The sequence below is a fragment of the Psammomys obesus genome, unplaced genomic scaffold (genome assembly GCF_907164565.1).
Source record: "Psammomys obesus unplaced genomic scaffold, mPsaObe1.curated_primary_1811, whole genome shotgun sequence".
Lineage (NCBI taxonomy): Eukaryota > Metazoa > Chordata > Mammalia > Rodentia > Muridae > Psammomys > Psammomys obesus.
Window position 1 is genome coordinate 8,991,288 of NW_026585797.1, and position 60,948 is coordinate 9,052,235.

The 60,948-nt window shown below is 43.0% G+C and overlaps 3 protein-coding genes across 3 annotated transcripts in view; all 3 read right to left on the bottom strand.

Moving 5' to 3' along the window:
- Nucleotides 1-16,101, bottom strand: part of Cfap206 (cilia and flagella associated protein 206) — a 38,756-nt gene extending 22,655 nt beyond the window's left edge. Inside the window, exons 1-10 of the mRNA XM_055599416.1 lie at nucleotides 16,089-16,101; nucleotides 15,345-15,457; nucleotides 14,685-14,768; nucleotides 13,696-13,786; nucleotides 11,462-11,650; nucleotides 8,278-8,436; nucleotides 6,711-6,919; nucleotides 6,250-6,369; nucleotides 4,142-4,340; nucleotides 1,854-1,994 (exon numbers count right to left, since the gene is read on the bottom strand). Coding sequence (XP_055455391.1) covers nucleotides 1,854-1,994; nucleotides 4,142-4,340; nucleotides 6,250-6,369; nucleotides 6,711-6,919; nucleotides 8,278-8,436; nucleotides 11,462-11,650; nucleotides 13,696-13,786; nucleotides 14,685-14,768; nucleotides 15,345-15,452 — 1,300 coding nt within the window. The 5' untranslated portion in view covers nucleotides 15,453-15,457; nucleotides 16,089-16,101. The remainder of the gene's footprint in view (nucleotides 1-1,853; nucleotides 1,995-4,141; nucleotides 4,341-6,249; nucleotides 6,370-6,710; nucleotides 6,920-8,277; nucleotides 8,437-11,461; nucleotides 11,651-13,695; nucleotides 13,787-14,684; nucleotides 14,769-15,344; nucleotides 15,458-16,088) is intronic.
- A 10,882-nt stretch (nucleotides 16,102-26,983) lies between these two features.
- CUNH6orf163 (chromosome unknown C6orf163 homolog) lies at nucleotides 26,984-45,876 on the bottom strand. The gene is made up of 5 exons (XM_055599488.1): nucleotides 45,729-45,876; nucleotides 43,182-43,276; nucleotides 41,594-41,701; nucleotides 36,735-36,937; nucleotides 26,984-27,513 (listed from the first exon to the last, which is right to left on the bottom strand). The coding sequence occupies exons 1-5, from the start codon at nucleotides 45,874-45,876 to the stop codon at nucleotides 27,081-27,083; spliced, it is 987 nt and encodes a 328-aa protein (XP_055455463.1). The 3' UTR covers nucleotides 26,984-27,080.
- A 9,564-nt stretch (nucleotides 45,877-55,440) lies between these two features.
- On the bottom strand, nucleotides 55,441-60,301 carry Smim8 (small integral membrane protein 8). The gene is given in 3 exon segments (XM_055599473.1): nucleotides 55,441-55,808; nucleotides 57,402-57,558; nucleotides 60,189-60,301. Coding segments are annotated over 2 exon segments (294 nt in total). The 5' UTR covers nucleotides 57,537-57,558; nucleotides 60,189-60,301; the 3' UTR covers nucleotides 55,441-55,649.
- Nucleotides 60,302-60,948: the final 647 nt, after the last annotated feature.

The window sequence follows — 60,948 nt, forward strand, 5'->3', positions numbered from 1 at the left end:
AACTGGCATTTTAATAAAAATTGGTGATTAGGGAAGATGTAATAAAATGGAAGAACAGAACATGAGCTGGGGTAGAGTGACTCCAGAAAAGACTTCTGGCAGACATGAAGTCATATGACATTATGGCAAGCCAGTTTCACATACGTCATGTAGTCTGCACCCCCAAACAGAAGAGGACACTCTACACAGTCCCTCTGAGCAGATGGCTGCTGGTGCCTAGGCAATCATGCGGTGAGTAGAGATGATCCAGTCAACAGGCAAAAGGACTGCGCTGACCTATCCAGGGAGGACTCTGAGACACAGCACCCGGCCGCCCTTCTGCGGTCCTGTTTCTCTTTCTTGCCAGCACAGCTGGTAGAAGCTAGGCTAGGTCACCGCCTCACTGCCATGTTTCTAGGGTTTGTTCCTCATGACAACATAAAGAATAAGTCACTCTGTCCTCTCTACCATGCAGCATAGCATTCCAGCAATTCAGTGACAAAAATAAATTAAAATAAAAAACAACTGTAAAACAGAAAAATGACACAGAGGTCAAGAAAGAAGATGAAGGATGAGGTTAATGGTACAAAGTAAATATCGAGCAGTTTTCTAAGTTTGCATTTACTGTAGTCTGCCCTAGTTTGCTTTATGTTGCTATGATAAAACACAGACTAGAACCAACTTGGGGAAGAAAAGGTTTTATGTCAGCTTGAGGCCCGTCGCTGAAGGAAGCCAGGAAAGGAACTCGAGGCAGGAACTGACGCAGAGAACCAGAGTGGACAGCGCTTCCTGGTGTGCTCTCCGTGCCTGCCCCTGCTACCTTCCTCACACAGCCCAAGCCTCCAGGCGGCACTGTCCACCTCGGTGGCCTTCCTACATTAGTTAGCACTTAAGGAAAGGCCTCCCAGACGTGTGCAGAGGCCAGCCTGATGGGGCAACCCTTTAACTGGGCTTCCTCCTCCCACATAGGTTGCATTGGCAGCTAGACCTAACTGTGACCCTGCGCTCGGAGGCTTCTTGTCATTCCCTCTTCACACGGCACTTTTTAGATTATAATGTATGGCCTCTCAATATATATTTTATTCTTTATTTTGTAAACATCACAGTTTTATGTAGTATGTAATATGTATACCACAGAGAAATGTTAACTAATAAAATATTTCCTTAGAAGAACTTAACAGTGAAATCCTGACCTGTTTTAATGGGATGGAGCTGCACAGTGACCAAGAACATTTTTAAGTGAACACATCACTTAAATAAATATGTATTTTTTCCAGTAACTGTCTTAAAGACATTATTATTACTATTATTATTTAGCACTGCCTAACCAGCACTGCGTTTCTGGACTCCTTCAGTACAGGCGAGCCAGCGCTGTTTCAAGGCACTACAGACTCCATGTTGTGTAATGATGTCCTGGCATCCATAGTATGAAATGTGAAATGCTCCAAAACGAGAAACAACCTGAGCGCCTTCCTGGCACCACAGGGAGAAATTTCATGTGCTAAGCCACAGTAGAAATGTGGGGCACTAAAAGCAATGGACTCTTCTAGCACTCTTTGCACAGAATGTCTATGAAAAATGAGCAGATTTGTTTAAGCTTGGGTCCCATCCCCTATAGCCTCTCATCCTCTCACATGCACAATGAGAAACGTTAGATAAGGGACAGTCAACTGACACCTCCCACGCTTCCTTACAGCCTCAGAGTTGAATCTGTCAGATTACACCGGAAATGCCTTCCAGGTGAGGCCCCTGGATCTCTCTGCATCTCCTCACTAGATCACCATCTGAATCCAGCAAGTTTTGAAGGACAAAGGAGTACAATAAGCACGCCGCACGGAGCAGACACCCGAGGAAAGACTGTTCTAACGCAGTACCTGGGAGGAGAAGACCATCTGTTGCAGCGAACGTGTAGCCACAAAATCCGCGGTACTGAATTAGCAGTTTTTCAAAATTTGCTGTTGTTTCTGGGAAAAGCCACTCCAGTTTTCTAAAATCTGACACACGTACTTTTTCGTCTAAAATGAGAGGGAACAGAAAGCGGTTTTCATCCCTTGAGAAGACGAAATTTCCTAAATCAATCAGTGGTAGGTCCTTCTAAATGGTAACTATTTTTTATCATCTGTACCTTTTATCATCTGTACCTCTCTGACACACACAAAATCAGACTTATTGGGGTGATATTCATGTAAACAAGGGTGAATGCCTCAGTGACTGTTCATGACAGTAACTTGTTAGAGCAAAAGAGGAAGTAGAACTTTGCTTCTGCATTCGTTCTGTGGGACCCTTCAGAGAATTAGTTTCACAGCCAAGGGACAGGTAGCCCAGAGTGCTCTGTCAGGTTCAGTAATGTTCCTGCTGCTACACAGTCAGTTACCTGTGTAACTTTCTACAGGAGTAGAAAGAACTGCTACATGATCAAGAGGATCTCCTTCATTTAAGACAGCATAGGTCTTGGGACAACACTAGCTGGAAAACACCTTCAGTACGGCGCTTGTACAATAGACTGTGCCGCAGACCTGTGGAGACTGTTCCAAACTGGAAGAAGATGTCTTTTACTAGCTTGATTTTGATGAAAAGGTATACAATTTTTGTTCTTTCCACTCTTCTTCTTAAGTGGTTGTTCTTATGTTACGTGTGTGTGTGTGCGTGCATGCATGCCTGGTGCTCAGACCGGAAGCTGCTGCTGGGTTTCCCCTGTTGCTGCAGGTGCAGGCTGTTCCTAGGCTCCTCTGCAAGAGCAGGAAATGCTCTTAAGCATGGAGCATCTCTCCAGCCTGCTCTTTTGACTTCAGAGGTAGTTCCTCATAATTGCTTTACTTACATTGATAACTAAATTGAATCAATCAGATACAAATGATATATTCATGAAAAATGTTTTCTAAGATTCATAATTTTTATAACCACACATGTATTTCAAATATGTCTGATTCTGGGCAAGAACAGCCAACAGTCTCTTTCTCTTGAATGATTTGTATCTACAACTAAAAGCAAAGCCTGACATGGAGAAAATAAATGCCTTATCCTGACTATGCCCAAGATCTCCAGGGGTAAGAAGCAGGTGTAAATTACATTCTTTCAGGAGAATATGGCTCTCACAATTCACAAGAGAATAGCTTCATAAAATATTCTAATGAAGAAAAAGTTCTGAGCCTGCTAGGAAAGACATCTCTATCCCTAAGAAGCTGCAGCTCACTGAACACTCACAGTTGAACTCTTCAGCTCCATTTATCTGCTTAGACACACTGTTTTAATGAAGCGAAATGAGGAGTAAAAACATGCACTGAGGGGATTTGGAGTATCTTAGTTAGCTTTCAGTTTTCCTATAGTCTAATCCTTTAAGAAACAGACTCCCTGTTATATTTTTACTTTCTACTTTTACCAAAATAGAATTTTGTAACAAAAATTAGTAAGTTATCTAACTTCATTTTTCTGGAAGACATTTGAGTATTAGGTTCTATATTCTATATTCTACTTTCATATTTCCTGTGAATTTTAGATTAGCTTTAATTAAGATAAAAGGGGTAAAAAAGTTGATAAAATAAATAAGACTTGACTGATAATGTTGCCTTTCTTTATGAACCAATACATCATTTAAAGGGCTTAAAATCAGCTCAATTAATTTTGTAATGATAAAATGATTTGTTTCACAAATTTTAACTTGACTCTAGAAGAGATGTAGCAAATATTCATTAAAATGCAGCTTTATCTGCAACAAATATCACAAGGATTGTTCTCAGTATATCAAGTACAAACCCAGCACTTCTGTAACATAAATCATTAACACACAAAGCCAGAACATGGAGAGCCCCATGAGAATTAATTTCTGGACAGTAAGATGTTCACCTTCTGTGTCTGTATTTTTCACACCTACGGCCTTTCTGAGAGAGGGTCTACAGCCTCCCAGGCTGGCCCTGAGCTTACTGTGTAGCCCAGACTGGCCTTCACCTCCCGAGCGTCCTTCCTCTACCGCCTGCATGCTGAAAACTAAAGGAGTGTGCCACAATGTCTGTGGTGTTTTTTTATCTTTTCTGTAATGAACATCAGTGCTTCACAGTTAAGATGTTCAGTTTTTTATCCGAAAGCTTTAGCATGAAAACAAGAAGAGTGATTTCACACTCAAGGTGGCTATAAGGGAGAAGAAAATGGTGGCTGGTGGCATTACCCATGTGCTCCTTTATTCTGGCCATATCAGTCTTCACAGTGACGTCATCCAGAAGACTCTGGATCGATTTCTCGGGATAGAGAAGCTCATGAGTGCCCAGGAACAGCTCCAGGTTAGTGGTCAAGTTAGTGAGGACGCTAATCAAAACGGTCTCATCCTGAAAGCTCATCCACAGATTTGCCAGAGCAATGAAGATAGGCTAAAGGGAGAAAAACACCAAGAACGTGGGTGTGTGGTGGGGCTGTCCCTGTACGCTTAAAAACAAATGCCATGAGGACACTCCTGAAGTCAAAGCCTCATGCAACTTCAACAGGCTCCTGAGTTAGGACAAGAAAAACTTGTGCTTTCTTTCAAAGTATTCTATTTGGCATAGCTGTTATTAAGTCAGTTTACTCCAAAAGTATACACATGAATCTAAGCATCTAATAAATAGTAATATTTTACCTCAAAAGGCCAAGGAGGAAAATATGCTTTTAATTTTTTATTTAAAAATGAAATAATTATAGTAGATTTATATGGCCCGATCGTGAACCACAAGAAGCTGGAAAGCTCACACGCACCTCTTCGGGCTTGTCAAGAGAGCTGCAAGCCAAAGCTTCAGATCACCAAGCAAAATATTTTATTCACAATAAAAATTAATGACTTACAGAACAAACAGAAAGTCAATCAGGCCTCACATAGAAGCTTGTTTTTCTAAAACCAACGTTGAGAATGACCGGAGGGGCTGGAGAGGCTCAGCCATCAGAGGCTCGGCTCACAACCGAAATATAGGAGAATGGCTGCAAGAAGCCATCATGGTCTGTGTGCACGTAAAACGCCTGTATAGTTCAGAACTACCTTCTTCAGAACAGGGCTGCAGTGGCTTTTCTATAAAATGGTGGCGTTAATCACCATGTCAATGCACAGTAAACACGAGGTCATCTTCTTTTCAGAAAGAGACAGGAGTTTACCTCTTCTGTGCCAGACGCAATTTCTGATGATTACCTTGAACACGCTCTCCTCCTCCCTCCTCTCTCCCTCCTCACCTCTCTCCCCACCTCCGTCTTCTCTCTGCCTTCTCCCCTCCCTCTCCCCCCATCTCCACGGGTGTGACTGTGTAGAGACCAGAGCCTGGGCTTGCTTATCTGGAGCATCACTGAACTGGAGCGCACTGATTGGCTAATAATTCAGCACCAGAAATCCCCCTGCCTCTGTCTACACAGCACCATGGGTGGCGTTTTACACGGGTGCTGGGGATGTGAGCTCAATGCTCGTGTGCTTCTGTGGCCAGCCCTCCGCCAACTGAACCGTCTTCTCATGTCTATAGACACACTTTCAGCACCACCACGGGCCGCTGTGTCGCCGTGGGTCCTGTGGTCTTACTAGAGCTCAGCACTTCGTGAGCGGCTCCCTCCGTCAAACAAAGGCCAGGCCATTACTGTGCATCTGCTGATGCTGTGTAGGATATAATGCCACATACTGTATGCGCATGCGAATGGAATTATAAGGATTCTGAGCCCATGGATAAGGCTCAAAAGGAGGCTCAGTCTTAAGAAGTTACGCCTGCCATGGTGGCACGTGCTCGCATTCCGGCACCCAGGAGGTGGGCACAGGAGGACCGACATTCTAAGACAGGTTGAAATGTTGAGATACATAGTTAGGAACTGCCCAGAAGAACAAACAAAACCAACCAACCAAACAAAAAACAAAATGTAGGCGAGGAAATTAGCTCAGCAGTAGAGCTAATTTGTACACAGCTGGGTTTGATCACAGGGGAAGAAAGGTTTGGATTAGCAACATGGCTCAGCGCGTAAAAGCACTTAAAAGCCCAAGAGCTCAGGTTTGGTTCCAGGGTCCCACTAAGAAAGGATCAGCTCCTGAGCGCGCCTCTCTGGCCTCCGCATGCGCAGTGTGGCGTGGGCCTTCTCCATAATCAACAAAGTGAAGTGTGTCTTAAAAAGTCAAGCTCACCGAGTGTGATTGTGTGTGCCTCTACACCAGCAGAGCGAGGAAGGCCCTTGTGACGCCGAGGATCAGCTGGTCTCCAGAGCAAGTTCCAGGCCAGTTAAGGCTACGTACCGAGAGCCTGTCTCAAAAGAACAAGGTCGAAGGGGATGGCAAATACTTACAAAGACTTGTGATGTTGGGATAGCTGTCTTTGACTTTACTGTCATTTTCAATTGTTCCAGTTGAGCTGCTAATTGTTTTATCATCAGTTCCACTTCTTGAGCACAAGTAATTATATCTGACTGTGAAGACAATGTAATCGTATTAGTATTTTATCATTTTACTGGCGGTATCATGAGTTAAGTCCTACCAGCCCCCACCTTCCAAGCGACGCCGATGTCCTCCCTGCCAAACAATGTGGACAGCACCAGTTACCTCACGGTACTAGAGAGAATCAACAACTATAAATTAGCTTCCACCAACACAGTTCCACTAACATCCAACTTAACTTTGCTGTTTCTGTGGTAAGCCCTGCTCACGCCACGGCCACACACACTTCCTTAGGCTGCCTCCTTCGTGCGCCACCTTGTTCTCAAGGGACTGTGTTCCACAGAAAATACCAAATTTTGTGACATTGGCTCACCAAAATAGTCTGAAGGAAGATCTCATACTGTCGAATATTATACAGCGCTTCCTTTAACATATACGGCTCAAGTTCCTTGGTTTTGAGCGGGTTCTTTGTTATTTTCTCAATGATGGCTGTGTAGCGAAATGCCAGGTCTTGGGCAGTCTGGAGCTGGGAGTCGATGCGCTGAGTGGTGGCTGGGATGGCTTCATGGAGGATGGCTGGTACTGTTTTCGAGGGCGTGAGAGCACAGGCGTGAGAGAGGGGAAAGCAGGGGAAAAGAGCCGAGAAAATAGCTGTATTTTAAACATTAAATTGAGTCACATTTTTCCTTTTAATAATAATCCAGCATGTGTTTCACAGTCCCACCCTATGCAGAAGAGAACCTGCCCAAACAAACAAACAAGCAAACAAACAGTGTCATAATAATAAAAAAAAGCATAATCAGATCCAATTTCTCACTAAAAAATAGAAAACTTTGGTAGAAGCTCTCCTTCTGAAAAAGCAGATTTGAAACACATGTGAAAACCTTATCTGGACTCTGAAAATAAACAGATCAGCCTAGCAAGGGAAGGCACTCTGACTGGTGGGGAATTCTCATAATTTTTGCATTTATTTAATGTGTATGAGCATTTTCTCTGCAGACATACGTGTGTGGTGCGCGTATGTATGTACAATGTATGTGCGCATATGTATGTGTACAATGCCCACAGCGGCCAGAAGAGGGTACTGGAGTTACATGTTCTAGCTCCCTGGGACGGTTTTAACTACCACATGGGTGCTAAAAAGCAAATCCAGACACTCTAGAAGAGCAGCAAACCCTGAGCCAGCTCTCCAACCTGGAATTTGAATTTTTATAACAATTAAAAAAAAATAAAAGCAAACAAGAAAAACTCTTGTAGAGCTGGAGGGGGCGGGGATGTAACTGTGGTCTCCCAGCCCCAAAACGTTAGGAAGGAAGGCGAGAAAGCAGGCTGGGTGGCCCGATGGCACAGCCTGCCGTTAGTAGAATCCAGTGATCAGCCGTCAGGTAAAGGACGGTAACAACTTGTCAATGGGCCTGCAGAAGTGTACGAGTCACACCAAATTACTTCTACCACTAGGTCCTTTCTTAGATGTTTTCTAAGTATTTTCAAGTTTACAAATAAAAAATTCACTATGGGGCTGGGTGTGGTGGTACAAGCCTTTCATCCTAGCACCCGGGATCTCGAGGCAGATAGACAGATCTCTGTGAATCAGAGACAAGCCTGATCTACATGGTAAGTTCCAAGCTATTCAAGGTTACACAGTGAGATCCTGCCTAAAAAAATGTTTTTAAAGCATTATGTATATGAATAACAACACAGAGTTGTCCCTGAATTTGCACACCTCCAATTATCTCCTCTTCGGCCTTTTCATCCCATTAATCACACCAGCACCAGTTTCTTTCCAGGGTGATTTTTACTTTTAAGTCAGTTTTCCTCCCGTTGGCATGAAGTAAAAGCCATACTGCACTAAGGAGGTGGATTCTGGGCTTGTCTGCTCCACGGTGAAGTTAAGCCTTGAACACACAGAACCTTCACAATCAGCCTGAACACACACTCACAGTCATCAATGCCTTCGCCTCCTTTCCCACAGTCTCTGTTAAATAACCGAATTCCAGTGACAATCATGGTGAGCTCTTTCAGCTGGCGTTCTTTGTCCTTCTTACTGAGAGTCAGAAATGTCCCAACCTCGGCCAGAGGGAAAACGCTCTGCAGGGCAGCTGAAACAGATCACGGGAAGAACACGTGATGGAGAGAAACACCATGATGGGATAAACCCACCAGAACTTTGATTTAAAGTGTCTTTCTGAAGGGGGAGTTAGTATGACGTGGAAAGGATAGGAGCTCCACAAGGACCAAATATATCTGGGCACAGGGGTCTTTTCTGAGACTGACACTCCACCAAAGACCATGTATGGATATAACCTAGAACCTCTGCTCGGATGTAGCCTGTGGTAGCTCAGTAACCAATTGGTTTCCCATAATAAGGGGAACAGCGACTATTTCTGACAGGAACTCAATGGCAGGCTCTTTGACCTCCCCACCCCCCAAGGGAGGAGCAGTCCTGTTAGGCCACAGAGGAGGACTTTGCAGCCAGTCCTGAAGATACCTGATAAAACAGGGTCAGATGAAAGGGGAGGAGGTCCTCCCCTATCAGTGGACTTGGAAAGGGGCAGGGAGGAAATGAGGGAGGGAGGGTGAGATTGGGAGGGAATGAGGGAGCAGGATATAGCTAGGATATAGAGTTAATAAAATGTAACTAATAATAAAAATAAAAATAAATAAAGTCTTTCTGTCCATAGAAAGTTAAGGGCTGGGCCTTTCTAGTGTTACATATATACATTTTAAAAATACATTTATGATACCTGCTACAGCATGCAAAGCAAAAGTTACCAAATACCAGGGCTGGGCTATTGAAAATGATGTTATTGTCTCTGACTTTTTTAACTAGTAAATTGGTAAAAAAAAAAAAAAAAAAAAAAAAAAAAAAAAATCTAATTAAGGCTTTGAATAGAAAAATTTTTATTTTAAAGTAATAATTGAAAAATATAACAGGAAGGCTGGATACCTTGCCTAGTCCTCCATTATATCTTGGTTTTGGTTTTCTGGGGGGAAGGAAGCTTCATGTAATTGGGCTGGCATCAAACTAAGTACGTAGCTCAGGCTGGTCTTGAACTCCTGATTCTCCTGTGTCCCACATCCCAAGTGCTGCAGATTACAGACAGGCACCACTACACCCAGCTCTATCCCCATTTTAAAGTATTAGTGGGACATGTTTCCTGAGAATACAAAGATTGCCTCTTTCAATACCCTAGCCAGACACTGGGCTCAATGCCTTTCCCCCTGTATGGAGTACTCCTGTCCAGCAGTCCCGGTCATCCCACGAGCCTAGTGCCCTTAACAATACCGCTAATGTTCCACTTGAGAGTCGAGCAGGTCACTGGGCACGCACAGTCTCCAAGAAAATCAAACTATCTCACCACCTAGAAGCTGCTTGGAGATCCCAATTGAAACACGGTATAAACGGTATCTCAGGGTTATTCTGAGATTTATTTTTATTTATGTGTTGTGTGTTGTGTGTGTGTGTGTGTGTGTGTGTGTGTGTTCCAGTACCCTTGGAGGCCAGAAGAGGTGTTGGAGCCCCTGTAACTAGTTTGTGAGTGGCCTGACATGGATGATAGGAATTGAACTCAGGTCCTCTGGAAGAGCAGCAAACATTCTTAAACACTGAGCCATCTCCACAGCCTATGAAGGTTTTTGTTTGTTTGCTTGCTTGCTTGCGTGTTTTAGGAAGAAAACAATTTTTAAATTTATTTTTATCCACTTTACATACTGGTTATAGCCCCATTCCTCCTCCCCTCCCAGTCCCATCCTCTTTTCCTCCCCCAACCCCCTCACCTATTCCTCAGAAAAGGGGAGCTTCCTTTCTAATCCAGTCCAGCTCATCAAGTTGCATCAGAACTAAACCTGTCCTCTTCCTCTGTGGCCTGGCAAGGCACTCCTGCCAGGAGGAAGTGATCAAAAAGCTGGCAAGTGAGTCTGTGTCCCATGAGTCCCCACTCCCTGCACTAGAGGACCCACATGAGGCCTAAGCGGCCCATCTGCAACATCATTACAGGGGGCCTAGGTCCAGTTCATGCATGGTCCTTGGTTGATGCTTCAGTCTCAGCAAGCCTCTCTGGGCCCTGGTTGGGTCTGTTGGTCTTCTTGTGGAGATCCTGCCACCTCCAGGTCCTTTTCTCTTTCCTCCCACTTTTCCACAAGATGCCCTACTTATAGCCCAATGTTTGGCTGTGAGTCTCAGCATCTGTTTTGAGGTGCTGCTGGGTAGTCTCTCAGAGAACAACTCTGACAGGCTCCTGTCTGCAGGCTTAGCCAAGTATCGTCTCTAGGAGACTGGTCTAGTTAGAGAGTATATGAGGTTTGTTGTTGTTTTTTTTTAAGTTGCTTTTTAAAAATTATTGTCATCATCTTTGTCATCATTTAGCCCAGCGAACGGGTTTCGTCATGACATTTCCGGATTGTATACTGTACTTTATCATCGTTACCTACCCACAGCAACTCCTCTGCTTCTCCTCTCCATTCCTGTTGCTCCCAATATAGGCCCCATTCTGATTTCAGTTCACGCATATGGTATGTTGACTCCCTTAGGAGGGAAAACGTGAACTATTCTGTTCTCCTGTTACCCTCTCGTTCTCCTCCCCTACATACTCCCCTCCCTCCTTATAGTTCTTCCTTTTACTTTCAAGTCATTCATACACATTTGAATATGTCTAGGAATCAGGGTAAGTCTGAACATATTACATGTGCTGATTTTCTTTCAGATAGAAGGGAAATTCCAATCTTTACTGTATTTTATAAAATGCAATGGCAGGAACTAAGGAGATGGCCCAGTGGGTAAAATGCTTGCCACACAAGAGTGAGGACCAGAATCTGTGTCCCCAGGACTCATACAAGCCATACAAGCAGGTGCAGCAGCCATTCCTGTACCATTTCAGCATTACAAAGGAGATTCCTGAAGCAAGGTCTTTTGAGTGGCCACACTGAAATGGAGGGTTCTGGGTTCAGTGAGGGCCCTGCCTTAGGAAGATGCTCATTGTCAACCTGTGGCCTCAGCATACACAGGCACACATGAGCACACACCCCCTCCACACAAAGGCACAAGCACACACGCACAAACCACACATGAAAATACAGTGGGCGTACAGGTTCACTTATGGAATGAAAGTCACTTTTGCTTTTTACCCGTTGCCTCTCTGACAATCTTGATGTCTGTGGGGGACCCGAGCCCAGACCGCAGTAGCACATAGCTCACAATCTTTCTGTAGAGGCTTTCCAGTTCTTCTCTAGTGCATGCTCTGTTGTCAGTAATTTCTCTGCAAACAGCTCCTAGTCTGGACTCTAGGACCCGGTGATGTTCTTCAAGAAAGTCCTCTAAAATGAGAAAATAACAGTACTTGAATGCTTGAATTCTCCTCAGATAAGGACTTGAGAAAAATTGGTTTGGGGTGGCACTCTTAAGAAAACAAAAGCCCCTGACATCCTACTTCCAATGCTGAGAATGAGCCCCATGAGCTAAGTCCCTAAACCCTGACTTCTTGAGGTATAGTGTTGAGAAAAAAACAAAACAAAACAAACAAACAAAAAACAGTGGCAGCAAGAAACCTAAATACAGAGACCTAGTAGGGAACATTATCACAGCAATTTCAAGAGAGTATTCTGTTAGAACACACATGTAAACACACATAAACATATAAACGCGTAGAGTAGAATGTGAAATAGGTGGCCTATGTGTTCTTGTTACAGTACACGTATTTTCACCCTAGGTAAATGTCCTCTGAGTAACATTACCGATAGTGCAGTAGTGCATTGTCCTAGTAAAGTTTCTATTCATGTATAAACACCATCACCAAAAGCAACTTGGGGAGAAGAGAGTTGAGTCAGCCTACACTCCAACATCAGGAGGATGTCGGCAAGAACCAAGAAGCAAGGGCTGAGCAAAGGGCATGGTGGAGTGCTGCTTACAGGCTCACTCCCCACGCCGACCCCCCGGGTTTGCTCAGCCCACGGTGGTACTGTCTACACTGGACCAGGCTCTCCCACATTAATCGTTAACCAAGAAAACACCCCCACAGACTTGCCTACAGGCCAACACGATGGAGTCATTTTCTCACATGACATTCCCTCTCCTCTCCAGTGACCCTAGCTTATGTTAAGCTGGCAAAAAGAAAAACAAGCAAGGAAGCAAGCAATCAAAAACAAAAAAACTAGCCAGCAAATGTGTAAAGAATGTATCTTTTTTTTTCTTCCTGTGTCAAGCTGTGGCTGGTTTATTCTGGTTTACTACCAGCATAATTCTTACAATTTACTAAGATATTTCAATCAAAATTCAACAATACAACATTCATAGCTACAACTTCACCACAAGAGCAACTGAGAACTTTTACAAACTGAAAAAAATAGAAATTAAGTTTTTTTTTATTTCATGGTTATTTTTTGCTTTGGAACTTTATTGTTATTAAGCAAAAAAGATGGAATATATTACATATTAGCATGACTGAACACCTACTGCATAAAAAATAAAGTCAACAGATGGTTAATTATGATTGCATTATAAAAAATAGTTCATCTCCCTCCATTTCCAACATGTCATTGATGTAGACCTTACATATAAATATAAAATATAAATAGTAAATATAATTAAATGCATTCTAAACCTAAATCTTCCACATTACTTCACTCTGGAGTAGTTACATAGTTTAAATATTATGAGATAATACTTAAAACCAAGAATAAGAAGGCCTAAAAATTAAGAATTTTAACTCCAGTGGTTTAGTTCCTAGTTTTTAAAAATCAGTGCCATAAACAATAAAAATAGATAAGCTTGGAAACATAATTTTATGGGCATATAGTTTCAAACTGACTTTAGCTTCCATCCCATCAGCTGGCATTTTTTCTCATTGGGATTTCCAGAACTATTGTATTCTTAAATATGGTGGTGCTTACTCAAAGGCTTGGTATCCAGCCCGTACTATCTCGAGGAGACGACAGATCCTCAAGGAGTTGGGATCCAGTGGAAGGTGTTTGGGTCCCTGGAGATATACCCTCTGGGACCCCCTGCTTCATCTTCCCTTTTGTATCCCAGTCATGAGGTAACTGACTCTTCTGAGACCCATGTTCCTGCCAAAATGTGCCTCCATGGGCCCCAAAGCCACAGGGCCAACATAGTAGGCGCTGAAACCTCTAAAGTTGGACCCAAACAGACTTTTTTTTGTGTGTAAAGTGCTTGTCACAGGCATTTTGAGAATAATTACAGAAGGCTACCTAACAGATCACACATGGAAAATATCAAAAGCCCAACAAAAATTCATTTCATTAAACAATTAAGCCTATTATCAACCAAATTAAAACTTTCTTGCCTAAAATGCAATATTTTAAAATATACTTTTAATATGTTTGAAAAATAGGTATTATCTTACCTCGACTTGTGTAATTCATATCAAAGTAGACCTGCATCTTAATGGTGTCCAGGGATGGATTTTTATTGTCCAATAGCCGAGCCACACAAAGCTAGAAGAGAACATCGCTTCTAATACATTTTTCCTGAAAAAACTCAAGGGGTTGTTTTGTTTGTTTGTTTCTGTTTAAAGTTTTGAGAGGTCTCATGTAGCCCAGGCTGGCCTTACATAGCCCAGGCTATGTCCTCACTACGTAACCCACCTGTCCATTGCTCAGATTACCACACCCGGCTTTATGCAGTGAATACATGCAGGATGTTGGACATACATGTTGGACATGCAGGATGTCCAACACAGGGCTTTCTTCATGCCAGGCAAGCATGAGCTATGCTCTCCTAGGTTATTTTCAAAAAGAAAAGAGAACGGGCAGAGCATGATGCTACACTCCTGTAAAGCCAGCATCTCAACACTCAGAAAACAGAGGCGGGAGGATCCACGAGCGTCTTGGGTCAGCCAGAACTATAAACCAGATCCCAGGGAGAGAGACAGAGGCTGAGGAGGCTGTGGCAGACAGCATTGCCCTGACGCCTGTGCCCGCACCTGCCCCACTCACACGGAACCACAGGTTTGAGTTATCTGCCTGAGGGCCACTTACTATCTCCTTTTGGACAGTAAGTATACACCTATGCCAAGGGTTCAGAGAACTCTTATTTTTAGGCAGAAAGTGACAACTGATACACCGGGGACAACTGTTTTGCCCTTTGTCTTTCCCCTTCTTCCATCAGGGGGCACGACAATTACTCTGTGACACGAGGAAAGCCAAGGATGAGAGCCCAAGAAGCCAGGATCAACCTATGTATTGGGTTCTATTAGAAAATAACCCTTCACTTATTTACAGCACCATTTTGTGTTTCTTTATAATGTTGCTGGAGACAATGATGGATCACACACGTGTTGTATTTAAAACTGAAAATAAGTAATCCCAACCGTGAGGACTGTCAAACCATCACCTTAACTAGTTTCTGCACGTCGCTCTTCATGAGGGTCCTGTCCATGTTAAAGCCATTGCTGGGATCCAGGACAACCGCCTTCACCTACAAACAGAACGGGCCAGGTCATTCCAGTTCATATCTCGAAATTAATTCATCTCCGTGTGTTAACCGGCTTCCCTGATGCTTAGCTAGTTGTCTTATCACCCACCTTAATGCTCTCATTAGCGACTGGAGACAGAAATCAATGGACATAGAACTTGAGTATGGGCTAGAAAACTGCACAGCGTGGAGGCTGCCACGTTTGCGGTGTTAGAGCAGGAGACTGGCATAGCTCACGTTTTCATTGTGTGTTGTTAACCAAAGCGAGAACACAGACACCGAAACAGGGAGTGACTCTTTCAGCGTGCGTCTGAACAAAAAGGCCTGTTGAAGCTGCACAGCCGCACATGACCGCGGGCTCGCGGCTCACAGGCTGTCAGTCCCTGCAAACCTGCAGCACGCAGCACACACTTCGAAAAGATACCTTTCTCTAAGCCATCTGATGACCCCAGTATGTTCTAACTAAAGCAGCATCAGGAAAGCTCTCAAGAATTGTAAAGGAAAAACAAACAAAAAACTAGCTATCACATTAAAAAATTTTTTTGGTAACACAGCGACTTGAAAAATTAATCATCTTACCATAAAAGCGACCACCGTTTCGGAAGCAATCTCTCCGTGGGCTGCGCATTCTTGCCCTATTTCTCGTATAATATTCTTTATAACACTTTCTGCTTGAGTGGGAGGCATTGTGGCTAAATAAAGCAATAGTTTCCTTTTAGTAATTTCACCTACGTATTTTTCCTCTTTAGATTCCGATGTTAGTCTGTAATACCCATAATGTCTACCGAATTATTGCTATTTAATTATGATGCAGTTCCCCTCTTTTTATTTTATTTTTTTTCACTTTAAGTGCCTGTTAATGACGGAGAGTAACTGGGATTCCCCCTCCCCCATATTTAAGTTGTGCCACCATCAAAAATATATATCATGATGTTAAAAAAAAAAAAAAATAGCTAGGAATGGTGGCATGCGTGTTTGATCCCAGCATTCGGGAAGCAGATGCAGGCCGATCTCTAAGAGTCTGAGACTAGCCTGGTCCACACAGTGAGACCCTGTCTCAAAAACAAAATACAAATGAATGAATGAGTAAATAGAAGTTGGGCAGAATTTGGGGGGGGGGAGTCCCCGCGAAGGCAGCAAGAATACAGCTTATAAAAGAAAGTGCTTATCAAAACGTTCACTAGCGGATCTTTCACAACTGTACTTTGCTAACTAAGAAAATGTCCTCCTGCCGGGGGAGCAGCAGGCCGAGCCCGCCCCTCCCCGCGCGCTTGCGCAGAGCGGATCCTGCCCGCTGTCCCAGGTCGGTTACCGACTTCGCACCAGCCCCGCAGCTTTCCCAGGCCGGTCTCCTCGCCGGTACGCCTGCGGTTTAAGGGTCCTCAGTGCCCACGGCGCTGGCCTTGGTCCTAACGCCTGCGGGGCCCCAGAGCCCAAGCGGTAGACGCGTAACCATGGAGACAGAAGGAGGCGCCAGAAGCTGTGGGCGGGGCCGTGGGCGGGGCGGGGCGGGCCCCTGGGGTGGAGCCTTGGGAAGAGGGGCTCCTTCTCGGTCTCCCGGGAGACACCAGGGGCGTTTCCGCTGGCACCTCCGCCCTAAGACACCCAACAGGAGTTCTCCAACAAATGTTGGACGGACAGACGGTGTTCGCGGTAACTCGCTGGCGTGGAAACGCGGAAAACGCGTCAGCTGAAGAGACCGAGGAAGCCTAAGGCGCTTGGAGTTATCCGTGCTCACAGTTTTTTCAGAGGAATGCTTTCGTGCTCTCGTTCTCAAAGGAAGTCTGTATCCGGGTGTTCCAAAATGCCGTGATAAAACTGTTCATTCAGAAAGTATATTCACGCCAGGTGCGGCGAGACAGGCCCGCAGTCCCAGCCCTTGGGATGCTAAGATAAGAAAACGCAGCGAGTTAAGACCCCACGCTGCGTAGTGAGACTCCGCCTCTACTGCCCAGAAGCTGCAAGTAAGGAAATCTCCACTTTTGGAATTGGGGATAATAACTTTTGTTTGTTTGTTTGTTTGTTTGTTTGTTTGTTTTGAGATAGGGTCGCGCTCTGTAGTCTTGGATGACGTGTAGACCAGGCTGGTCTTGAATTCACATAGTTCTACTTACCTCAGCCTCCCGAACGCCGGTCGTGTGCCACCGTGTCGGCTCAATGATGGTGTTTTTGATTCTTAAAAATGTTTGTTGCAGAATTGGAAATGTGGCTCAGAGGTTAAGAGCACTGACTGCATTTACAGAGGGCTGAGTGTGATTCCCAGCACCCACATGGCAGCTCACAACTGTCTGTAACTCCAGTCCCAGGGGAGCCAACTCCTTCTGGCCTCTGCCGGTGCCTGGCAAAACACCAGTACCACACGATAAAATAATAATAAATTTTAGAAGTTTTCAATGATTGTTGGGTGAGCCTAATGCGCTTTTTAAAACACTCTTTATCATCTTTAGTTATTTATGGGGCGCACTCGTGAGACTACAGGCCTGTGACAGCAGTCAGTTCTCCCTTGACATGCGGGAAGAACACATTTAGTTAGTTTTCCTTTCCAGGTAACAGTTCATCACTGAGGGAAGGGCAGGAACTCAAGGCAGGAACCTGGAGCAGAAGCCATGGAGGAACACTGCTTACTGGTTTGCTCACTGGCTCATGCTTAGCTAGCTTTCTTTTTTATTAATCAATCAATCAATCAATCGATTGATTAATGTGTGTGCATGTATCTGGCAGGTGCCTATGGAGGTCAGAAGAGTCCATCAGATCCTCTGGCTAGGTAACCTGGGGCACTTATTTGTAAGCCTTTTGCCGTGGATACTTTGATCAGCTTCATGACTGAGTATCAAAGTGCTCTTCATAGCTGAACAGTCTCTCCATCCCCATAACTATCGCTCTTACGTAGCCCAACCCCTGCCCCAGGGATGGTGCCCCTCGCAGTGGGCTGTGCCCTCAGTCATCAATCAAGACGTTCTTACAGACAAGCCCAGGGGACAGTCTGATTGAGCAATCCTTCAACAGAGGTTCCTTTTTCTTGGTGAATCTGAATTGTGTCAAGTTGACAGTGAAACCAGGCAGACCATGAGCATTATTTTGAAGGGATAAAAGCTAGGACTGAACAAACATTAAAAACAGAACATCAAACAAAGTTCTGTTTAATTTTTCTGAGGGTCTTTTCTTTCCTTTTTTTTGGTGGGGGGGAGGGAGAGACGGGATCTTGCTGTGTTACAGGATGATCTCCATTTACCATCTTCTGTCTCGGCCTCCAAATGCTGGAAATGAAGGTGTGCACCATCCCAGCCACCAGGATGCTATCTGCACGTTTGTGTGCGATGGGCACGTGGCACACACAGGTTTAGATGCAATGTGTGCATGTGGAGGCCAAAGGGTGACGTTTGGTCTCCTCCTTTCTTCTGTGTCCACCTAATACCCTGGGGTAGATCTCTCAGTAAACCAGCACACCACCACACCCGCCTGCTTTTTCAAGCGTGTTCTGGGGAGCCTCAAGACCGTGGCTAACACATTTGCAAGCTCCTGCTGCTGCTGGTGGCAGCTTAGGACTTTCTTGCTTCTTTTTTTTTTTTTTTCATCCTTTCTGTCTTTCTTCTTTCTCTTTTCAGTGCTAGGGATCAAACCAAGAACCCCACAGATGATAAGTGAGTGCTATATCACAAAGCACTCACAAATATAGCAATACGGCTATATTGATCCCTGGGTTTTTCTTTGCCTGAGATAGAAACACCTAACTGGTTCCAGCTGAGGCCACTCAACCTTCAGCCAAGACAAACATGTCTGGTGCATGTCATTTTAAGCTGCTGGGTTTGGGGATGGTTTAGTAAAGCCTTTGAGTAGTTGTTGATATGTAAATGATCTAAATTTTTGTTCAGACACAGATAGTCGGTGGGGCACGCTGGCCCACGGCTGTGATCCCAGCATGGAGGAGACCAAGGGAGGAGGCTGAGAGCTTCACAGAAAACTCCTGTCACAAATATGTCCTACTTCTGTTGTGAGAAGTGAATGTGATAGTGCTTGGTGCAGTGTCTGGAAATAAAATATTGGGCTGGATGCTATTGTCATCACTGTTGCAACTGATTGGACCTCTAGTCTTTGCGGCACTGATTTTTCCTGGTTCTAATATGGCACCAATTTATAAAGAAACATGGAGGAGCTAAAACAGATTGAGAGAATGGTAAGAAGAAGTTCATCAGGAAAAATGAGAAGGAATTGTATATATTTGTTCTGAAAGAAAAAAAGCAATAAAACTATTCTTTTTGTTAGAAAAGACTGGGGACTTAATATTTGTTTCAGAAGACCAGATTGGAAATCTACATATGTTGAGCAATTTAACTTAAAAGAGAATAAATAAGGCTGACAACATTTTCAATAAACACTATCCTATTGGGATTGTTTTTTTAGATTATTTGAAATACAACTTTATTCTGATTCTAAATGAAAAGAATGGGAATGACAGCAATGAAGAAGATTTCACCACTGTGAACTGTGATGCGATTGGAGCTGTCTTATCTTTGAAATTCAGGAAGGAAACAACTCTGTTCCAAACAGCTAAATTTGCAAGTCCAAAAACAATGAAAGTGTGTTTTAACTGCCACAATCACTCCGGAGAGCGTTCTTCTCCTTAGCATCCCAATGAAGCACACAATCTATTAGCTAAGATAGATTAGCTAATAGATTAGCTCTGAATAATATTCAGATCTGTAGTTTGCCCACCTATCTAAATTCATATGTAGCTTATTGTTGTCTTATGGAACAGGCCCTCATTCCATAGCCCAGGCTAGCCTGTAAATCACTGTGTGCTCCAGCTGGCTTCACACTCATGGCAATCCTCCTACTTCCGCTTCTTGAATGCTGAGATTATAGGTATGAGCTACCACTTCCCACTGTCTCTCTCTCCCTGTCTCTCTCTCTCACACACACAGGGTTTTGTGTAGAAAAAAAAATTGTTGTGTTTGGCTAAATACTCATATGATAGAGTATGCTCTATTTTATAAAAAAGGATAATTTCCAACTGCTTTCTAAAGTGGCTGTATCAGTTTGCATTCCCACTATTCAGGCTGCCTGTGGTCGTGTGTGTCTGTTCTGTACTCCAAGGCAGAGTCCGGAGGATTGCCATTTTAAAGCCATCATCAGCTATATAGACAACCTGTCAAAAACTTTTTAAAAGTAACCTTGTGTCTTTTTCTGTGACGTTTCTGTGTATTTGTGATTTACAATGAGGCTTGTGGTCATTCTGACTTAATTTCCATGAGGGTGGAGTAGTGTCTGTGCATCTTCCCACTTTTCATTGTTTGCTCCTTTGTTAGAGACACTACATTCTATCTGTATGCTCCATTCTGGACCCAATTCTTCAATTGTTCCATTTGTCTATTCTTTACTTAATATACTGCCATGGCTACTATAGCTTTGAAGTAAGTCTTAAAGCCACGGAATATCAGCCTTTTGTTTTATTTATTCTTTTGTTATAATTTACTTATTTTTATTTTATGTGCATTGGTGTTTTGCTGGCATATATGTCTGGGAGAGTGTCAAATCTCAGTTGTTGTTATAAAGAGAATCCCAGATGTTTGATTTTACCAATGAAAACTCAGGAGCCAAATGTTGGAATGAAAATTTGCTAGCCCAGAAAGGCAGATAAAGCACCCAGCTGACCTTCCTATTCAGTTCACATCCCAGAAGGAAAAATCTTCCTACTCAGCTCCAAAAGCTAAAAGCCCAAGGCCGAAAGCTTTCCAGATGAGCTGACAGCCCAGGAGCCAAAGAGCCAAAGTAAGAGCCAAAAAGCCAAAGAGTCATGAGCCAAAGAGCTAAAGAGCTCTTTCTTCTTCTCCACGCTGTCATAAATACTCCTCAACTCAAAATCCCTCCTTTCTATTTAATCCCTGTCAGCTGGTTTCTCAATCTGCTTTGATAAAGTTAACCTAGAGTTAAATTTATTAAATCCTGTGTACAGGAAGCTCTTGGATTATAATGGTGTGTGCTAGGGCCGAAGCACACCAAACAAAAAACAGGTTTTTACAGTTCTCGACCTCTGGGTTCACAATGGGTTCAAATATCCTGCAACACTCAGTAGTATCTTTTTCACTCAGGGAGGCTTTATGAAAGACTATATGTAACAAGCTCAGTAACTACCACCCAGATGCATCAAGCGAAACCCTAACTACAGAAGACACTTTTGCACATGTATGTGGGGAAAAAATTCCGAGATGGGAAGTTTATCCCATGCCCCCTAAATGCTAGCACCAAAATCCTTGTAAGGTAAAGACACCATAAACACAGAGAGAAAGATAAGGGCTGTGTGGAGAGAGAGAAGGGCAGTAACAACCCAGGAGTGGAGTATGAAAGTCAGAAAACACCTTATTAGAATCAGTCCTCCTCTACCTGGACTGAAGATATCAAACTCAGGTTACCAACTTCAGTATTATGTGCTGAACCTCTTTCCTGACCCTGGTTCTTGTGGTGTTTACATTACTTAACATAGAGAAAGCTCAGGAGAGAGCATGAAAACATTAGCCTTCAAGACCCGCTCCTGGTTATGTAGCGGAGACATCTCATAGGGAGAGACAGGCAGTGGTGCAGCGGAGGGTGCTCTCTCACCTGTCGGGAGAGAAGCATCTCTCTGGAGGACAGGATGCGAGGAGAGTTGCATGGGGCGGTGGGAGACAAAGGCCACGTGACCTTTCACTACAGCCTACTTTGTTTATATGAGCACTTTTCTTTCCCCCTAAAGAAGAGGTGTGGCTTCAGCCATTGCTTAGAGGGATTTATATTTTCCGAAAAGTTAAAGGTTCAGAACAGGGAAAAGAGCGAGGGGAGAGTAGAGTGTGGGAAGCCTGGTCAGCAACCCCTCGGGTCTCCTTTGTTGTTGCGGCAGATTCCACAGTCGTCCTGGCAGGGAGCAGTGCTGACGAGGGAAGGCTCCAGGTTCCGTCTCTCCTCCGTAAACGTGCAACTGAACGAGCTGAGTGCGCTGTGAAGGAAGCTTTTAGAGAGTTCTGACCACGCCCCTGGTATGAAGCTGCTCGGCCTCTTGTGTGTGGAACTCCAAAGCGTGGCTGAAGGATAAAACGGCCGTAGTGATTTGAACGAGAATGGCCCGGATAGGCCGATCTATTTGAATGTTTGGTCCCCGGTTAGTGGTACTGTTTTGGGAAAGATTAGGAGTTCTGAGCATGTTGGAGGAAGTGTGTCATGGGTTTGCATCGAGTGAGATGTCAAAAGCTCACGTCATTTTAGTCTCACACACCCTCTGTGTGCCGGTTGCTTGCAGATCAAGACGTGAGCTCTCACTGCTCCTCCAGAGCCACGCCTGCCCTACCTGCCTCGTGCCATGCATGATGATCACGGCTCACCTTTGGAAACTTTATGAAAATCTTCAGTTAAATGCTTTGCTTTATGAGTTGCCTTAGTCATGCTGTCTCCCCAAAGCAATAGAACAGGAGTGGGCAATTCCTTCAAGGTGGGGTTAGAGAAAAGAGGGCAAATCTGGCTTAGAGAGACAGGAGAAATGGGAGTCCAGGTAGCCTTTCTGGTTTCTTTATTTAGTCAAAGCATAAAAGGAGAATTTTGAATCATAGAGGGAGTCCAAGTCAGGTCTCAGTCCTATCATTTTTAGTTTGCACTGGCCCAACTTTGTGGGCTTGCCTCAGAAGGGGACAGCACAAACAGGCATGGGAGAGTGGGAGGGAATCATGAAGCTGTTAGGCCCAGCAAGAGCCTAAATATAAGAAGGTATGAAGAGAACTCAGGAAACTAATCATCCATCGATGCAAAATCGCAAGAGGTTCATCTTGACCATTGCGCAATGGGGTCACCCCTGCTGGTCAGCAAGGAGTGGCCCCAGGAGACAAAGACCTTAGGTTTTTAAAAGACAAGGCGTGGGGAATTCTAGGGGTTGCCTTCTTGGCAATTCATGATTGGATGAGGTATTTAACTTTTAAAATAATTGGTTGGTTCTGGGCACCCTTAGGTCTGGTCAGCCCTGTCGTAAATATCTGATCTTCAAGTCAGTTTGGAATTTCCTGCCATATGAGATATAGCCACAGTTAAAGGCAGGAGAGTGATTAACTCATCCTGTGGCTTTTCTGAGGAGTGGGGGTTACTGGCTTTGGATCAAAGGTCAGGAGAAGGATTGGGGCCATTTGGCTCAGTTTCCAAACAAAGCTCATCTCACAGGCACCAGCCGGTGATTTTCTCTCCATTTAGTAGAGATCTCTGCTTGTTCTCTTCCTTATCTCTGCCCTCACAGATGGCTAATGTCAGGAACTTTTACATTCCTTAGCTCTCTGGAGAAGCACTAAGAGGCTTTAATTAACATGGGCCTAAAACTTGAAAATATAAGTTATAAGGCAATTAAAGAAACATAGGTTACAAAGTTAGTCTGATTCTTTCAAAGCAAACTATCTGAAAGTGGCCTGGAATTTCAGAAGATCCACTCGATAGAGAAAATAGCGCCTCTCTACCAGCAGGAAGTAAGAAGCTCTAGTGATTAGGACTCTGCTCTGCAGAGTTCCAAATCAAGGGATGGTGGCATGGAGGGATGTCACGGCTGATACTAAACTGTTCCCTGATGCTGGCGTCCTGGAGGTCTAAGGTCTTGTGTTGGGTGTTGTTGAGACTAAAGGGCACTCTGTGAGAGATTCAAGGTGAACAAGGACACGCAAAGATGTGACTTGCACTGATATATAAAGGATCAGAGAACTATCATAAGTATAGCCCCTAAGAATCAACAAGTTCCTTCTTGCTGGGTGCCTATCACCTCCCCTGCCAGTGTGAAAAACTCTTTTCTGTGTCTAGCTTTTCTGTGTTCTAGAGAAGAGGCTGGTTCCAATAGCTTCTTAAATGGCTTTATAATCAAGAAAGGCTAACGATGCCAGCCTCAGTGGCACACAATTCTTGGCAGCTAGCCACTTAGACAGCTGAAGAGATGTTCACCATAGGCCATAGTACTACTTCATTTACTCTTGGTATGATGTTCTTCTGGAATGTATACAATTTACCCTTGTGCATTCAAATGTTGATTTCTCTACCCCACTATCTGGTTTAAATCCAGACATGGCATTGTAGTGTTTATTCTGAACATCACCTGTCTCAAGTTTGTGTAAATATGCCACCATTTGTTCTCTGCATTGTCAATAAAATAACCAGCAAATGCTGAGCAATGGAGAGAATAGAATGGTCCATCCTGGTCCGGAGGGGAGGAGAAGGAAGAAAGTGGGAGGAGTTGGGAAAGGAGAGATCAGCAGGAGAGGCTTGGAGCCATGAGGAGAGATGAACCGGACTTAAAATATGACTAAAAGCAAGTATAATGTGGGAAATCTGAATGGAAGGAAACTATGCGGGCTTGGAGATTTAGGATGGAGTAACTGTTGCCCAGCATTGTTCTCTAGGTTAATTAAATAAATCCTAGTCTCTGTTTGGGTATACAGCTGGTTTAGGAATAACCACTGTTTACCCTAAAAGATAAATTAATAATAAATATTAATAATCAATAACAAATTGCGTATGTGTAAAGGAGCCGCCTGGCAGCATACCCCTCCCCCATTTAGTATGCCACTAAATACAATTCTATAAATCAAAGAATTTTGTGGAATTCAAGAAGCTCACATTAAATACTTTTAGAGGGAAGTAGCCCACAGTGTTCCATGTCTTCTGCAAGTCAGAAGTTATTCATTAGCACAGACCCCCCCCCCCCCCATTGCTGTTATGGTCAAAGAGAGTCCTGGTACACTAGGATTCGATGTCTGATCAGCTGTAACAAGTCCCCTCCCCTTGTCTTCTCAGCAGTTTTGGTAAAGCCATCTCTACTTGAACTTGCCTTTGTCTATCCCAGTCCTCCCATGCGAACTCCCCTGCTGGACCTCTAGCTGGCTCTGCCCTTGAGCCGTTACTTTCTTGGCACTTTCTCAGACATTACTGCATTGTGAAGACATGTCCAGGTAGCAAGCTCTGCCCATACAACAGCACTCTTAGGAGAATCTGACCTTGTCTAACTCCTTTAATTCTGTCTAAACCTTTTGAGGTAGTAGCTACTGTTTTGTGAAAGAGGAAACTGAAGCTTGGGGGAATGTTAAACGCCCTAGGTGGTTCAGGCCAGGAGCAGCGATGTCTGCACTTGCGCCCTGGCCACACCCCCTTCCAGCTTGCTTTCAGCAGCCAGCGGACAAGGCCAAGCTGCAGAGCTCTTCTGTTGTTCCCACAGTAGCCTGCCTAGAGTGAGGAACACGAGGCTCCCGCTCCAGCTTACTAACATTTCAGGAAGTCAAAAGACACAATAAAGGAGTATTCCCCTATTAACCAAGCTGACTAAGACACACATGTTTGTGAGATACTGTAACAGTCAGAGAAAACATGCTAAATTTATAAATAGTTATAAGCAGTCGTTTCAGACAGGTGCTGTTAAGCATGTTTTTAACCTATAGGTTTAAAAACTGAAGCAGAGAGATGAGGTGACTTTGCCTGAGGTCACACAGCCTGTGGCTAACCTATGTATCATCATTCACACACTGGGTCAGAAAATCTATTAACAAGTGTACTTAGAAATTATGGAGAATATATTGTGTGGAAGATGGCTTTTCCTTGAAAGCCAAGACTCTTGGTCTTAGAGGATGTGTGCTGGAGGAGACTCCCACAGCGAATCCCCATCACTCCCCGCCAGGCATGACTGCAGAGCACTCTGATCTAGGCAATGTCTTTGCTAAGGTCCAAATTTCTGCAAAGTTGGCTAGTTAGTCAAGGCTAACTGACAATCACTGCCCTGGGGGATGCCTCTCCTTTCTGGTAGCTGCTTTAGGCATGAGGAGTGCTCTCAAGTCCTATTCATGCTTGTGTCTTCTCCAAACTCCTATGAATTCATGTTAAAGCTTACTCACTGGCAGGGTGCTGTTAGGCAGTGAGGCCCCCGAAAGGCTACCTGATCCAAAGTAGCCATCCCTGAACATGTACCTATAGGCAACATTAGAAGAGGTCATAAACTTGAGAGGAAGTGATGGGGGCAGACACAGGGACTTGAGGGGAGAGGAAAGGTGATATAAATGATGGAAATGCAGCACTCATACATAAAATTCTAACCATATTTAAAAAGGTAAATGTCGAACGTCGGTTTTTAGTGGGGAGGGCTTAGGGAAGTCCCATAGGCTCTGTGCTTTTTCACTTAATTTAGGGAATCTTGGCATCATTGGTCCAGAGCATTGTTAGTCCCAGGCGTCAGAGAGCAGGTCAAAGTGCTTGTCCACTGCTGGGTGCTTAGCAACCTGTGATGTCATCACTGTATCTATGGGAGTGCGCCCTTCAACTGCACACCGGATGTAAAGAACTGGCCCATCGCTGCTCTCTGTCTCTTTGCTTCAGCTTCTCAGCCCTTCCCTCCTCTCTGACTTTCTCTTCTACGCTCTCCCACTGTCTCTCACTATCTCTCTGCTTATCTCTCCCCACCCCTGTAAGATAAATCTCTTCTTCCAGAGATCTGTGGCAGTTTATTTATATTATTATACAAGGGTCAAGAAAACTCTAAATTCCTAACTTTTATAGCTAATTTTCTTCCACAACAAGAAAATATAAGTGAGTCCTCTGAATTATTTATATTCAAGGCCCAAAATTTAAGATTTGTTTTAATATATTTGATGAAAATTGAAGTTTTTGTTGACCAAACAGTCATCTCTCCCCTGCAGGTTACAGCGTTCTACATACCCTGACCTTATTTCAACTTAACAGATGTGAGAGTACTCACAGGTCTGGTTTAGAAATTACTCAGGCCAGGTTCCGCTTCCTCTAAACACCATTTTCCCTTCCTGATTAGTTTGTCTCCTTCGAAGTGATGCTCACAGAACTTTGGAATTTGCTTTTGAATAGTTCAGTTTTCCATGAAAATGTTTTCAGCTCAGAAAAACAGAGGAAGAGAAGAGGTCAAAGATCAACAAGACCTAGCTTGAAAATGTGGTACAAAATTCATTACTTTGAAAAAGACAAAAAAAAAAAAAAATCTGGGCATGGTAGTGCTATCCCTGTAATCCCAGCACACAGGAGGCAGAGGCAGGCAGATCTCTGTGAGTTTGAGGCCCGCCTATTTATTCTACAAGGCAATTCCAGGACAGCCAAGGCTGCACAGAGAAATACTGCCTTGAAAAACCAATAATAATAAGAAGAAGACAAAAAAAGGAAAACAACCATAAATCTATAACTTTTATAATTTTAAAAAAGGCAACTGAAAATTCTTACAACCCAAAAATACTCTGAAGAAATATCAACAAATGATTTTGAGTATATTTATTTGGCTTTGGAAGTTGTCTTTTGTTGTGGCATTTCAGCTGATGACTTCTAGTCAGCACTGGATTCATTTTCTTTCTCAAGGTTGGAAGGTGTTTTCTTCCTTTCTGGCAGGATAAAGTCAGCGTGTCCTGGGGAGAGCTTGGGGAAGGTGAAGTTGATGTACTTCTGAAACGCCTCCCTGGTTTCCTGTAGCTCCTCCTCCAGAAAATCTTTCCAGTTTGTCATGATTCCCAGCTGCTTTGCCACAGACACCAGCTCCCCCTGGGTGTCAACCAGTTTATACATCACATTGTCAAGAGTATCCTGATGTGTTTTTCTCGCTTCTTGAAGCACTTTTTGCACTTCTTCTTGCTTCTGCCTCTGAGCCATGCCATAGTAGGTACTCATTTCATGTTCCTTTGCTTTAATCAACTGGCCAAAGCTTGCCTTCTGGTCTTTAATAGCTGTTACACCAGTATGCACAAGTTTTTCCATGACCTTGCTACAAAAGATCAGAGATTTACAAATTAGATTGACTAGCTACTAGAAACACAATGAATTTATCATTAATAACAGAAGAAACCTGGTACACATGACTATATTACCTATCAATAATCAGTTAAAAAAATAGTTCCCCAGAGGCTGCCCGTGAAGCACTCTGCTGTGGGCCAGACCAAAGCCACTAGTGTCTCACGTCTACTGGCAGCACAGGCGGTCTGAGCGCTCGCTGCCAGAAAAAAATGAATACATTATACTTTAAAAAAATGAAGAGATTTCCTTGTTTTTAATTGCCGTGTAAATGTACCACAATTTCTGTACCCATTCCTCCGTTGAGGGACATCTGAGTTGTTTCCAGGTTCTGGCTATTACAAATAAAGTTGCTACAAACATGGTTGAACAGATGTCCTTGTATACTTGAGCATCTTTTGGATATATACCTAGGAGTGGTATAGCTGGATCTTGAGGAAGCGCTTTTCCTAATTGTCTGAGAAAGCACCAGATTGATTTCCAAAGTGGTTGTACGAGTTTGCATTCCCACCAGCAATGGAGGAGGGTTCCCTTTTCTCCACATCCTCTCCAGCATGTGTTGTCACTTGAGTTTCTCATCTTAGCCATTCTGATGGGTGTAAGGTAAAATCACAGGGTCGTTTTGATTTGCATCTCCCTGATGACTAAGGACGTTGAAATTTGGTGGGAACTAGAAAAGATCATCCTGAGTGAGGAATCCCAGAAACAGAAACACATACACACAATATATAATCACTTATAAGTGGATACTAGACATATAATATAGAATAAACCTACAAAAATCTGTGCACCTAAAAAAGGTGAGCTAGAAGGAAGACCCTGGGTAAGATGATCAATCCTCACTCAGAAAGGCAAATAGGACAGACATTGGAAGAAGGAGAAAACAGGAAACAGGACAAGAGCCTGCCACAGAGGGCCTCTGAAATACTCTACCCAGCACTGTATCAAAGCAGATGCTGAGACTCATAAACAAACTTTGGGCAGAGTGCAGGGAATCTTATGAAAGAAGGGGGAGATAGAAAGACCTGGAGAGGACAGGAGCTCCACAAGGATAGCAACAGAACCAAAAAATCTGGGCACAGGGGTCTTTTCTGAGATTGATACGCCAATCAAGGACCATTCATGGAAATAACCTAGAACCCCTGCTCAGATGTAGCCCATAGCCACTCAATATTCAAGTGGGTTCCTAGTAAGAGGAACAGGGACTGTCTTTGTCATGAACTCAGTGGCTAGTTCTTTGACTGTCTCCCCCGGATGAGGGGAAGCAGCCTTGCCAGACCACAGAGGAGGACAATGCAGCCAGTTCTAATGAGACCCAGAGAAGCTAGGGTCAGATGGAAGGGGAGGAGGACCTCCCCTATTCGTGAACTTGGTGGGTGGCATAAGAGGAGATGAGGAAGGGAAGATGGGATTGGGAGGGGAGGGGAGGAGGGAGGGAACTACAGCTGGGATACAAAGTGAACAAACTGTAATCAATATAAAAAAATAACAATTTAATTAAAAAACAAAGAGAGATGGTCAGAGCCCTAAACCCTCAAAGAAGGCATTTCTTTATATCAATTCAGCTCTTTTTTGTTTCCTTGAGACAGTATCATTAATGTCTGATCTTTGTTGTTCTGAGTAGACTTGAACCAATTATGGAACTCAGGCTGACTTCCAATTTTTTTTTTCTTTTTGAGATTATAATAATTACATCATTTCTCCCTTCTCTTTCCTCCTCTTTGAATCCTTCCACATAGCTCTTGCTCTTTCAAAATATGTCTTTTTCATTAATTGTTGTTACATACATATGTGTGTCCATTACATCATATATAGTATATTATATATAAATAACATATAAATATATTTATATTCCTAGATCTAAGCTGCTCAATATGCATAATGTTGCTTGTATGTGCGTGTCAGCTGACCATTCAATACTGGGTAAAGGAACGGTGTGTTCTTCCCTGGGGAAGGCCATTTCTTCCACTCTCCACATTTCTGGGTTGCCTGTAGTTCCTCGAGTGTGAGCATGGCTCCCTGAGTTCTCCCCAGCTCACTTTGGCATGCCTTTGTGGTTGCCCTTGTTTGGCTAATGCTAGGCAGCCATGCCGGTAAGGCTTCATGGGTGCAGCTTCTGACATTATTAGAGACCAAATCTCACAGCAAACTTCCTGATCCTAACTGCGAATTCTTGATCCACCTCAGTGCTGGGTGCTGAGTTTATAGGCCAAACCCTAGTTGCTCATCTTTAGGACAGAAGGAAACAAATTTTAACACAAATATTATTATGAAAAAAAAAATTCCCAAATAAAATATAACATCTGGTGAGAAGATTGCATAAGTTTATATTCATTTGAGAAACTCTTCTATGTATGGCTTCAAACAAGCTGGTTTTCGTGTTATTTCAGCATGTTGTGATACCCTACATATTAAAAGTCCTGAAAAACATAACACTCATTAGAGAAAAAAAAAAAAAAAGAATATCATCCTCTTGTCAAAAGATGATTTCCTGGATATGCATCTTCCCATCAAAGAGTCTCAGGGCCCCTGAGGGTCTTGGAATGTGCTGCTGAGTGACTCTGACCTCTGGTTGCAACATATTTAAATATATGGTTTTATATATATATATATATATATATATATATACACAATGTAATTATAGTGCCAATATGCAAAGAAAGAGGTTTGGTAGATACAGATATGTAGATAGACCATAAACATAGAAGTTCTAACAGCCAAACCTATTGAATTCTTACTAATGTTCCAAGCAGGCCAGCAGGCTTTTGTGTATATGTTAATAACCCTGAAATTCAATTAGGTAATTTCACTGGTATGCTCAGTTTGTGATAAGAACACCAGGGCTCAGGACAGTTAAGTAATTCGTCAGAGTTCACTTATAAGTGATAGTAGCAGCATCGGCACTATGACCGCCCCAGTCTGGGTCTCTGTGGCACACAGTGGACTTCGCTAATTAAACTAGTTTGAGTAAGATGTTTGAAGAGTTAAGAAGAAAATATCTACAACTGTTGGCTTAAACTGTTTATGATTTGTAACAGAAATTCTCCCCACCTCCTTCCTTCCTGGTGCTTCCAGCACAAACGAAGCCTTTTCAAGACTTGCCTCATGCTATTGTCTAAAATCTACCCTCATAGATTAAGTTTCTTTGCCTTTTCTAGTTCCTTCAGCCTGCCTTTAAAACTGAGAGACTTTGCTGATATGGATACAACATGATTCATGTCTAGTTACTAGGCCATTTTTCTTCCTCCACACAGCTGGGTTATATTCACCATTAACAGCATGCATTAATGCTTAGCGCTTACTGTGTCCCAGGGTCCATTCGAAGCATTTAACATGAATAGCGCATTTCATTTGTGTAAGAACACACTGGGGCTGTTGTTATTTTTGCTTACCCTGTTATCACTCCCTTGTGGTAGGTAGGGCTGTGAGGCTCGGCAAGAACTGTTAGGATTATTGTTCAACCACACATGTCCTTGAGCAAGAGGGAGAGTGGCTGCTTTAGCCACTACGTGCTTCAGGCTCGTAAGGGTCAGGATGAAATGTTTTGTCAGAAATGTAACACAGTAAAAACAACAATTTGGAACAGTGCTATGGTAACACAGGAAAGGTGAACCCTAATGCAGTGAGTCAAAGAGACCACCTTGTACCATGCTGCAACCTCCTGGATGTACAATGAGAGTCTAGTGACAAACGACAGAGATATGAATCAAGACAGAACGGAAACAAGCCCAAAAGACACCACAAATTTCTAACCGCCAGCATTTAGGACTGCTGGCATATACATATACATATACATACATACATACATACATACATACATACATACATACATACATATATATATATATATATATATATATATATATATCGCCAAAAGAAGGACCAAACGCAGTGTCTGAATCTAGAAGAAAAAAGAGTGAGGTGCTATTAGCAGTACTGAGAGTTTTGAATTCAGTCACACACACCGTCAAGATATAACCAGGTGTTTTATCAAGCCAATAGGTTGTTAGTGAGACTGGGACTAAAGCCCCTAGGGCGTAGGGTAGAAAAAGACAGAATGAAATTTCCATGACTTTATCCAAGAGCCCCAAAGAAGAAGTTGTGCCTCCTGTGCTTCCAGTGAGCCGGAAGGTCCCCAGCACTAACCTTACGTAAAGTGAGCTAATTAAGTCTACCTCAGGGAACTGCACCTCTGTCCTAAACACTGATGTCAACATCTTTCAGCAAACAGCTGGCATTTTCCTGAATGTGCTTTTTCAATTTCTCAGCCCAATTCAGAGCTTGAATTTTTTATTCTTTGGACTTTACTCCTTTTGGCATCCTCTCTCTGAGTCTTTAAATTCCAAAGGATATACATGAAATTCTGAAGTTAAGGCCCCAACGTGGGTTGGAATGAAAGCCTGGAGGATGTGGCCTTTTTATCTTTGGATCTGTTCTGCTTGACATGGCTATTGTGGATACAATGAAACACATGTGAAACATATATGAATTATGCAAGTGTAGTTTTCATTAATTTTGAGAATTAAATAATACCAAAATTTATAATAGCTGGGTTTGTGAATAACAGAAGCTGAAGAGAATTCATGCTTAAAAGAGATTCATAAGGTAAGTTAAATATTTGCAATAGGAAAAACAGTCAATTTTGTAGTACATTTGAAATGTTTTTCTGAGCATACAAACTGATTGATCTGTCTTTTCTTCTGTAAAAGAAGGATGAGGAAGTGCTGAAGGAAAGGGCATGTCAGTGCTCTTGTTATTTCATTCCCTACTTAGTCTTGCTTGGATTTAATTTCTCCTCAAACGTTTGAAAGATCACTGTGGACAGGAGACAGCAGTGAGGGCTGGAAGTAAAGGCAAGGCCCAGAGTCCACGTCACATGAGAAATAAGACTGGCAGTACTCTGCACGTTATCCACGGGTGCCAGCCAGCAACGACACTCTCACCGGACGCTGCCAGATTCCAGCAGAAGGGATGGCAGGTTCCACTGGGAAACACCCAGGGCACAGTCCGAGGGAGCACCTGCATTCTCTGTAAGCAGCACGGTACCTGCCGTCTCTATTTTCAATAGGCTACAGACTTGGAGTTTTGAAATATTTGCTCCATGTGAGCATGGTGCTGGCATAAATGCAACCATTTTTAATAGAGTTTCAGGGCATGTCTACAGTTACAAGACTAGGCTGATATTTTATGAAATAGGTTCATAGCGAATAAAAAGGGTATTAAACAAAACATGCTCTGATATCTAATAATTCAACCTTACTTGCAATGGAAGGAAACAGGAAATATCTGTACTAGAAATCTCTCTGTTTTTCTGCACCATGAGAAACTTTTTCTTAGCCTCTGTTAAAATGGCCTAAGATGTATTATTGAAAAAAAAAAACATTTTTAAAGAAAGCATATCTTTTTCATGCCTCTGTCAATGTCCATTAATAAATATCCTAATTTAAAGATGGTAGGAACCAATGAATCCCTTTCCCCATAGACAACTGCTAGATTTTGATAACCTTAACATCTCAAAATCCTTTTACATGAAGTGGCTCGGTACTGCGCAGGGTGGATCATTTGCTTGGCTAGCCGATAAAGAGTGGATAATCCGCTTTTCACTTGAAGCACTGAACTACTAGCTTTTTTCAACAAGTACAACCACTGTGCTTAACGAGAAAGTGCATTTTATTTTTCTGCCTGGGACACTGAAAACTTCCCTGACAGGGCAGGAGGAGCAGTGATCCCCTGGAATTGGAGTTACAGGCATTGTAATAAGTGTGGAAGAAATATCCAGAGGCCAGCCTTCTGTAGCACACTTGCTTCTTGGGGTTCAGTGAAACTCTTAAACCTTCCATTGGCACTGTCTCATTTTACAAGAAACCCGCTTCTGTTTCTGAGACAGATTTTACTTGTGTTTGGCTAGCTACATCTTACTATGAAGCACAGGGTGGCATGGACTCCTGTTTGTCCTGCCTCAGCACGTTCCACTGAACCTGGTGCCCCCCAGAAAGAGAGATGAGAAATATATAAAGGGTCTGTATGTGGTGGTTACTGAATAGAGGTAATTGTCATAAAACCACATGGTCAGGTTTATCAGAGCAACTGTCTTGATTCTTGGTAATGATTTTTTGTACTAATTTTCTTGTTGCTGCACAAAAACGCCAGACCCAAGCAGCTTAAGAAAGTAAGGTTTTGTTTCTGCTTACAGGGTGGGGGTGTGGTCCATCACAGTGAGAAGCATGTGGTAGTGGAATCACATTGCATCCATAGTTGGAAGGCAGAGGCTGATGGTGTGCAGGTGTTCTGCTTGCATTTTCCTTTTGATTCACTGTAGAAGCTCCAGCCTAACCTACAAACTCTCTCACAGACATTCCCAGAGCTATGTATACAGGTGCCTCTATGTGCTATGAAGTTATCTCTATGCCATCGTATCCAAATAAACTCTTCAGTAGAATTTTAATTCTTTCTCCCTCCACAGATTAGTTTCTGCAAATAGTCTAAACAGGACTGGAACTTAGTAATGCCTAGAAATAAGATCTGGTACCCTGCAGAGTTTAGCTGATCAGAATAAATTTGTAGCATTTGTTTAGTGAGTTACAAGAGCTAGGAGTGTAGCTCAATTCTAGAGCACCTACAAAGCATGCAAAAAGCTCTAGGTTCAATCCCTACCACTCCAGGAAAATGAGAAAACAACAACAAAGAAAACGAATAAAGTTGTTCCATAGAACAACTCTGCATCTGTGTTAGGCATCCTGTAAGATTGGTTGACTAATTAAAACTCCAGTGACACGGGGAATAGGATGTTCTGGACACAGGGTCACATGATCTTAGGCTATGTTTAGCCTCGCAAGAAGTCATTATTGCATACTTCTGTATTTGACCTAACATCCTTGTGGACTATCAGGTAAGTTCTTTCTGTAATATGCAAAAAGACCCCTTAACTTCCACCAGCCCAACCTTAAGACCAATAATGTCACCAGGTAACACCTGAGGCCTAGAACAAAGACTTCCTTTTCTGTGACACACCTACCTACCCAGTGTTTCCACCAATGTATTTAAAAATGCTCTGATTTATAAATTTGTTCTATTCGGAAAAAAACTTCACAAGAGAGTTGTGGAGACAGCTGAGTCAACAAAGTGCTTGCCTTGAGAGTGTGAGGACGTGAGCTTGACTCTTGGAGCCCATATGAGAGAGAAAAAGATAGAGAGACAGAGAGACGGGGAGAGAGAGAGAGAGAGAGAGAGAGAGAGAGAGAGAGAGAGAGAGCGCTAGCACAGCGCTGCATGCTTGAAATCCCGGTGCTGGAAAGGGCAAGTAGTACATTCCTGGGACTCACTAGCTAGCCTAGCCTACTTGGCAAATTCTAGTGCAATGTCTGTCCCAAGGAAAAAAAAAATTGTGTAATGCCTGGGAGACAACACCTGAGTTTATCCCCTGGCCTCTATACTCGTGCACACAATGTGAACATACACAAGCATGTATGTGACTGTAACCATGCTAGTTGAGATAAGCCGAATCTGCTTTCTAGGCCCTGGCAACTCAGTGCTTTTGCTCTAGAATAAACTTTCTCCTATTCCCTCTGAGATAAGAACAGTTTTTACATTAACAAATGGCTTACCATGTACCAGGCTCTCTTCTAGACATTTAGAAACCATGAGTGAGCAAAACAGAGGTTTTAATTGGATATATTTAAGCAATAGACACAGCAGTTCTCTAATGATGGAAAAGGTGGAAGTTGAAAACCCTTACAGTTAAGCCTCACAGAGGAAATTGTTGAAGGGGGGTGGTGGGAAACAATGAGCAAGGGAGAATGCAGGAGCCTGCCAGTGTCTGTGAGGGGTGAAGTGAGCTACTCGGAAGGGAGGAGCCCGCCCTCTGGTAGGTGGAGAGGAGGGGGAAAGGAACAGAAGGCCCGCCATCCACTGTGCTCATTCTCTAAGCAAGTGTTCCCTAGTCACAAGTGGGTCTCAACCTTCCTAATGCTGGAACGCTTTCACCTCATGTTGTGGTGACCCCAACCATAAAAGTGTTTCATTGCTGCTTCGTGGCTATACTTTTGCTACTGTCATGAATCGCAAAGTAAGTATCTGATATGCGACCCCCAAAGGGGTCATGACCCACAGGTTGAGAACCGCTGCTCTGGGCAGAAGGTATCCTGAATGCCATCATTCTGCAGCCTTCTTTCTGTCCACTGGCATGGCTAGCTTTAACTCCGGGAAAAGATTTGTCTTTAAGACATTACCTGCTAATTATGCACAGATAAATATGCTTACGCGGCAAAAAGAAAAAAGGGACAAACCCAAGACACGGAGGCCAAACAGGAAGACTGCATCTTGGTTTTGCTGCTATAGCTTGGGGGTCTTGGACAGGTCACTCAACATCTGAAAACATAGTTTTCTCTTATACCCAGTAGGCCGTGGGCTCCTGACTGGGGTTATCTTAATCTGTTCTCTCTCCTTTCTCTCTTCTCTCTCCCTCTCTGTCTTGCTCTCTCTCCCTCTCTCTCTCCCTCTCTCCCCCCTCCCCTCCATCTTCTCCCCTCTCCACTCACACATACATACTTATGTACAATATAATCTGTGGTTATATACATATATATGGCTGTGAACATATCAAAGGATAGGGAAAGATATAGGCCTCATTATAAAAAGTGTTTATTCGGGGGAGCCGAAGTTGTGGGAAGCAGCAAATAGGGACCTATGTGTTTTTCTCCACACATTTCCATAAAGTCAGTATTTTTATGTATTCACCCATTAGTTTACACAGAAAAGACCAAGAATTAACACATCCACAACAATGTGTGAGCTAGACTGGAAAAGATGACTCTTAAGTGTTTAAGGAAAAGTGTTTATCGGTTGTTCTCAGCCTTTTAGTATTGGAGAGACAAACTGAGAAACAATACTCTGATGGGTCGCTGTTCACTGAGAAGGAGGTGAGCTATGGCAGAGAGTAAGTAAGATATGTTCAACCCCTTACGCTTAGTGTTAGATATTTGAGCACTTGTGCTACCATTTCATAAACGAACCTTTCTCTTCCTATCTCCCTTCTCCTCCTCCTTCTCTTTCCCTCTCTCCTAAGTTTGTTAATATTGATTTTTGATCTATCTCACAATAAAGCCAGGAAGTGCTGGGCAGTATTCCCTTGCACACTTTAGCCTAATGTCTTTCTCTAGGTGGATTTTAACAGGGTCAGATGTTAATTTGCAGTACCTTTTCTCTTCCTTGACAGCTTCCTGGGCAAGCTTTCGTTCTTCTTCCCTGGCCTTCTTCACAGCCTCTATCTTCTCCCTGTGGCATTCCATCATTATCCTCTGGATTCTGTGGACCATGCGTTGCTCTGCAGCTGAGTTCTCTCTCTTCAGCTCAGCATCCATGTTTTGGAACATCTCCCTCTTGGCTTTAGCCTCCACATCCTTAAAGAAAGGGAATGGAAAAACTGGATTTAGATATTTTAAGTTTGATGTCTTAAAAATGAACACTAAGAGGCAAGACCCACCATAGTTTCATTTATCTGATATAATGGACACCTGTTAAACAGATGATTTAAAAGTAGCTGTAAATTATTTGGAAACTTTTCATTTAAGTAAAATATTCACACTGTGTGTGCATGCAAATACAAACACACACACACACACACACACACACACACAAGATCACGTTGAAAGGCAGTGTGCAAAAAGGAAAATAGATTACAAAGGGTGTGGTTAAAGTTTTCTGGCTACTTTTAATTTTCTCCTCTTTTTTAGTGCTGGTGGCCAAACCTAGGGTCTCACAGGTGTTAGATTATAGCTAGGCTATAGCTCCAACTAAATGCCTTTGTTGTCCCAGTATCGTCGTACATGGAAATATAGACGTAATATTGGAAAATGATGGAAATAAACACCACGGAGGGAAGCTAAGGCTCAGGCAGAAAATGCGCACATCACTACAGCCACGGGAGCCGGCCTACCAGGCCCCACTGCTGCTCCAAATTCCACGTCATTGGGCTGCTACTCTTCTTCATTCCTGAAGGAGACAGGAACTCCATTGTTCTAGGGCAGGAGGACCTGTGCAGTATTTTCAACCAAGTAGAGAAAGGGAGTAGCAGTCAAACCATTATTTGGGGAGGAGTCTCACAAAAGGACCTAGAGGAAGAACCTGTCACCATTTTTGCCTACTAACTCAGGGTGTGCCAGCACCCTGCTGGGCAAACGTGCTGCCAGCACAAGGAGGCCTGGAGCCCCATTCATGGAGGACTCAGTGCACAGCGGAGGAGACCAAGGATCGCATTCGTACTCAAGATTTGCTACTTCATATTTGCTCCTTGTAATGGCATAATTGTATCAGAAATGTCCTGAAGGAAGGAAGGACAACTCATATGTCCGAACTTTCAAAACCTTCATTAAAAGGTAAATTTTTTAATCTGCTTCAGGATTGTCAGAGCACTTCACACAGCTCACTAGTGACAGGACTGGAGACGGAGACCACAGTTCTCAGTATCAGTCTCCTCATCACTGGCTAAGATGATGGAGTCTTTTAAGAAACCCTTAATTTATTTTCTCTTTAGAAAAGTCACAATTTTATGAGATAGTTATAGCAGTCTAACCTTTCCTCTCCTCTTCCTTCCCTCTCGCCCTTCTTTCCTTCCTTTTAGAGCTGCAGAATCTCATCTTCCCAGAGTGTGAAGCAGAAAAGGCAATGGCTGAGTTTTGCCTGATCTCTTTAGCACCTTTCTGGGAGCCTGAGGGGGCCAGAGAGCCTCAGCTGAGGCTGCACATAAAGAGAACTCTGAGTGTCAAGGAAAGGTGTGCTCGCTTTTTGGAAAGACCTCTCAGTGATAGCATTATTGATTAGAAGGAGTGTGCGTATAGATCAGTGGTAAAGCATTTGCTCTAGTGTAAGTGAAACCCTTAGTCCAACCTCCAGCACTGAAAAATTTTTAGAACCCAGTGTCCTCAGAAGAAAAGATTTCTCTTTCTTTCTTCTTCCTTCCTTTCTTCTTTTTTTTTTTCCTTTTTTTTTTTTTCCTTTTTTTTTTTTTTTTTTCTCTTTCTCTGTGTAGCCCTGGCTGTCCTGGAACTCACTCTGTAGACCAGGCTGGCCTTAAACTCACAGTGATTCGCCTGCCTCTGCCTTCCAGGTGCTGAGATTAAAGGCGTGCGCCACCACAGCCTGGCCACCACCTCCTCCTCCTCTTCCTCCTTTTTAATATTTATTTATATCTGAGCATGGTGGTGCATACCTGTAATCCTAGCACTGGGGGAGGTAGAGGCATGCAGATCTCTGTGAGTTCAAGGCCAGCCTGGTCTACAAAGTGAGTCCAGTACAGCCAAGGCTACACAGAGAACCCTGTGTACAAACCTTGTCCCAAAACAAAACATAACAAAAAAAGCTTTATTTATATATCTTAAGTATATGGGTATTTTGTCTGCACAGCAGGTAAGGGCATCAGATCCCATGGGGCTACAGTTATAGACAATTGTGAACCTCCGTGTGGGTGCTAGGAATTTAACTCAAGACCTCTGGAAGAGCAGCCAGTACTCTTACCTTCAGAGCCATCTCTCCAGGCTAAGAGAAAATGTTTTCAACTTTTCATTTTGGCTACTTCAAGAGTAGGAGAAAACTGGGTGTGGCAGCACATCCCAGTACTCAGAAGGCAAGAAGAGCACCTTGAGCATGAGGCCAGTTTACATAATGAGACCCTGGTCCAAAGTCGTAATGGGGCTGGGGAGGTGGGCTGGAGGAGAGCGACAGTGCTTGCTGGCGAAGCATCGTGGCCTGAGGCTGAACGCCAGCATCCGTGTCAGACATGATTGCTCATGCCTGTAAGCCCAGCATGGGAGAGAGACAGAGGGACCCTGGCCTCTCACTGGGCCAGTCAGCCTATCCAAATCCGTTAGTTTCCAGTTCAGTAAGAGCCCTTGTCTGAAGGCAATAAAGAAATACAATCTGTGTTCAGCAAGACGGCTTAGTGGGCAAAGGAGCCTGCCTCCAAGCCTGTCAGCAAGAGTTCAATCCCTGGGTCCACATGGTGGAAGGGACAGAAAGTTGTTCTCTAATCTGTACATGTATATACTGCACGTGTGCACACACACACACACACACACCACACCACACCACACTACAACACAACACACTAAAACAAAAGAACCACAAGCAGAGAGAAACAACAGAATCCAGCTTTAAGAATCTTTACAGAATGGCTTCAAGTGGTAAAATCTGAAAACAGCTATAGAAAAAATGTTGGTTGCTTACAACTGCTGTGTGGGTCTTCGCTGCAGAAGGCTTTGTCTCTTAAATCTCTCATTCTTATCAATAAAATATGTTGAATGTTAATATTGCCAAATGTCTTTAACACTTATTTTACTTCGTAAAAAAGAGTACAATAAAATATTCTGATGTTTGCTTCATGCTCTTGAGTTCTTTGTTTTCACTAAGGACACGTTGATTCATATTTCCCTGTTTATACTGAGGCTGGGCAATTAGCTCACAGAGCTGGCTTCGATCAGCAACCATGCCAAAACTGGCCAACCTGGCAGCTGGGGCCAAGCAGGGTTTCTACTCCCAGACCAAAACTGTGCGGCAAGGCTCCCTTTTCCTGTTGGTCCTCGGAGGACAAGGATAGTTCAGTTACCCTTACTTGGTACATGTTGAAACAATGAATGGTTCATTCATAGGCCCATAGTCCCTAAGCTGCTTCTACATCCTGTTCCTTGTAGCCTCTGCCTCTCTCCTGTGGCCTCTGCCCATGCACTACACACATTTGTCCTCCTCTGTCTCTCCCTTGGCCAAATGTAAATATAGTTCTGTATGCTGGTCCTTTGAACAAGCTTTGTGACAGATACTGAACTAAGCGCTGACTCCCTCTGCTTGCATCCTCGACCAGTTTGCAAGTTAGAAAGTTCCTCTTGACCAGCCACCACATCTAACAATGGAGGAACAGATAGGGAAAATGTAGTATATATACAGGATTTCATTGTTGTTGTTTTCAGGAAATTTGATGCAACTGTAGGTAATTATGAATTAAGCCAGTCTCAGAAATAAATAGCATCCTTCCTCTCATATATGGTTCCTAGATTTTTGTGTTGACACATAAAATCATCTCTGGATATATGATATGAAAGTAGAAGCAAAACTGTCCAGAGAAACAAAAGCAACTACTGGGAGGGATAAGGATGGGGAAAGAAGGTAAGGAGGTGATGTTGTCAACATACAATATATATTTACAGGCATATATACAATATATACATGTATGTGTACATACTGAAATGTTGTTACATACCGCACTGTTGTGCACAAGTAATGAATATAACAGTGACAATTTAAAATGAAAAAAGAGTTCCTCTTACCCTTTGACCATTGGTCCTACTAAAAATACTTAAGATACAGCTAAGATGTCCCTCCTTACACAGGCAGGAAGTATGTCAGGATGTATGCTTACCTCTGATTGGATGTAGGTGGGAGGTATACAGGCAGGAAGCACATCAGGAAGTATGTTTGCCCCTGATTGGACCCAGCAGGAAATATGTATCCTTATGGGTATGCCTTTTTAAGCCTCTGCACCAGTTTTTATGAACCCAGGAATGGACCTGGCCAGAGTTCATCCTCCTGGCCAGTATTTAATTAAAGATTGCTTCAAATTTGGCTTACCAAAAACCAAATGTCCCTCTTGGCAATGCAGAAAAGGCAAATACAGGGACAAGTATGCAACCAAGACTCCCAGGTAGACAGCTTGCTGTATTGGTTCAAAGTTTGAGTCCCTGCCAGGTGAAGACACAGTACTGGATACCAGGGCTAATATAGACAGAAGGCAAATTGCCCCTGCGGAGGCTGAGGACATGTTAGAGAGCCAGACATCCAGCAACTAGTCATATAAGCAGTTCCTTGATTGCATTGGTGACTCGTGCTATTCGAGTGCTATGACAAAACCTTGTATCCTGTCAATCACGGAGGGGCCCGCCCAGCCTTTACGGAATACTAATCTGGACTTTTCCACCCCCATCTACCCGTATCAACTAACATAAGCACTTCCTCTTTCCTAACTTAAATGCTTTTTAAAAAGACAACGAGCCAGCCCTTATATAGAAAACCTTTAACTCTTTTTTATGTTGTTCTTCCAGCAACTGCATTTCGAATTTGTGTCTGTCATTTGCGTCTTCAAGTGCTTTCTCCACAGCTTGTTTTTGGAGTTCAGTAGCCTTTGAAAGAAAAGGTCCATGTATCTATTAGTATTTCAGAGTAAGCACAGAGAAGGTGGTCGCTATTGAAGAAGTTGGCAAGTTAAATTTTCACGCTTAATGAAAATTAGTCCCTGCCATGGGGCCCCTAATTGCAATGTTCCTACTCCAACTTCCCACCGGAGCCTGGCCACCTTTGTTGCTCTGAGAAGTATTAAAGGTGGGGCAGCTCTGTTATATATATGATATGAACCTTGTATCATGCCAATCACTGAGGTTCTCTCCCAACCTTTGTGGAATACTAATCTAGACTTTACTAATGATGGCATCACCCCTGCAAAATTATAGAATAGGTATATATATATATATATATATATATATATATATATATATATATATGCAATTGGTATATTAATCTAGAAAACATAGAGAAGGAAACAGATACATAAAGCTGAAAGGAGCTAAACAGAGAGGATGAATACCACCAAGGCCCCCTCATCAGGAGTTCAGAAAAGAATTTTTATTAGATTATTTAAAGACAATGCTCAGATATTGGGTAAACTTATATTCAATCCATACATTATTCATAAAAGCATTTTTATGTATTGGATATTTGAGTAATTGATGACTCTTAACATTTGATTTTTATTACCTCTAGATTCTTGACATTATGCCTTATCTTGCCCAGAAGAGCTTTAATTCCCTTTAGAAGGTCATTTATTCAATTCATCTATGATTGGACAAGGCGAGGAATAAGGGTTTGAGGCTTCCCTGTCTTCCTACTGCGCATCAGGTAGAACTTCTTTCCTTCACTCTTCAAACACCCCCATGGCTCTCAGCAGCCGTGGATGCATCAGGATTTGGGCTTTTGTTTTGCTTTTTTTTTTTTTTCATTCACATGGGTCCCTTCTTAAACTGCCCAGGCTAGTCTTGGTTTTGCCAGCTTAATCCTGCTCCAGCCTGGTCCTGCCCAGGCCCCCTGTGTAGCTAAGACTGCAGGAATGTACCGTGGTGACTAGAAGCACCGGAACTTTAAAGTAGATAAGGAGAGTAGGTCAAGTTAAGACATTTGGGGAAATAGGCATTTAGTTCAGAAGTATTTATTACACACTACACATATTGATAGTCCATAATGGATATAAGACCATAATAAACAGTTTACAACAAAGATGCCCCCCCCCCCTTAAGTTTCAGTCAAACTAGAATAAAGTAGCCAGTCATCCACCCAGAGGGCAACTTGGAAGGAAGTTCTTGACAGGACCTGTTTTGGACCAAGCATTGCCTCATGCCAAATGCATTCCTCCACTGAACCCTTCAGCAATCCTTGGAGGAGGGAGTGGTTGCTATCCCTCCTTATGGATGAAGAAGCCAAGAATGCAGAGGGCAAAAGACCATGCCCAAGAATCCAGTTAGTCAAGACTCCGTGGGAGGTCTCTTGCCTGCTACTCTGGATTTGCAGATTTAGATAAATGCAGAGTGCAGAAACAGTAGAGGCCTTTACCTGCAACCACACTTTAGCTTCTGCCTTTTCAATGCTTTCCTTGAGTGAGACCTCTTGAACCTTCTCTTCCTGGTTCAGAATATTTGCTCCAATATCTGTGTGTTTGGAGAAAAATGATTACAGACCCCTGCAGACTTCCCCTGGTTTTCGTCTCTGTTGCTAGCTAATTATGTATGTGAGCTGTCTAGGAAACACAGTCAGTCATTAACTTATTGTGGAAGAATTGAAGCCACCATGCTAGACACACAGCTTCCCACTCTGCTGTGCCCCAGCCTATAGTCTCTTCTTGAAAGACACCCCATTGGAAGGGTAAGTTTTCCACTAACTGATTAAGAGGGAACTTATTACTTAGGCATGAACAGAGTCAGTTACCTTTTCACATACCCCATCCAAGCCGTCGGCCATGAAAAGTAAATGCCCTGCAAAATGCTGCACACTCCACGCAGAATGAGAATCCCTGGGGCAGCAGCATAGTACCCCTCCACACTCCCTGCTTTTGGCAGGGAGCTTTCTCTAATACATCATGTGTATGTCTTCATTAGTTTTGGCCTTTCCAGCTCTGTCCACTGGAGACTGATATATGCTTCTAGTTTACTGTAACTCCATCAATGATCTAATCTGACTTCCACATAATAATATCCCAGAACAACTTCTCCATCAAAGTATAACTCCAGAGATGGTATAGAGCCACACAAAGTCAGAGAAGTAGGGACAGTCCTGGACCTTGAGCTAAGAACTGAGCCCTTTGGCCTGGCCTCAGGATTTGCACATTTTCTTACCTGAGATGGACCTTAAATTGTTACAGTGCCTAGCTTGAAAATCCCTCAGTAAGGATGCTACTGGTATGTATGTTTGATCAATATATCCTGCTGGAATTATGGGTTCCACCTTTCTCAGCAGCTTTCTCACTTCAATGGTGTGGTAAGATTGCCAATAGCATCATCCAAGTTGTTTGGCCTTTCTTTCTTATAGAAGCTTGCCTGGAATCAGGCACATCCCGGACCAGCCACACTCTTCCTAGATTTTTGCATAAAGGACATGAAGAAAAAAAGTTTGTTCTCCTCTGGGATTTCTAAGCTGGGGCTATTAGGTGTGAGAACTACTTGCATCCAGATAATTTTCTAGATGCTGGAGTAGGCCTGACTACAGTACCAACTCAGCCAGTTCACTGAGTGTGAGCAAGGTAGACCAGAATCTTTTTAAAATTTTTATTTATTTTCACTTTATATACATTGGTCTTTTGTCTGCTTGTATGTCTGTGTGAGGGTGTCAGATCCCATGAAACTGGAGTTACAAACATTTGTGAGCCATCGTGTGGGTGCTGGGAACTGAACCCAGGTCCCTCTGAAAGAGTAGCCAGTGCTCTTAACTGCTAAGCCATTGCTCCAGCCCCCGGTAGACTAAAATTTTGATGACAGATTCCACCTTCAGTTTTTGTTAAAAGAATCAAGACATTCTATCACAAAATTCTACTTTATGTGTTCTGTTCTAAGTTGTTGCAATCACCTACAGCTGAAAGATATATTCTGTGGGAGTAAACGTCACCACTAGGTCATTAAGGTGTCTTTTAAATTTTATAATTATTCTTTAAAAGATAAAGTATATCTGAGAATGAGGATATACTTTTTCTTGGGTCTAAAAACTACTTTAGAGATTACAATTAATAATCCATATGAAAACTTTACTGAAGGTTAAAATCAGTTTGAAAACTGGCATTAGAGAGGATGTTTGCAATGCTATTTCCCTTGCCTTTCAGCTCAGCTGTCTAACTTCTTTTAGTAGATTGGTGAAATTAAATAACCACTAGTTTACCACATTCATGGCAAAGAAGACAGGAAAAATACTTGAGGAGTCCTTTAAAAATATATACAAAATCCAGGATTTGGTTGAAAATTTTCTGGGCATAAATGAGCAATGGAAATGAATGATAACTCATTTGGTTATACACGGTGTGTATATGTGTGTGTGGTAAATATCCACATGTTATTTATAGGCATCAGCTTTTGTTACTAGCTACAAAGTAATGGCTAAGTTTCTTCCACTCACTAATTGGGGTGTTTTCTCTCCTGTAGGTAAGGAAAGTCCCCAAGAACAGGCCAAGTAGAAAAGAACAAACATTTACCATGATGTTCCAGGAGGTAAATAGATACACTATTTCATTAAACCTTCAAAACAACTTAGAAGATACTTACTAATGTTCTTATTCACTAGCAACATGTTGAGGGGCTGAAAACTCTAGCCCAGGCACAAAACTGTTGAGTGGCTGCATTCCAACATGTTACCATGCCCTGATGGAATTTCTACAGAGGCAAGCAACCTCAAACAAGGAAGAGCTGAAAAGCATGACACGTGGCGCTATTCCGTATTAGAGCAAAGGAAAAGAATGCAATCGCTGCTGGGCTCTCCAGAGAGAGAGAGGCAGGTGGATCTCTGTGAGTTAGTGGCCAGTGTGGTCTACAGAGTGAGTCCAGGACAGCCAGACCTATGTAGAGAGACCCTGTCTCAAAAGATTCCCACCCACCCCCAAAAAAGAGTAAAATTACTTACTTAGTATGTCTTTGTGCGTGTAAAAGCGTGTCTTAAATGGTTTGTATTCATGGATCCGTTTGAAGGTTTCCCCAAAAGGGGCTGGTGGAATTATTTTGTTGCAAACAGCACAGCAAACAAAATTAGTATAATCTGGATTCTTGATCATAGTTAGATTTCTGATATTTTTACTACTTACAATCAAGATAATATCAGGTTCAAAAAAAAAGGTAGTTTCAAGAGAAGCTAGAAGTCTAAGAAAGCTGAAAGAGAGTTAGAGTTTTAAGATCTTGCTAGAGGCTGATAAGGACTAAATGATTCATCATGATTAGGCAGTGTTCTAAAAATGTTACTAACAGCCACTGCCACACAAGGGGTGGACACTGGATATAGGAAGAGAAAGTGGTGACTCCCTCCCAGTGACCAGCAGTAAGTTGCCAACTTACTTAACAACTGTTGCTAGGTAAGGCAACAGTTGCCTCATAAAAGCAACTTGAAATGATGGCAGCTGAGAGCAGACATGACTGCTTCTTTCCCTGAGTACCCTCTTGCTGCTGTACCAGGTGAACACAACCTTCGTGACTTATCTGCAACACAAATGTATCTTACTGAATTTTGGGAAGTCAGAGTCCAAAATGATTTTAGGGCTAAAGTCAAGATGCTGGTTCCTTATAGAGCAGCGGTTGTCAACCTGTGAGTTGTGGCCTCTTTGGCAAACTTCTATCTCTAAAACTATTTACATTACAGTTCATAACAGCAACAAAATTCCAGTTATGAATTAGCAATGAAAATACTTTTATGGTTGGGGCTCATCACAGCACGAGGAACTGTATTAAGGAGTCTCAGCATTAGGAAGGTTGAAGACACTGCTGTAGCGGCTTTGGGCAAGAATCTGTTTCCTGTCTTTTCCAGCTTCAAACAGCCACAGAAGCAAGCAATTCTCATGGCTTCCGCTTCTAGAGGAATCATGTCTTCCTCTGATCTTCTGCCTCCCTCTGTGGGCCTCTGTCTCCACCAGGCACCTCCACATGAGCCAGGATGTGCCTGTCATTTCAAAATCCTAAATGTGATCAGAGCCACACGATTCCTCTGACCATATTCACAGGGGCCAGTGTCAGGATACGGGTGTCTGTAAAAGAAAACATTATTCCACTGACCACATTTTAAGTGTGCTTTTGAAATAACCCAGATGTCTCTCAACTGAGGAATGGATACAGAAATTGTGGTACATCTACACAATGGAATACTACTCAGCTATTAAAAACAAGGAATTCATGAGATTTGCAGGCAAATGGTGGGAACTAGAAAAGATCATCCTGAGTGAGGTATCCCAGGAGCAGAAAGACACACATGGTAATACTCACTTATAAGTGGATATTAGACATATAATATAGGATAAAAATACTAACATCTGCACACCTAAAGAAACTAAACAAGGAGGACCCTGGGTAAGATGCTCAATCTTCATTCAGAAAGGCAAATGGGCTGGACATCGGAAGAGGTTGAAAACAGGCAACAGGACAGGAACCTACCACAGAGGGCTATTGAAAGACTCTACCCCTGAAGCAATAAGACAACTAAAGGAGATCAGGGGGATACAAATTGGAAAAGAAGAGGTCAAACTTTCACTATTCGCAGATGATATGATAGTATACATAAGCGACCCCAAAAATTCAACCAGAGAACTCCTTCAGCTGATAAACACCTTCAGCAAAGTGGCTGGATACAAAATCAACTAAAAAAAAAAATCAGAAGCCCTCCTGTATACCAAAGACAAAAGGGCCGAGAAAGAAATCAGGGAAACAACACCCTTCACAATAGCCACTAATAACATAAAGTACCTTGGGGTGACTCTAACCAAGAAAGTGAAAGACCTGTTTGAAAAAAACTTCAAGTCTCTAAAGAAAGAATTTGAAGAAGATCTCAGAAGATGGAAAGATCTCCCATGCGCATGGATCGGTAGGATTAACATAGTGAAAAAAATGGCCATCCTGCCAAAAGCAATCTACAGATTCAATGTAATTCCCATCAAAATACCAACACAGTTCTTTACAGACCTTGAAAGAAAAATTCTCAACGTCATATGGAGAAACAAAAATCCAGAATTTCCAAAAAGATCCTGTACAACAATAGACTGTCTGGAGGTATCTCCATCCTTGATCTCAAGCAGTACTACAGAGCAATAGTAATAAAGACTGCATGGTTTTGGCATAGAAACAGAATGGTGGATCAATGGAACCAAATAGAAGACCCAGAAATAAACCCACACACCTATGAATACTTGATTTTGACAAAGAAGCCAAAACACTCCATGGAAAAAAGACAGCATCTTCAACAAATGGTGCTGGCCCAACTGGCTGTCTACATGCAGAAAAATGAAAATAGATCCATATTTATCACCCTGCACAAAACTAAAGTGCAAGTGGATCAACATAAAACATCAACCTCAACATAAAACCAGATACACTAAATCGGTTAGAAGAAAAAGTGAGGAAGAGCCTAGAGCTCATTGGCACAGGAGACAGCTTCCTGAACAGAACACCAACAGCACAGGCTCTAAAAGCAATAATCAGTAAATGGGACCTCATGAAACTGAAAAGCTTCTGTAAAGCAAAAGACACTGTTGTCAGAACAAAACAACAGCCTACAGACTGAGGAAGGATCTTCACCAACCCTATATCTGACAGAGGGCTGATATCCAGAATATATAAAGAACTAAAGAAGTTAAAAAGCAATAAATCAAGCAATCCAATTAAAAAATGGGGTACGGAGCTAAAAAGAGAATTCTCTATAGAGGAATATAGAATGGCAGAGAAACACTTTTTTCTTTTTGTTTTGTTTTTTATTATTATTTTTAATATTAGTTACAGTTTGTTAACTTTGTATCCTTGCTGTATCCTGCTCCTTCTTTCCCTTCCAATCCCATCCTCCCTTCCTCATCTCCTCCCTGCCCCTTTCCAAGTCCACTGATTGGGGAGGACCTCCTCCCCTTTCGTCTAATCCTAGTTTATCAGGTATCTTCAGGACTAGCTGCAAAGTCCTCCTATGTGGCCTACCAGGGCTGCTCCTCCCTCAGGGGTAGGGTCAAAGAGCCTGCCATTGAGTTCATGTCAGAAACAGTCCCTGTTCCCCTTATTAAGGTACCCACTTGGATACTGAGCTACCATGGGGTATATCCAAGCAGAGGTTCTAGGTTATATCCATGAATGGTTCTTGGTTGGAGAAACAGTCTCATAAAAGACCTTTGTGCCCAGATATATTTGGTCCTTGTGGAGCTCCTGTCCTTTCCATGTCATAGTAACTCCCCCTTGTTTCTTATGATTCCCTGCACGCAGAGAAACTTAAAGAGATGTTCAACGTCATTAGCCATCAGAGAGATGCAAATCAAAATGACCCTGAGATTTCACCTCACATCCATCAAAAGCTCAAGTGACAACACATGCTGGAGAGGTTGTGGAGAAAAGGGAACGCTCCTCCATTGCAGGTGGTAATGTAATCTTGTACAACCACTTTGGAAATCAATCTGGTGCTTTCTCAGACAATTAGGAATAGTGTTACCTCAAGATCCAGCTATACCATCCTAGGCATATATCCAAAAGATGCTCAAGTACACAATAAGGACATTTGCTCAACCATGTTTGTAGCAGCTTTATTCGTAATAGTCAGAACCTGGAAACAACCCAGATGTCCATCAATGGAGAAATGGATACAGAAATTGTGGTACATCTACACAATGGAATACTACTCAGCAATTAAAAACAAGAAAATCATGAAATTTGCAGGCAAGTGGTGGGATCTAGAAAAGATCATTCTGAGTGAGGTATCCCAGAAGCAAAAAGACACACATGGTATATACTCACTTATAAGTGGGTACTAGACCTGTAAGATAGGATAAACATACTAAAATCTGTACATCTAAAGAAGATAAACAAGAAAGAGGACCTGGGGTAAGATGATCAATCCTCATCTAGAAAGACAAAGGGGATGGACATTGTGAGCAATTTGTTCCTACCGTTGTTCCTGTCAAGAAACAGCTTTAGAAATTCTGCTTATTGCAAACATCTGTTCTCTTGATTATATGAAGCTACTGAAACTGTTCTCATTTGCTTGACAGTGTCACACAGTGTCTCCAGAAGAGTTGGTTTTATTAAGTACCTGAACTGGACCTAAACAAGAACCAGCCTAAACGAGACCTGAACAAGGAGAACACCAATACACACGGTGGAAGGAGGAGCGCTCACAGGGCCGCAGCCCTAGACAAAGAACTGCAACCAATGAATCCTAAGGCGGAGTGAATTAAAAATGAAGGGGAAAAATTTTGTTTAGAGTAGAGTGTGGCAGATGTTTTAACACCAGCACTTGGGAGGCAGAAGGCAGTGGATCTTTGTGAGTTCAAGGACAGCCTGGTCCACAAAGCAAGTTCCAGATCACTCAGGCAATCAAGGCTACACAGTGAGACATGTCTTTTTTTTAAAAAATGGCAACAAATTCTTTTGGAAAAGTATATTTTGTTTATTAGGTGTGGGTACACATGCCTCGGTGTTCATGTAGAAGTCAAATGATTCCGTTCTACCCAGTCACGTGGGTCCCAGGAACTGAACTCTGCTAGTCAGATGTGGAGACACACCCTTCTACCAACCATTTTTCTATCAAAGAAATTCTTGAAAATCAACTCATCAATCAGATATCTTGTTGACTTGGGAAAATAGCTCTCCTAGCAGAAGAAAAAGTATTCCATGGACAAAAAAAAAAAAGAGAAAAAGAAAAAGAAAAAGAAAGAAAGTTACTTATGTCAGACACAATGGTGCCAAGGACTCAGAGGCTGAGCTAAGAAGATGGTTAGAGGTCAGCCTGGACTACTGGACTATAGTTGATTCATGAAGACCTGCTTTGGCACCACAAAGCACTAAACGGCTACGGCTAAGAAGGTCATGGGCTCTAGACAGAGCCCACTAACTGCTCACCCATGGAGCCAGCTGTATTTTCAGTGTTTGTGTTTGCATCCAGAGCTACACGCTACTCTCGCCCTTAATGAGAGATGCTTCTCTACAGTGGAGAGCAGTGAGTGCACAGAGCCATGGCTCAGCAAGGTGTTAAGAATGACTGAGAGCCGAGGTCTCAGCAAACTACAGCACCTTTATTCATCCTCTCTAAGATTCAAGGAACATGGCAGAAAAGGAAACAGAAAGAATTTAAGGGCTAGAAGATAGGAAGAAGGGATGGGAAATTCCATGACACAATTACTATTGTAAACATTAAATTAGTGTAAAGTACTGTTGAAAACATCATCTCAGCAACGATGGCTGCCTACATTAGGCTTGCACAAAGCTCTCCCCTCCGTGACGAACTACTGGATGAAGGATTCTTGGAACTGACAGGCACTGTCTTCAGTTGTGTACCCAACAGTGAGCCTACTAGGTGCCAGTGGCTTGGTCCAAACCCACAGTCAGATGGTTTGGGTTAAAATCAATGGGTCAAAAACAAACAAAAAGATATGCGTATGAGAAAAGGAACTGTAGGAAAGAAAGGATCATGACAGGGTTGGGAAGGAGATTTTTTTTAAAGTGGGGGTTAGAGTAAATAGAATGCCAAGAAACACATTTATTTATAAAACAAAACAAAAAACAAAACCACTTGCTTGAAGATCCAAACTGTCTTTCTGTCAGTTTCCTCACTTTTTCAGAGCATCCCACTCTGAACAACACCTCTTCATTCAGATGAACTGGAATTCCTGCCTTAGTCTAGCTTCTTAAACACAATCAACCATCAAAGGGGTATTTTGCCTCAGTGCAGTAAGCTTAGTAGAGTTTTGTTTTATCAGCAGGCAGTCCCAAGGGTCCCTGGGGAAGGCTCCGCAGTTAACAATCCTTCACTTGTTTCAAAATATAGAAATGTCCCTGCACTCAATACCTGACCATTTTACCCTTACATGCTAATGTGCCTACCTGGTTCTCGCAAGGACATTGCACTTAGGGGAAACTAGAGTTTGAGGGAAAGATCCTACACTTAGGAGGCCAGGTTTCTCCCTAGCTGAGTCACTGTTACCTGGGTAAGTCTTTAACTATCATTAGCTATTTGCTAACTCTATGATGACAGGGTTAGAGCAACTCAAAATTGATAACGTTAGGGTGCTTGTTTTACTGTATTTATTCTTGGTGGTCATGCCCTTAGTTAATAGGCAATCGGTGAAAACATGAATACTTAGCCAGGATACCTTTTATACTTTGTGTATACAAACACTGATATAACCTATAACACTTCGTAGAAACTAGTATAATTGGGCATTTGCTTCTAAAATCCACAGTGACCCTTCCCATATTACTCCTCACACCTCTGTGTTTGGCTGTCTCTCATGCCTGAGCCATTCACATGGGCTGCTCGGTTTTTGCAGCCCTTCTGTACTGCGGTGATCTTTGATAGTTTACCTATTATTACCGTGACACTGAACATCCACTTGCTTTATTGAACCAGCATCTAGAAGATGGTAAATGACCATAATAAGCGCACAAGCTGAAAGTAGAACCCTAGATCTATTTTAGAAACAGAGGTGCCAAATGCAAAAGATTTAGATTGTTAGGCGTTTTACAGACTACTTCACAGTATATTTCAAATTTATGTGGAGTGGATTGTAATAAATAAGTACTTGAGGTTCGGTGGTGAAGATTTGAGATGTTTGAAGATTCGCTTAATTATGCCTCGTGTAAAGGCGAGAGAGGGCAGCAGGTGTGCCTGTTCATGCCAAGTTGACACTGGGTGTCTTCTTACTGTGCCATCTTATTATTTGATGGGATCTCTCACTGAATCTAGAGCCGGAAGTGTCGGCTAGAGTGGCTGCCAGGGAGTCTCCAGAAGCCAGCTGCCTCCTCCAGACACAGGTGCCACACCTGACTTTGTACATGTGTGCTGAGGATCGGGCCTTCCGCCTTCAGACTCGGGCAGCAAGCTCAGCTACACTTCTTTGTAGTTATACATCAGGCATAGCTACATCTTCACGTACCTTGCAAAAACCACAACGAAATACTGGCTACTAAAGCTAACATTATGATGATAGCCTCTCTCTACGCTGCTGCTATTTGGTAATAAAAATGAAAGCAAATTTCAGAGATAAGAATTCCTGTTAGCTCCAATTATGGCTTGGAGAATGGAGTAAACATCTAGACAGAAAACAAATACAGAACCCCAGTAGGAAGGTTTAAAATATGTAAGGTAAATGTAGTATAGTAAGGAGAACGTACTATTTTTATTCATTAACTCTAGTTTTAAAACATCTATAAAAACTATTTGGTCTTGTATTTATAAGGATTTATAAAATAAACTAGGCGGTATTTAAATAAAGACAGGTAAACACATTTTATGTTTATGATGTGTACCGTGTGTACAGGCAAGTGTGTGTGCTGTATGTGTGGAAGGCAGAGAAACTTGAGCTGTCAGTCCTTGTCTCTTCTGTTGTTTCCACTGGCCCTAGAGCTTCTGGGAAGCCTGCTGCCTCCACTTCCCAGCTCAGTGTGGGAGCACTGTAAGTAGAGTCACTCTACCGTGCCTAGCTTCACACAGACTCTGGGACTCGAAGCCCAGTCCTCTTGCTTGGGCGGCAAAGCCTTTACCTGCGGAGTCACCAGCCTCATTAGAACTTCCCCCCCTTTTATTGAAAATATTCTCTCCTGTGAACAGGTAGCCACGGGTTAGCGTGAACCAGAAGCAATCGGCCAAAAGCAGTTTGCTGAGGACTGGCCTAATGGAGCAGGAACAGCCCAGGTGGAACCTGTGCAAGTATTTGTGGGGTTTGGGATGGGAAAGAGACAAGACAGCTTAGAAGGCTGGTATCTGCCCAGCTCTAGAGGTTTAAGATCTGTAATAAATCTAACAGGTTTCTGTGCCTTTAATTTATAAAATAGCAGGTTAAGGAGTAACTGCCACCTTAATGCTTATGTAAGTATTAAATATTAATAATTCCACAACAAATTCAGTAGATGGAGCGAGGGAACTGGGTGGGAGAGGGCATGGGGAGGGTAACAGGGATGAGGTTCAGATGTGTAGAGGGGGAAGGGGAAGGACAAGGAGAGAGAAAGGAAACCAGTGGGGGCATTTCCGGGATAGCAGAGGCTCCCAGGAGTCAATGGGGGTGGTCCCAGCTGAGACTTCTAGCAGTGGGGATTAAGGTGCATGAAGTCACCACTTCTGGAGCCAGGTGGGACTCTCAGGAGAGGGAAGGGGACACCAACCCATCCATAAAGTTTGTTTTGCCTACAAGCGTAGGGGTAAAGATGGAGCAGAGATTGAGGGAGTGGAAAACCATTGACTGGCCCAGCTTGACAGCCACCCCACGGGAGAGAGCCAGCCCTGTCACTGTTAATGACACTCTGCTATGCTTGCATACAGGAGCCTAGCATAACTGTCCTCTGAGAGGCTTCATCCAGCAGCTGATGGAAACAGATGCAGAGACCCAGGGCCGAATAGACCAAGCTCAGGGAATTCTGTGGAAGAGTGAGAGGAAGGATTGAAGGAGCCTGAGAGGTCAAGGACAGCCCAAGAAGACCTACAGAGTAAACTAGCCTGGGCCCAGGAGGGCTCATAACGACACCAACCGCAGAGCATGCGTGGGCTGGATCTAGGCCCCTACACATATGCAGCAGAGGTGCAGCTTGGTCAGCATGTGGGTTTCCTAACAATGGGAGGAGGGGCTATGACTCTATTCCCTGCCACTGGATCCCTTTCCCCTAGGTGGGCTGCCTTATCTGACCTCAGTGAGAGAAGATGCACTTAATCCTGCTGTGACTTGAGGTGCGAGGGTGGGTTGGTACTCTGAGGAGAGAGAAAAATGGGAGGAGGGGTCATGAGCGTGGGACTGGGAGAAGAGGAGGGAAGGGGTTGGGATCAAGCTGTAAAGTGATTAAATTAACATAAATTTAAAAATTTCTGTTCTCAAACACTATATCCTGATTACACTTTCCTTTCCATCTACTCCTTCCATTTCCAGCTCACCTCCCACCCAGTCCTTTGGGTATGTGCCCAAGAGTGGTATAGCTGGATCTTGAAGTAGATGGATTCCTATCTTTCTGTGGAACCACTGTATTGATTGGTATAGTGGCTGTACGTTTGCACTCCCATCAGCAATGGAGTGTTCCCCTTATTCCAAATCCTTAGCAATATGAGCTATCAACTTGTGTTATTGATTTCAGCCATTCTGACAAGCATAAGATGGAATCTTAAAGTAGTTTTCATTTGCATTTCCCTGGTGTCTATAGATGTCGAATACTTAAATGTTTCTCAGCCCTTTGAAATAGAATTTTGTTTAGATTTGTACTCCCATTTTTAATTGTTTAGTTTCTTGGGTTCTTTTCATATTTTGAATATTGGATCCAATAAAGGATGTGGAGTTGGTGAAGATCTTTTCCCATTCTGTGGGCTATTCTGTCATACTGACAGGGTCATTTGCCTTACAGAAAAATTTCAGTTTCATGACATCCCGTTTATTCCCTGTTGATCTTGGTGTGTGCACTAACGGTGTTTTGTTGAAGAAGTCTTCTCATGTGCCAATATATTTAAGGCTATTCCCTACTTTCTCTTCTATTGGGTTCAGCATAACATTTTAAAAGAAATACTCCAATTACTTTGTTTTATTCTTTAATTCAATCATGATTTTAGTAGCTGAAGAGGATATCCTCTTTATTAAACAGAAAAGCATGGCTGCAAAGGTGCAGTTCACCTCAAAAGATTAGAAACTCCACACAAATTTAACAGTACTGGTTCTTTTATTATGCAAAATCCAATAATTAACAGAACTAAAGTTACCACAGTGGGTTACTTTCAAATTGTATACCCTCTCTCGTTAATGGATTATGGAACAAGAAATACAATCCCACACACTAATACACTAATAAAGTCGACATCATTTAAAGACTTGAGAGTTGTAACAGCACTCCATCAGAAGGAGCCTGCACTTTAATCCCACTTGGATGTTTTTCTCCTCATGTACCGATGTCCTTCACTGTCCATAGCTTCATAGAGGTCCTTCTTGTTCTCTTGTGTTGCATGCAGATAACCAATATAAGCCACACAGAGGGAAAGGGCTACCAGTCCGAAGGCCATTACAGGTTTGTTCTGTCAGAGAAAGACAATTGTAAAGTGCCAGTAAGACTGATATTTAAGGAGAACCAAATACCATACTGCAATTTCCTCTTGGCATGCCAAGTCATCATTTCCACCCCAGCACTGTAGCGACGGTATTTTCGGTCGCCTTATTAACCACAACCATTTGTTCAATCAGCTTAACTGCCGAGTCTTTACAGGTGACGTAAGAAACCTTATCTCCAGTCTTCTCTCTGCAGCCTGGACAGCTTAGAGTGCTGCTGGGAAGGTGAAGGAGCAGTGAGGGAAGTATGGACATCTCTGGAGCACGCTACTTCTCTTGCCCAACACATGGCTAACTCGCACAAAAACCTTCATAGCTATTATGTACTGCAATGGAATTCATACTCTCTGCTTTTAGAACCTACTCTATTCAACAAATTTAGCAACTGAAACAGAAACTATGCTGTTTTAGTTACCTCAGGGTATTGCTAGAAAACCCAAGACTCTTAAATCAAAGTAATACAGTTTTGAATTAAGTATGCGTCCAGAGATGTACCTGTCTATACTTGTAATCCCTGTAAATATATAAAGCAGACATGCCTACCTTTGTACATGTTTATATTCAATACACTGGCTTTTCCTTGGGTGGTGCACATGCACAGAAGTAATAAGAATGGTAGTTTCTGCCTCTGCCTCTATGTCTACTAAAACAACCCCCCTTACCCCTGGAGAACGCTTTCTAGGAACAGCAGCAGACACCAAAAACAGAGGTGGCACCACACCCTTATAAAACATTTCTGTTTTCTTACAATACTTGTCTATGACAAGGCTTGGTTTATAAACTAACAGCAATGCCCAACAATTCCAACAACATATTATAAATAATTGTATGCTCTTTTCCTCTGGTTAAAACAAATATTAATATTTTGGGGGCCGTGGTTGACAGAGAAGCACATAAGGAGAAACTATTGTGCTAATATTCTTTTCAAAGCTTAGTCTCAAAATAAGTGTCAATTTTTTTATCTGGATAAACATTTAAGAAAGGCTACAAGCTGAGAATAGATTAAAACTGCAGTTATTAATATCAATTAAATTGATATTGCAAGACAAGCAAGGATTTTTAAATATTTCAATTTAATGATTTGATTAAGTTGTTTAACCTTAAAACAACTTACAGTGGCAACTATTATTACAGCTCTTATCAAATATGGAATACTTCAATATTTATCAGATTTAAATTTCAAATACTTTTATAAGTAGAATTTATATCTAAAGATAAAATTCATCAAACTATATATTTACTAGTTTGCAACAGTAATACAAATAATTTAGCTACCTACATAACATATAAATAAATGTTTTAGAGTTTTTTTTGTGAAACAGCATTTAAATTTTCCCTTTCCCTTCTAAGACAGGGAAAGGCTGTAGCCCAGGCTGGCCTCGAACCCTGCTTACCCTTCTGCCTTTGTCTCCCAAAGATTAAAGGTATGAGTCATTAAAGTTATAGGATTAAAGGTATGAGTCACATGACCAGTTTAGGCATCTTCTTAGCCAGCATCAACTTTCCTATATACAAACAAATCCTACAGGAACATGAACAGGTCTCTTGGATGTATTTCTTACAGGTTTAATGAAGAGCTCTGGGTTCACAGCTCAGAATAACGTTGTTGTGTGTGTCCCTCGGAGGCCTGGCCTTTCAAAGTTTCTCTCTTTCGATGGTTCTGTTTTAACTGCTGGGGGCTCAGGTCCTGAAGACATCTTGACTACTGAAGATTATCACCTAAAAACAATATATGTATTTCCTCCTTCGTGTTTACTTTTTGATAAACCTCTCTTTGTTATTTGAGATGAAGTCTTGCTAGCCAGCCCTGGCTGGCCCGGAGCCCCCTCCATAGACCATGTCTGCCTTGAACTCACAGAGACCCACTTCCTTCTCACTCCCAAGTGGTGGGATTAAAAGTGAGCTCCATCAGGCCAGGCCCAAAGCCGGTAAAACAAACACTCTTTTTAATTCTAGATGTGCAAAATTATTGTTCAGGGGGATGACCCAGGACGTATTTGGCAACTGGCATTTGAAAATTGACTACCTAGCTGGAGAGACAGCCCAGAATCAAATGATTTCCTGACCTCCATGGGATCCCAGACATGCACATGTACACTCATCCATGCAGACACTCATTCACATATGATAAGCACCAGACCCCACTCCTCACCAAGGAACTATCAGCAGTTCACTAATGAGGAGGAGTCGTTTTCTTGAGTGGCATGGCCATTGAGAACCCAATCTTGCTCTGGTAAAGATTTTCCCATCCCCACTCCAGCAGGAAAATAACTAAACATACACACACTAGCACATACAAGACAGGAAAGGAGGGGCTTGTTGGGAAGAAGGGGTTCCATGGGGAGATAAGTGGGGAAGGGGATAAAAAGAACTAAAGCTCATGCTATAAACACTTGACAACTGTCAAACAACATATACCCTGAATTCACTAGTGACAGTAAGGACCTGAAGTCAATCCTGGTGCGCACATAGAACCCTGGCTTGTGGTGTGTGCTTGTAATCCCAGTGCAGGCTCATCTCCGGGGCTCACTGACCAGCCAGCTCTGTTAGGATCAGTAAGTACCAGGTTCCAGTGAGAAACTCCGTCTCAGAAAACAAGGTAGGTGGCTTTGGAGGAAGCCAGTCCCAGGCTGAGCTCCAGCTTCTACATATATGGGCACACGTGTGCACCTGAACCAGTGAACTACCGGTGTCTGCATATACAAAACTTACTAGAAAAAAATTGGCACAGCTGCCTATATTACAGCGTGCATAAACAATAGAAAGATATAAACAATACAAGAATTACTTTAGGAAAAATACTCTACTTTCAAAATGTATATAGAATCACTTCAAATGGACAAAACATTTTAAATATAGTATAAATACTCTTATTTCATTCCACACACTGCACTCTTTTAGTCCTTAAGAAAACAACTTCAAGTCTGGATTAGGACACCTTAAAACAGTTTAAATTAATACAAACAACCTTGAGAAAGAGTCAGAGGGCTTTCCGGCTGGAGGAAGCCAAGCAGACTTAAGCTCAGCTCTGGTGCTTCTCAAGTGCATGGTTTTTGAGCAGGTTTGTCACCTACTGATTCCACTGTATACAAGGAGTGATACCATCGACTGCGGTAGTGAAGGTGGGATTTAACCTTTTCAACATTCCTAAAAGGAAAGCTGTTGACAAGACAGTGGTCGTCCTTCCCCAATGTCATTTCACTAGGAGGGTAGGAGAATCAGTTCTTCCAATCTCCTACTGTTGTAACCTGCTTAAACTCTACAGCCCCTCCGTGGAGACCTACTTTAGTTCCTAGCACAGCTCCTCTGATAACACCTGCTGTCGCCTTTAGCATAGCAGAAACCATTTTGCCCACAAGTCTCCATTTTGATTATAAGGTGAAATAAAGTTCAGGTTCTCAGGCCTTACCTGCCTGAGATCAGAATACAATTCAATATTTCAACACTTGCTGCTTAGAATAAAACGAGATGATAAATTCATGTTCTGCTTGAATTAAAAATAAATCTATAAATAATGAATGACTGCAATACCCTGCTGTGGTCCTTTGTCTCAGAACAATGGGAAACGGGAAAGTTCCCAAGCCTCCATCCCAGCCAACCAGCTTAAAATGTTTTGTCTAGTTACCAAGATGCAGTATGTTTAGCTAGTCAAAATGACTTAATGCTGCCCCTCCCTTGCTTCCTACACCTGGTTACCTGGTTACCGATTTTCGTATAAAAAAATCTGCCGTAGAAACAGACATGCGTCATAGTCCGGCTCCCCAGCCCAGGTTATGGCCCTCATCAGTGAGTTTTTATTAAGTGTTCAATCAACTTCCATCAGTCTGAGTCTGGTGTGGTCAATGTGCGGCTATTCTTGAACCCCTCAACAACTATTCCATCTCATCATTTTCCCAAAGCCGATTTTTGAGAAAGTATTTCGTACTTATAAAGTATTATACAAGTCGCAGGACCCATCAAATAATCCCAGCACTCTAGAGGCAGAGGCAGGCAGATCTCTGATTTCCAGGCCAGCCTGGTCTACAGAGCGAGTTCCGGGACAGCTAGGGCTGCTTCGACTTTAAGACCGATCTCTACCCGTTTTTACTGTGAAATATAACTTTAAAAACACCACCACAAAAACTAAAAACCTTTCCATCTCGTGATGGGCCCCGCCCGTGGCTGGGGAAGGGCTTGGCCACTGTGGCGGAGACCTGAAGACGAGGGCGGCTTCCCTGCAAGGCCGTGGGCTAGCCCCGCGGTTCGCGGTGCAGAGCTCGCCAGAACCCAGGCGCAATCGAAGCTGCCAGAAGCCGAGTCTGAGGCGTCGGCAACCCCAACACGGCCCTGCCAGAGCCGCCGGGCCTGACCTGGGCGACCGCGACGCCGGGGGCGCTCCTGCGCAGGCTCCGCCGAGGGGCCGCGGACCTCCCGCGGGCGCGCACCGTGCGCTCCCCCGTCCCCCGCGCACTTCCCCTTCCGGTGCGCGCCCTCCTCCGACGCCCCTCCCCTTCCGGTGCGCCTCCTCCTCTAGCGTTCCTCCCCCTCCCCCGCACAGCCGACCTCAGGCAGCGGGAAGGCCGCGCCACAGCGCCTCCTACGCCCCGGAGGCCGCAGGGCAGGGTCCCTGACCTTGGACCTCGGCCGTGCAGCCTGGAGTTTGCCTCTTGCCGCCTTTGACTGTCATTCACCTCTCACATTCGAATAAGCTTTCCTTTCGTGTGATTCCTGTATATTATATAAAGAGATATCTAAAATTACGCACTTAATGGAGGTGGGAAGTGGACAGCTTAAGGAGAGAGCCTCTGAGGCCGAAACGGCAGAGCTTTTTAGTTGAGCAGGCAGGGTCGCAGGACAGCGTTTAAATGAGAAAGGAAGGGGACTGGAGCTAGCAAGGTAGAGGGTTCCCGACATTAGAACTGGGGCTGTGGTCAAGCCGTTCTTCCGAGACCTGGGTCAGCATCCTTCACCTGTGTGCTGTGTGAAAACATTCAAATCCATCAGAGATAACTAATCAGAGTATCCCAAATTACATCTCCAGGGGTCTACGAGACTCCTGATGGGATCTCTGAGAGAACTGATCCTATTGTTTTTCACACCGATATCAATAGTTCACCTGTATTTAACAAA

What these genes read in the sequence shown, in the direction of transcription:
- CUNH6orf163 (XM_055599488.1), bottom strand. Translation starts at nt 45,876, where the DNA reads ATGATCAAGAATCCAGATTATACTAATTTTGTTTGCTGTGCTGTTTGC. An exon ending in AACATAAAAAAGAGTTAAAG is followed by an intron (nt 36,938 to 41,593) that starts GTTTTCTATATA and finishes CCTTTCTTTAAG; the next exon opens with GATGTGGAGGCTAAAGCCAA. An exon ending in GCTGTCAAGGAAGAGAAAAG is followed by an intron (nt 27,514 to 36,734) that starts GTACTGCAAATT and finishes GATCTTTTGTAG; the next exon opens with CAAGGTCATGGAAAAACTTG.